Below are 72089 nucleotides of genomic sequence, written 5' to 3'. Positions count from 1 at the left end.
TCCGCCCCACGGCAGCAGCGCGGGAGTGCTGGGCTGGGTGTGGGGGCTGGGGATTTCTGCTTCATCTCCTCCAGCCTCACTGGCGGCCGAGTCCTATCCAATTACCCACCACCAGGCTGGCGAGCCCAGGAGCCTCCAGAGAGCGGCGAGGTGGTTCTGTTTCGACTGCAGGCCAGCTTGCTGCAGGGCTCCTGGCTTTGCTTTGCAAGCCAAGCAGGAGGGGCCCAGAGGGGTGGCTGAAGGGGGGTGTGTGGGCTGGCACAGGCTGGCTCAGGAGATTCACGCCTACTCTGTCTTCTGGATCCACGAACAGTGATGCCCCAGTACCCCCAGCCCCTGCAGCTGCCAGGCCTCCATGAGCATGTTGCACACAGCAGAAGGGAATGGCATTCTTGGGGTGCCTCGGGGCTTGGAGGTTCTGAGCCTGGGCCGGGCCGGCTGTGGGTGGAGACTCAAGTCCGGCCGAGGTTATCAGCAAGGTCTCTGAAAGCTGGCCGAGCCGAGCAAGGATGCGCCTGATGCTGTGCAAGGTTTGGAGAGTCGCTCAGCCTCTCTGGGCCCACTTCCCCTTTGCACCTGGGGCATTCTTACCTCACCTACTGTGAGGGTTCCATGAGCCGAGCAGGGAGGGGTTGCCCAGCCTGCAGTGGTTGGTGTGATGCCCCCGTTTCATGGCGGAATCTCAGCCAGGCCAGTGGAGGATGGAGAGCAAGGGCACTCCAGGTGGAAGGATCTGGGTTAGGAAGCATCGTGGTGGAGCGCTTGGGAGCACGTTTTGCTGTGACATGGGGGAGGGCGGTCTAGCAGCAGGACACTGCTGGAGCAGCATCAGTGGTGCAGGAGCTCCTGTGAGCTGAAACCTTCTCATCTGCCCGCCAGGTGCTGGGCGTCCGCCTGAATTATTACATTTGATGTGCTGGTGTGGAGGAGGTGGGGCTGGACTTCAAATTCCCAGCTAATATTTATGGTTTCTTTTCTAAAAGCGGTGGGAGCCAGCCAGGAAGATTTTCCACGATAAGCATCCATGAGGAACGTGGGGTTTGGGAACTCAAATGACTGTGCTGGTGAGGACATGCTGGGCGTCCAGCCCTTTGCTGGGGACAGGCAGGTGGGGGATGGGTGCGAGGTGCAGCTGCTGTCCTTGGGGAGATGTGACTGGCTGGGGAGATCCAGCTATAACTTGAAACTATACCCTTTTACATCCAAGGACCACAAAGTAAAAGAAAATCAATTTCCAATTACTTCTAAGCCCCAAGGTTACACAGAAAGAGAAACTCAGGGGGCAGCGCCATGGGAGCACTGTGTGGGCCAGGAGCTTGTGCTTCCAGGCTGTGTGACCTGCATCCGCTGTGACCTTGGTCAAGGTGTCCGCTCTGTACCATGACCTCTCAACTGCCAAGGATGGGGCCAGACACGCCAGGGTCCCTTTGCACCCGAATTGCTTCTAATTCCTGATCCTGATGTGTCATTGACCTGTGATGCGTTCCCCAGCCTGGGAGAAGGTGGGGGGCGGGGAGCAGGGCCACTGAGGGGCTCTTTGCCTCTGCTACCCCCACATCCAGAGGCAGGAGTGCGCCTGGCTTAGCGGGACCCTGTTGCTGGTAGCAGCAGCAGTGCCACTCCCAGATGCAGTCCAACCTCCAAGCCTCCACTCCTGACTGGCTTTTGGGAAAACATTTTGTTTGGACTCTGTTGAGGGGCAAATGCCCTCCTGCTCACCCACAGCTGGGCTGTCCAGGGTTTCCTGTGACTTTGCCACCAGAGCCAGAGGAGCCCAGACTTGCTTCCTGCTGCAGACCCCGGCCCTGGGACCAGCAGCCTGTGCATTCCTCAGCTCTCACCTCGGCCTCCAGCCACCAGGCTCAGCTCTCGCCCGCCTGAGCCATCACATGGCAGCTGGCTCTGGAATCACAGGCACAGCCACCCTTGGTAGGGAGCTGGCACTGCCCCATGACACTCCCTCGCCCCGTGGATGTGGGCGGACACAGCCTCGGGTCCTGACCGGCCTCTCTGTACACAACACGGCTTCCCAGGGCTGGGCAGGTGGTCGGAAACCCCCAGAAGCGTGGGGGTGAGAACCCAAGGGGATTGCAGAGCAGGAGGAGGCAGAGTTAAAGCTGCCTGCATTGTGTGACTCCTTCCGTATTCCAGGAAGAGCACCCAGACACTCAGCCTCTGTGGGCGCTCCTTCCTGGACTCCCTGGGTTCCTAATCTCCCTCCTGCCTGGTGTGAGGCCCTCTGGAGCTGTCTTCCATCATCCAGGCACCAATGCACCCACCTCTCAGAAACCTCCGCTTCTCTGCAGAGACTGGCCTCTCCAGCAACTCCTGTCCTCCGCAGGGACCTCTCCAGCACCTCCTGTCCTCTGCAGGGGCCTCTCCAGCACCTCCTGTCTTCCGCAGGGGCCTCTCCAGCACCTCCTGTCCTCCGCAGGGCAGGCACTTCCTCGAGGGCGAGTTACTCTGTGCAACAAGGCCCCGGGGAAGGTGAGCAGCAGGTCCCAGACCACATGGATGGATGTCAGGACACAGGTGTGACCCTCCGGGGGTGTCCACACATGTGTGACCATTGCAGAGATGACCTGGCGCTCCTCCAGGTGTGGGGCCACCCCATTAATAGGATGCCCAAGGTCTCTGTTCTCTTAGGGCCCACTTCCTTATGGAGAAGTCAATGCAACAAACAAGGAAGTGAATGTGTAAGTGTGTAAGTGAATAGCAATATTTCAGAAAGGGGAGCTTTGCCTGATTAATTTTCCTGATTGGCCCAAGGATGTCACACAGCATACACACAGATGAACACACACACAGTCACACACAGATGAACACACACACAGTCACACACAGATGAACACACACATAGTCACACACACAGATGAACACACACACACAGTCACACAGACACCCACACAGGTGAACACCCACACACATCCATCTCTTTGGTGCTAATTCCCACAGGGAGCACTTTCTAAGCCTGTGGGCCTCCCTGCCTTATCCTTGCAGCAGCGAGGCCCACATCTCCATGCATATGGTGGTATTGACTTCCTCCCTCCATCTTCGCCACCCTCTGCCTCCCGGCACCTACGCCACTGGGACTGCACACATCTCTGGGCCCTGCAGACATTCTTGGCTGCTGGTGTAGCTGTGTACACCCTGCATGTGCAGGGATATCTGGGTTGTCCAACAAAGGCCATTGTCTTCCAGTCTCTGCTGCCTCTGGGGTCAGTGATGTTTCCCTGAGCGTGTGGAGTTCTGTACAACCAGGTCACTGTGGGAGTGGGTTGATGCCTGGAATGGGGTTTCCTCAACTGTGGGAAAAGTTTGTCTCTTCTTCCTTCTGGTATCCTCCTTTTGGTGATAGGGCTGGAATCCTAATCATAGATCAGCAGATCCCACCAGCCCCTGGAATGCCCCTCTCAGAAGCAGGCAGAGGCTCAGGCAGGAGGAAGAAGTCCTGAGTGTGGCTGCTTGCTGAACAACTACCCCGTGGGGCCTGGAGGCCAAGAGGCTCCCCTGCCCATTTGCTTCCTGCTCCTACCCTTCTCCATTCTCTGGGGGTTTGTTGAGCTTCCTGAATCCCTGCTGAGGTCTTCATCAGATCTAAGAAATTCTCAGCCATCACCTCTTTCAATGTTGCCTCTGCCTCATTCTCTCTCTTCTCTTTCCGAGGTTCCAGTTACACGTATATTAGGTCCGATTCCCAGACTGAACAGACATGAAAGTATTCTGTCAAACTGATGTAAAGGTTCCTGTGTGTTTACACAACTGCCCTGTGTTTGTCTCACCACAGTCTGGTAGCAGAACAGCCTGGTCCACCATGGAGGGTGCCTTCGGATGCCCTGTTACCGGGTCCCATGCATCTCTTCCGCTGCATTCTGCTTTCCTTTTTCTTTTCCTTTTCTTTAAAAATGATTTCTTTTCTCTGTGTTTCATTTGGATATTTTCAATTGATTTGATTCAAGTGAAATAATTCTGTGATCTGCTGTGTTCAAACATCTATTAAATACATCCAACAGGTTCTTAATTCCAAAAATAATGTTTTTTCAGTACTATTTGATGACTTTTCACAGATTCCAATGTTCTGCTGTAATTTTCTATTTTCAGCTTTGCCTATCTTTTCCTCTCATTTCTCTGACATATGAATCACACTTATTTTGAAGTGCTTGTCTCTGCCAGTGCCAACTTTGGAATCAATCATCTGTGGGTCTACTTCTATTGACCTTTTTCTTCTAGCTCATTGTTTGCATTTTCCTGTTTCTTTACCTCCTTTATGCCAAACTCTCTGTATAAAGGAATTATAGAGACTCTAGATGGCATCATCTTTTGTGTTATCCTGTGAGGGGAATAAGGTGAGAGGATTATCATATAAACCCAACTGGGAATGGAGCTGAGTCCCAGTCAAGTGGTGTCTTTGACGAGACTCAGTCTGCCTCTGTCATTCCCTGTTTCTTAAGCATGTCTCTCTGGGGTTTGACTAAGAGCCTGCTGGGTCCTCTCCTCATCCCTGAGATACTGTAAACAGATTGAGATCTTTCCTTTGAGGGTTTGAGCCTAGGTCTTTAGTCTCCAGTTCTGGTGGCTTAGAAAAATCTGTCCAAAGTGGGGTGGTGGAGGATGCCAGCTCCTCCTGATGCTGCCTCATGCTATCTAGAGAGGATTCATCTCTAAGTAGCATGAAGTGGTTCACTGCCCCTTTTAGATACCCTTGGCCTAGGTCGCCGGACCTCACATACAGTTTCAGAAATCAATACGTGTTTAAGGGGGAACCAGCATTCCATCAGCCGCTCTGTGGGCTACTATGTGCTTTCTAATCAGAATGTAAAAGAATAAGTGTCCCCATCCCTCTGCTCCTTGTGTGGTTGGGAAGCCTGTGAACACTCAGGGCCCTGGGCAGATGCTGAAGACCCCTGCCCAAGCCTTCTGGAGGGGCACTCCCAGCCTCTGACTGGGCTCCCGCTTGTCCTGTGTGACAGATCCAGGGCTCTCCATGGGACACTTCATGCCAGGTCTCAAGGGCACCCAGCCTCCTGGGACAGCCTGGAGTGTGTCAAAGGTGGGGGCAACACTGCCCTGGCACCCACTTCACTGTAGGACCCCCAAGAAGGGATTGTGGCCCTGGCCACTCCAGGACTCCTTCTTGTCACATCAGGGGCCCACATCCCTGTTCCCCTGTGCCAGGCCCAGAGGGGAGGGCAGGTGGACACCTCCTTGTCCCACCAGGGACCCACGTCCCTGTCCCCTGTGCCAGGCCCAGAGGGGAGGGCAGGTGGCTGGTGGGTGTGAAGTTCTCTGTTTCTGATCCTCAGTCCCCTGAGACCCACTGTCCTGAGCCTAGGGCTCTCCCTGCCCCACCCCACCCTTGGATTTGGTAATGAGAGAAAGATGGGTGGGGATTGGTTTGAGGGGAGAGCAGGCACTGAGGCCCATTAACCAATCCAAGGGGGTCAGCCCTGCCCAAGTGGGGGTCAGTCCTGTCCAAGGGAGTCAGCCCTACCTGAGGGAACTCAGCCCTGCCCTGGAGGAGGGTCAGTCCTGCCTTAAGGGGTCAGCCCCATCCAAGGGAGTCAGCCCTACCCTAGGGGTTCACTGCTGCTCAAGGAGGCTTAGCCCTGCCCTAGGGGGTCAGCTCCACCCTAAGAGGTCAGCCCCATCCAAGGGGGTCAGCCCTGCCTGAGGAAGCATCCCTCCATTGGGGGAACCAGAGAACTCTTGGGTGCCAGGATCTGGGCGCCACCCCTGTTCATGGCCAGGGAGCTGAGATCCCGTCCCTTGAGGGTGAGGAGCAGGAGTGTCCCTGGGCTTGTCTGGGCCTGGTGGCATGAGGGCGGCATGCAGTGGGTGGGGTGTACTTCAGGTGATCCCCTTGTCGCTCATGAATCCGTCAGCCAAACCCCCACCCTCTCACCCTCCTACTGGGTGCACCACCAAGAGAACCAGGAAGAGGCGGCCAAGTGGCTGCTGGATTCTGCAGGGCTGTGGGTCGCTCCTGGTGCTGGGGCCGTTCACGACCCCATCCTACTCAGGGTGTGGTGTGGGGAGGGTCCTGGAGGGGCTGAGGAGGGGTCTGCTTGCCCAGCAGGCAGCTGAGGCTTCTGAGGGTGAGCTGAGTGGGGAGTGAAGAGGCTGAGCTGCATCAGTGGAGTCTCAGGAGAGCAGCAGCTGCCTGGAACCTTCCCGAGGGGTCGGGGGTCATTGCCCAGATCACACGCATTTCTCTTTCCCTGATGCCTGCCCTGTCCCTCCTGTGAGGTCCCCACAGCTCAAATCAATCCAACCAGCCACCACCCCAGAGGGCCCCAGGGCCACCTGCGGCCCTCTCCTCCAGCTCGTCCTCACCCTGCCCAAACCCGGTCCAGTCCTGTCTCCGTTCTCCTGGGCCAGCCCCAGCTGACCCTGGCCCTCCTTGGGAGGCTTAGGAGGGCTTCCTAGAGACGTTGGCTGCCGAGTTATCCGGAGCTGAAGAAGTGGGCAAGGGTGTTCGGGACTAGGGAGGGACAGGGAGGCTCCATCTAGGCAGGGCTGGAGCCTGGTGAGGAGGGGCTGGCGAGGGATCCTAGTGGGAGCTCTGTGGGGGTGGAGCCAGCCCTGCTGAGGGGCCCAGCCCACCTCCCCACCAGCTCCTCCCCTAGATGCTTCTCAGTGCCAGCCCCTTTGTGAGCCTGTGGGAGCTGGCTGGCAATTCAGGACCTTGAAGCCCCTGCAGGGTCCAGCCCCATACTGGTTCCCCATGTCCTCCACGCTTCATGGAGCAACAGATGTGTCCCCTGCCTGGGCCTGGCCCCTGGGGCAGTGGAGAAGCTGCACACAGCTGGCAGAGAGGGGCCACTCGGAGAGGGGAGGGGGAGCAGCACCACAATACCCAGGAGACAGGGGTCAGAGGGCAGAGGCTACGGCCACCAGGCTGGCATGGTGTTCGAGTATGGCTTTAATCTCAGGTTATCCCAGGTAAGCCCCCGGGCTTGACCACTGCATTTTCCCCACAAGATATTTCTGGTTGGTTCTTGCCCTCCAGCATCTCCAGGGCCTTCCCCATCGCTTTGATGATTCAGCGCCTGTCCTAGCTCTTGTTAACGCCATTGCCAAAGTGACTAGGAACACCCTCAGAGCCATTTTAAACATTTTATTTTCCTTTCTTTCTTTCTTTTCTTTTTCTTTCTGTCTCTCTCTCCTTCCTTCCTTTCTCTTTCTTTCTTTCTGTCTGTCTTTCTTTCTTTCCTTTCTTTCTTTCTTTTTCTTTCTCTTTCCCTCCCTCCCTTCGTTCCTTCCTTCCTTCTCTCTCTCTCTCTCTCTTTCTTTCTTTCATAGGAAGGGCATTTTTTCATTTATAAAAGTGATACTTGCTGACTTTAAACACAGAAAATACAGAAATATCCAAGGGAGGCAGTGGCCATTGCCTGAGCCTGGTCCCTCTGCCTCCATGTGCGGGGTCAGCCCTTCTCTGCTCGGTGTCCCTAGATGCCACACAGAGGCAGCACAGGCGTCCAGGTGGCCTCAGGCCAGGCCTCCCCTCAAGCAATGCATTGGGGTGTCCTCCCCATCACTGCGGCCCTTGACAGGTCCTCCCAGCTCCCTGTGCAAACGGAGGGCCGAGGGGCACTCTGGGACCCCTGCCCTTCCCCACTTGGATGATTTGCTTGCAATGGATTCCTAACCATGGGATTTCACGGCAACGGTCTGTGCCCTGTGGACACCTTCCATGTCTGTCGTTCCCTTGCCCTCCCAGGGAGGCACACTGAGGAACCCTGTGCCCTCGGGTGAGGCTCCCTGCGGGCCCTCCCCGCCCATGCCGCTTGCCAAGGCTTCGATCGCGCTGTTCCCGGGGTTAGGGGACAGAAGACTTCTTGTGTTGCTTCAATTTAATTTTAAAAATGACCAGAGAGGCTCGGCGTCCTCTTAAAGTGTGGGGCTTGCCCTGGGTGCCTGATGAAGGGAGGAGGCAGCACCCCTCTTTCCTTAGCAGCCCTGTGCTGGTCACCCCTGTGGCTTTAATCTCAGGTTATCCCACACACGCTCTGCTGTCCCAAGCACTTTCCTGATGCGTTCTCCTCCTGCCACAGCAGCAGCGCCCGTCCCCTCCTGCCGACCACGTTCATCTCCAGTGCCTCTCGGACACAGGTTGGGGGGTCTACCTGAGGCGTCCGAGTCTGAGAAGCCATCCACTCCCACAGTTGGAGCCCAGCTAGGCGGATATGAAACGCCAGGTCTAAAGTTCACGTCCCTCAATGCTCTGAACCATTGCTTTGCTTTTTTGCTGGCTCTCGCAATTCAATGGGGCAAGGTGATAAATCTCACGCTGGTACTCGGAGGCCAGTGATGTGTCCTGACCCTCCAGACTCCTGTCTTACTCTGGGAGGTCCCCAGGTTTCTCCAGGAGGTGTGTGTGCCACCTGGCTGCCTCTCCCTGTGCCCTTTGCTGTCAGAGGGCTCATCCCTGCTTTTAACAGGAAGATTTTCTCATTAACTTGCTTTGGAAATATTTGTTCCTTTTGACTTTTCTCTGTCCCTGTGACTCCGGCCCTGCATTGGGGCACCTCTGCTTCTAGTACCCTCTTCACACCCTTCCCACACCTGCTCCGACTCGCACCTCTGCCTCACCACACGCCTTCACGGGACTCCTCCACCTGCCCCACCGCACCAGGCATGTTGCTGCCTTCGTAAACCCACCTGCCAAGCCCACGGGCTCAACGACTGCGTTCTCCCTACCAGGCATTTCTGGCTGGTTCTTGCCCTCATTCCATATCCCCAGGGCTTTCTCCTTCACTTTGATGATTCGATGCCTGTTCTGCCTCCTGGGTCAGCTCTGCACTGTGGGGCTGGAGCGGCCAGACCATGTACTTTCCCCTGCAGTAGGAGGGTGTCGGCTGCCATGGTTGGAAATGGGTACCTGGATGGGGTGCAGCCAGGGGTCCTGCTGGGAACCTGTTAAGAGAAATGTGCTGGGTGGGGGGAGTCGCCCCCTGGGCCTGGGCAGTCCTGTCCCAGGGCCTCCTGCTGTCCCTGTTCCTGTGGGGCAGCAGCTTTGTCTCAGGCCTTCCCCACCCCCTGCCCTGCCCAGCCAGGCATCGCTGGTCTCGCTGTCCCTGGGTGTTCACACTTACACTGGCTCTCACGTCAGCCTCCTGGCTTCTGCGGTGTCCCTGGGGCTAAGCTGTGGAGCAGCATTGCCTGCCCTGACAGCCATGAGGTGTAAATTCCTGGGCTCGTCTCTGCAGAGCTCATGGGGATCTGACAGGTGCATAGTAGGTGTGTAGGAAGGAAGCACCGGCACCTTTGACATTTTTCCGATGCCACTGCTGTTCCGCTTGAGGGTGAGCTGAGGCCCGGGGAGGCAGAGCTGGCGGGGAGCACGAGGCCTCAAGGTTGCAGCTGCTCTGGGGACCTGCGGAGTGTGCACGGCCCTCTGGGCTGGGAGGGCCTCCCTGGATGTGATGCCTGCCCTCTCCGGGGAGAAGAGTGAGCGGGATCTTGGCCGGGCAGGTGGCCCCAGCCCTGGGGACATGGGCAGGCATGGCCTCCCTGCAGCTGGCCTCTGAGGTTGAGGAGGGGACAGGGCCATTGGGTCTGCCCAGTCACGTATTGCCCTCTCTCAAAGTGAGCCTGCCACCCTTGCAAGGGAAGCCTCGGAATGTTCTGCCATGTTTTACTGAATTCAAAAGTAGGTCCACGGACATTTTTTGGCATCACTTCTCAATACCTAGTGCCAAACCAGCTGCTGGCTCCCTCTCAGCTCTTCCAGATTGTTTCACCTTTGACCTCTGAATCAGCATGGAAATTTCTGGTCTCCCAGTTCTGAATGCCTTTTGAATCCAGCGTGGTGGCTTGGATGATGGACTCATCCTTAGCAAGTGCAGCCAGGGGCGTGAGGGGCCGAGTCATAGCCCCTCTCCCACCTGGACTCTGCCGAGTCATAGCCCCTCTCCCACCTGGACTCCGCCGAGTCATAGCCCCTCTCCCACCTGGACTCAGCCGAGTCATAGCCCCTCTCCCACCTGGACTCAGCCGAGTCATAGGCCCTCTCCCACCTGGACTCAGCCGAGTCATAGCCCCTCTCCCACCTGGACTCTGCCGAGTCATAGCCCCTCTCCCACCTGGACTCTGCCGAGTCATAGCCCCTCTCCCACCTGGACTCCGCCGAGTCATAGCCCCTCTCCCACCTGGACTCAGCTGAGTCATAGGCCCTCTTCCATCTGGACTCAGCCGAGTCATAGGCCCTCTTCCATCTGGACTCAGCCAAGTTATAGCCCGTCTCCCACCTGGACTCAGCTTTCCTGGGGTTTGTAGTAGGTCTCTCCACTCTCAAAAGCCTCAGGGTGGGGATTCCCAACTGCAGAGCTCAGTGACCCAAGAGAGTCCCCAGGAGTCCTCCGCCCTGTGCCAAGGCCTCTCAGGACCCTGGGAAGAAGGAAGACAGCGCTTGGGGCTGCTGGGAAGTACAGGGTACTCACAGCACCATGCAGTATGTGGCGGGGCTGACCTGGCAGACGGAGGCCCAAGTGGCCAGGGTGTGCAATGGGGCCAGGGCAGACTCAGGCCGGGCGGGAGCCCTAGGGAAGCTGCCCTTCCGGGGCTGCCACTGATCATGGTGCAGCAGAGGAGGAGATCTCGCTTCACACAGCCCCGGTATGAATGCTGGGCTTTTGATCTGGGACTGAAACAACCATAGTAGTTCCTAGAGGAGTTGTGGGCAATGAGGAGGACAGGGCCGTGCAGGGGATGAATCTCTGCTCTCTGTGTTCCTCTGTGCCATCCAGATCTGCTCCCAGCACTATTCAGAGACTTCACCTGGGCCGGTCTATCCCTGGGACAGGCACCTGTCTCAGTCAGCACATCTGCAGGACGCGGCTGGAAGGACCAGCGCTGGAGGCCAGCTCTGCTCCAGAGTGGCCTCTTCTGCCTTACATGTAGTTTCTTGCCCAGGAGCCCCTCAGCCTCTGGGCTGCGGTCCAGCCCACACTCAAAGGAGGGTGCAGGTGGAAACCCTGTTTGAGCAGCACGCAAGAGGGAGGGAGGAGTGCTGGGCATCACCGCTGACAGCTCACATCCGCCAGAGATGAATGTCCCATTCAGACCCAGTGCAGATGTGCGTCCCATTCAGACCTGGCACCGTGTCCTCCGAACATCACCTCTGAACATCCCTGAGAGTGGGGAATCCACAGCCCCTGTCTACACTTGGAGAACCTGGGGCCAGTGACCACCAAGCGGCTCCCTAAGGCCACTCTGCTCGTGGTCTGCCAGCTGGGGCCTTGGCGTGGCTGTGCCTGAGGCTGAGGCCCATGCTCCGAGGCATCTGCTGTTCTGGGGCCACCTGAGTGGGGAGGACACTGGTGTTTATCAGGCCTGCTGGATGCCAGACGGACCCTGGGCAGAGTGCTGGCTGCCACCCAGAAGTGGATGCTGGGATTCTCAGTCCCTGTCCTGTCTGTGGCTGCTTGGGAAAGCACTGCTGTCTTTGCTGGGGCCTCCAGGGCACCTCTCATGAGACCAGTGCACCCCAGAGCCAAAGCTGGAGGCCAGTTCTGGTACAGCCTCACACTGGCAAATCAAAGCAGGGGCCCCTCCTGGCCCTCAGTCTCTTCTTCATCTTCCAGGTGTGTGCAGGAGCTCTTGCATGTGTGTGTATGAGCCCAGGGCTCCAGACCCTATAGGCACCATGGGGGCATGTGGTACCCATATTATGGGTCCCTTCAGCTCTCATGGAGACCCACGGGGTTACAGTGGTGACTGGTGGAAAACCTCTGTCCTGGTCCTTTGACTAATTGATATGGTTTGGCTGTGTCCCCACCCAAATCTCATCTTCAATTGTACTCCCATAATTCCCACGTGTTGTGGGAGGGACCCAGGGGGAGGTAATTGCATCATGGGGGCTGGTCTTTCCTGTGCTATTCTCGTGGTAGTGAATAAGTCTCATGAAATCTGATGGGTTTATCAGGGGTTTCCACTTTTGCTTCTTCCTCATTTTCTCTTGCTGCCACCATGTAAGAAGTGCCTTTCACCTCCCACCGTGATTCTGAGGCCTCCCCAGCCATGTGGAACTCTAAGTCCAATTAAACCTCTTTTTCTTCCCAGTCTCAGGTATGTCCTTATCAACAGTGTGAAAATGAACTAATAAGCTAATGAAAACAACAACAAAAAATAAAACCCTGAATTGGAGATAACAGAAGAAAATGGTCACAAATTACTTAGGCTTTCATAAAGCAAGGACATGTGTTTGGTTTAAACAACAGACATTTACAGTTCTCAGTGTTATTTCTGAAAGCAGGGAGGCTTTCTGAGTTGGAAGCTCACTGAATGAGGATGTAGGGATTGCAGTGACCTGGTTAAATATCTGTGCCATCCATTTGCAACATTAAGCAGGATGATGGCACAGACCCAAAGGGAAGATACGCACGGATGGCTCTCAGCCATGGACCACTTGTTTTCAATGCAATGATGCCTTTCGGTCCTGAGAGTTGGGAAGGCAGCCAAGGATAGGGCAGCACACATCAGCCAAGGCAGATGGGCTGAGGACCTCCAGCCACCGCCCACCCCATCAGCAGACCCCTCTTTGCAGGAGCCATGTGGGTACCCAGCCTTGCTCGCATGCCTCCCTTGCCAGCAGACCCACTACTTCACAATGCAGTGGGGCCCAGCATTCATCATAAGGGCGGTGCTTCTGCTGCTAGCCCTCAGGAGGCCCCACCCACAGTCATCTCTCAGGGTGCCGCCTGGCGCACCCCGGTCACCTGGGAACCAGCCTTCCAGCTGTTTGCATACCTTTCTTAAAGGCTTATACAAGCAAAGGGGAAGAGACTCCCATTGAAGAAAGAGGCTTTTCGAAAGGGCCGAGTGTGCCTGATTACTAATCCCCCAAAGCAGGCCTTCTATCTGTGATAAGGGTCTTCTGAATTTAACCATCACAAAGCCACGTGTTGACTGGACACACGAGGAGTGACATCTCCTTAGATCACGTTTTGACACAAATCCTCCGGGCGCCGTCTCATCTTGACACTTCAAAGGAACAGAGGCTTCTCCACAGCAGGGGCTTCCAAGAGCCAATTCACCACCTAAGACCACAGGGAAGACGTGTGCCCCTTTGATCGCTGCCTTCTGCTTGGGGGTGGCCCCCGGTTCCTGTCCGGGCGGGCTCCCACCGCTGGCTCCCCAGTGCAGTCAGGGATCCTCAGGTGCCCAACCCACAAACGAGCGGCCAACGTCTGGGGGGAAATGTTGCTCGGTGCAGAAGGAGCGGATTTCAGGAGAGAGACAGCAGCCGACACAAAACAGACGTAGCTTGTCTTCATCAAGGGCGTTGCAGAAAGAAATCCAAACCAGGATTGGATTTTAACAAGATGCAAACCATTTGCACATGATCGTCAATGAGAGGCGCTTGACATAACGTCTTCCAAATGGTGGCTTGCGATGACAAGGCCTGTCTGCAGACAGGCAAATGGGGTTTACGCCTGTCAGACGATTACTGCAAGCCTGCCCTGTGCTACTGCAGCTCATTTTTTCCAGTGTGGTTGTATTAGCTAAAATGGGCTCAATTGGGAGCTGCTATTAATATGCCACAGCCCCCACCTTCTTACCAGAGTAATTCAAAACAAATGTGTCAGCCCTGGGGATGCGTGAGGACGCTGGCACTCGGATGTGAAAGCATGCGCCTGGACCTGGTGCTGGCCAGCCCCGTTTGCGTGTGTTCATGTGCGATGCAGTCACCCGGGCACTGTGTGGCTTCCTCTGCAGCAGGGTTGTGGGTTGCACAGACAGTTGCCTGCGTGGCTTCTGCTGGGTGCCGCTGCACCTTTGGGTGACCCGCACGAATCCGCACCACTGCCTGGGTTCTCCATTGCCGTTGCCACAGATTGCCACAGCCTGAGGGGCTTGAAACAGCACAAGTGTCCTCTCTTACAGCTCTGGGGGCAGGACTCCTGGCATCAAGGTGTCTGCAGGGCTGGCTCCTCTCAGGGGAGAATCTGTGTCCTGGCCTTTTCCAGCTTCTAGAGCCACCTGCATTCCTTCTTGGCTCAGGGCCCCTCCTCCATCTTCAACGCCAGCCGCGCCGCCTCTCCCAGCACCCTCTCTCTCTGAGTCCATTGTCTTCACAGCCTGTCTCTCTCTCTTCCCCTCGGGAGGACTCCTTGATGACATTGGGTCCACTCAGATAATCCAGGATAAACTTCCGTCCCAAGATCCTCAACTTAACCTGTCCGAAAAGTGCCTTTTGCCACATGAGGTCATGCATTCACAGGCTGGGGACAAAGATGTGCACATCCTTGTGGGGTATGGTGGCTGTGATTCTGCCAACCGTGGTTCTGACTGTAGCTGTGGGGTTGGTGAAGGTACCTTAGTCCTATGTGAACTCCTGATCCTCAAACTGCCCATAAACCAGTGCTGAGTCAGGGCCACTGCATGCAGGCACTGTCCCAGGCCCCAGGGTGCCCTGAAACCGCTGCCCTCTGGGACTCCAGGCTCCTGCCCCATCCTCGCCACCCTTGATGTTTGAAGTTATGCCAAAGCCCAGAGCTGGTGGCGCGGTGGACACTGAGCCCCTCAGAGAAAAGGGGCCCCGTACCTGCAGGACATGCTGGGGGCAGAGGCGGCTTCCCTCCTTTCACCATCGCCTGCCTCCAGCCTGCAGGCTAGAGGAGAGGCAGGAAGAAGTGTGTGTTGGAAGAATTGTTGCCCACTGGGACAGGTGGGCTCACCGGGAGTCCTTCGAGAGAGCTTCACGCCATGTCCGTGCCTTTGTAGCTCCCCAGTCTGTGTGTGGCATCTCTGCCTGCCTGAGCTGGCAGGTGGGGCATGAATCTGTTCCTAGGAGCCAAAGGCACTTCCGAGGGGCAGGACACAGATGTTTGTGTTTTCCCTCGGGTAAGAACACATCCCAGAGGTGACCAGACTGGGGCCATCTTAAAAACCCACCCAAGAGGTCTGCCTGCCACTGTTGGAGGACACCAGGGGCCACCCCATGGCAGGGGAGCCGGGGTCCCAGTGAGGACATGGGGCTCTAGCCGGGGGAAGAGAAGCACTCCTGGGCGCTAGGTAGGTCTGATTCCCACTGGACAGACTTTGAGACATCTGGAAAGGAGACTTTGTGGAAACTGCTGCTGCCTGAATGGCCCTGGCTTTGCCTGGTCTGTTGTCCAGGAGAAGAGACCCTGGAGGGCAGGTGTGGGCAGGAGGCCCGGGGACACAAGGTTACTTCCTGACTGCCCTCTCCGTGGGTCCTGGCCTTTCAATGAAGCAGCTGCATCTGCACAACATTTGCATGTGCACAGCAAAGTTCACACACACACACACGTGCACACACACGTGCACACGCACACACACACATACACACAAGCACACATGCACACACGCGCAAACACACACGGAAAATGTATATATTTTAATGATGGCAAAACATCCATAGTATCAAATGTATCGTCTCAATCCTTTTTATGAGTCCAGTTCCATGGTGTTCAGTACATTCACAGCGTTCTTCAGCCTTCACCAGTGTCCAGCTCCAGGACCCTTTTCATCCTGCAAAACTGAGACTCTGTCCCCATTAAGCATCCACTCCCTCCCCGCGGCCCTGGCACCCACCATTCTTTCTGCCTTCTAATTCTAGGGAACTCAGATAAGTGGAATCACGCAGTATCTGTCGTTTGAGGACTGGTTTGCGTCGCCGAGCATGACGTCCTCAAGGTTCATCCATGTTGTAGCGTGCATCAGCGTTTCCTTCCTTTTTTAGGGCTGGGTGATACGCCGCTGTATGCACATGGCACAGTTACCTGATCCGTTGTCTACTTGGGACACTTGGGTCGTGTCCACCTTTGGCTGTTGAGTGGTGCTGTGAGTGAACATGGTGTCACACTCTGCTTTGTAGCCCTAGCTGCAAACCTGTGATGCCGGCACTGTGGTTTCTGTTTCACAAAGGAGCAAAGCCAGGCTGTGGCCGTCAGGTGATCCTCTGAAGGCTGTGCAGCTGGCCAGCTGAGACAGCGTGGCCGGAAGCCGGGGACTTACCCTCCTGGCTGGGAGCTGTCTGCTCCCTGTGCAGCCTCCCGGGTGTTGGGGGAAGGGCCCCCTTATGAGAGAAAATGTTTTTCTCTTGCTGTTTGCATATTCTCCACACATGAGGATATCCTCGGTGACCTCTCTGGGTCCCATGGTGGCTGGACCAGTGACTGTGTGTGGTGAGGCTCTGGGGTCATCCGTCCAGCCCTCTCCTCCACTGCCCTAGGGGTCCTCGATCCTTCTTGGAGTGTCCTGAGCTGCGGGCTCCAGAAGGAGGCTATCAGGGCCCCTGGTGCCTCTTCCATCCAGGGCAGGTGGCAGGCGTAAGCTGTGCCCGCAGGGGAAGATTCTAGAATCCCTGCAGGAGGAGGCCCCTCTGCATGGAAGGGTCAGGCTGGAGATCCTGCATTCAGCCCTCGGCATACACTGGCCACTGAGCTGGCTCAGAGGGGGCGGGGAATCTTGGTCCATGGCTGCTGAGTGATGTGGCCCCTGGCCAGGTGGGTGCTGAGCATCGGCTGCTCTGAAGTAGGAGGGGCCTCCCCGAGGTCCCCCTGGGCACCTCAGTCATCTTGTCAACCATCTGGTCACTGGGAAGGAAGGCACAGACAGAAGAACACAAAAGTCCTTGCTCCAGGAGCCCCAGTCAAGTGTCCAGAGCAGGAGGCCCTGTGGGCCTTGACCCTGCCTGCTGGGGCCTCCTGAGGACTCTGTGGGTTTTAGGGGTTCAGGCAAGTTCACCTCTTTTCTTCATGTCCTTGAAGAGCTGTGAGCTTGGCTAGAGTCTGGAGGGAGAGGCTGGGGCGCAGAACTGAGGGGTCTGGGAAGCCGTGGCTCAGCATGTTCCCCTCCTGGGGCCGTTCCCATCAGGTGACTTGGGGATGGTGAGGTCGCTAAGCACTTGTCCCCTTCTCCACTGCCCCTCTACCCTTGCTGCTCTGCAGACCAGAAGGAAGCTTCCTTGGGACCTGTACTCAATGGGGGTCCCAGAGCAGGACCCCATTTCCTGAGTGTCCCTGCTCCTGGCCTCCAGAGCTTCCGCCCTCTGGGGGTCCTCGTCCGCAGAGCATGATCTGAGAGTGACTGCTTGGGCTGGGCTGGTCCTTTCGGCTCCTGGTTGTGCAAAGTCTTTCTCCGAGGGGCGGGGGTCTCCCCCTTTCTAGCCCTTTGGGCGTCTGCCCTGTTTTCCCAAGTGATGGGGGCACTGAGGGTGGGAGACAGCCCAGGTTAGTTTAGCGCTGAAATTATCCCCCAATTGTTCAGTGAGCTCATCCGCTGTGCACACCCAGGAGGGTTTCTTTCCCTGCAGAACAACCACACTCGCTTCCCACTGAAATACGTGCTTTCTTTGGCTGTGCTCTGCGGATTGCCCCAAGTGTCACTTCATGGCGGGCCTGACTGCCTGTGCCACAGCTGGATACCCCGTGGAGCCCAGCCAGGCTCTTGGCCACTCACCTGAATCCCTGGTAGGGCTGGCGGCGGAGGCTCTGGTTCTGGATGCGGGGAAATGAACTCAGATTTGGGCAGCCCCTGGTAATGTGGGAGAGAGGGCAGGTCCATTACCTACAGCCCCTATGGACACCCTCTGCTGGGAGCCTCCCCATCAAGGCCGGGGTGGGAAACGGGGTGGATGCGGGGGTGCTGTGGGGGCTGCAGAGAGGGTGTGCAAGCAGGGCGTGTATGGGGCCTGTGTGTGCAGGGTCTGTGTGTGCAGGGTGAGTGTGTGCAGGGTGTGTGTGGGGTCTGTGTGTGCAGGGTGAGTGTGGGGTCTCTGTGTGAGGTCTGTGTGTGCAGGGTGTGTGTGGGGTCTGTGTGTGAGAGTCTGTGTGTGCAGGGTGTATGCAGGGCCTGTGTGTGCAGGGTGTGTTTGTGCAGGGTGTGTGTGGGGTCTGTGTGTGCAGGGTGAGTGTGGGGTCTCTGTGTGGGGTCTGTGTGTGCAGGGTGTGTGTGGGGTCTGTGTGTAGGAGTCTGTGTGTGCAGGGTGTATGCACGGCCTGTGTGTGCAGGATGTGTTTGTGCAGGGTGTGTGTGGGGTCTGTGTGTGTGGGGAGCCTGTGTGTGCAGGGTGTGTGTGGGGTCTGTGTGTGTGGGGAGCCTGTGTGTGCAGGATGTGTGTGGGGTCTGTGTGTGTGGGGAGCCTGTGTGTGCAGGGTGTGTGTGGGGTCTGTGTGTGTGGGGAGCCTGTGTGTACAGGGTCTGTGTGTGCAGGGTGAGTGTGGGGTCTCTGTGTGGGGTCTGTGTGTGCAGGGTGTGTGTGGGATCTGTGTGTGGGAGTCTGTGTGTGCAGGGTGTATGCAGGGCCTGTGTGTGCAGGGTGTGTTTGTGCAGGGTGTGTGTGGGGTCTGTGTGTGCAGGGTGAGTGTGGGGTCTCTGTGTGCAGGGTGTGTGTGGAGTCTGTGTGTGGGAGTCTGTGTGTGCAGGGTGTATGCAGGGCCTGTGTGTGCTTGTGCAGGGTGTGTGTGGGGTCTGTGTGTGTGGGGAGCCTGTGTGTGCAGGGTGTGTGTGGGGTCTGTGTGTGGGAGTCTGTGTGTGCAGGGTGTATGCAGGGCCTGTGTGTGCAGGGTGTGTTTGTGCAGGGTGTGTGTGGGGTCTGTGTGTGTGGGGAGCCTGTGTGTGCAGGGTGAGTGTGTGCAGGGTGTGTGTGGGGTCTGTGTGTGTGGGGAGCCTGTGTGTGCAGGGTGTGTTTGTGCAGGGTGTGTGTGGGGTCTGTGTGTGTGGGGAGCCTGTGTGTGCAGGGTGTGTGTGGGGTCTGTGTGTGTGGGGAGCCTGTGTGTGCAGGGTGTGTGTGGGGTCTGTGTGTGTGGGGAGCCTGTGTGTGCAGGGTGTGTTTGTGCAGGGTGTGTGTGGGGTCTGTGTGTGTGGGGAGCCTGTGTGTGCAGGGTGTGTGTGGGGTCTGTGTGTGTGGGGAGCCTGTGTGTGCAGGATGTGTGTGGGGTCTGTGTGTGTGGGGAGCCTGTGTGTGCAGGGTGTGTGTGGGGTCTGTGTGTTTGGGGAGCCTGTGTGTGCAGGCTGTGTGTGGGGAGCCTGTGTGTGCAGGGTGTGTTTGTGCAGGGTGTGTGTGGGGTCTGTGTGTGTGGGGTCTGTGTGTGCAGGGTGTGTTTGTGCAGGGTGTGTGTGGGGTCTGTGTGTGTGGGGAGCCTGTGTGTGCAGGGTGTGTGTGGGGTCTGTGTGTGTGGGGAGCCTGTGTGTGCAGGGTGAGTGTGTGCAGGGTGTGTGTGCAGGGTGTGTTTGTGCAGGGTGTGTGGGGTCTGTGTGTGTGGGGAGCCTGTGTGTGCAGGGTGAGTGTGTGCAGGGTGTGTGTGCAGGGTGTGTTTGTGCAGGGTGTGTGTGGGGAGCCTGTGTGTGCAGGGTGTGTGTGGGGTCTGTGTGTGTGGGGAGCCTGTGTGTGCAGGGTGTGTTTGTGCAGGGTGTGTGTGGGGTCTGTGTGTGCAGGGTGTATGCAGGGCCTGTGTGTGCAGGGTGTGTGTGGGGTCTGTGTGTGTGGGGAGCCTGTGTGTGCAGGGCCTGTGTGTGCAGGGTGAGTGTGTGCAGGGTGTGTGTGGGGTCTGTGTGTGCAGGGTGTGTGTGGGGTCTGTGTGTGCAGGGCTGTCGGGGGTTACTGGGACCTGTGTGTGGGGCATGTTCAGGACGGTGGGTTGCATGGCATGGTGTGTATGCAGCATGTGTGTGGGGCCTGTGGGGTCTGTGCAGTGTGATGTGTGTGTGCATGTCTCATGTGTACACCACACATACTCCTTGAGCTCGTGAGCACCCAGAGAGGAGGAAGACAGGAGGGAGGAGGTGGTGGTGAAGAAGAGGGTCGGAGATGACCTGGGGCCGTCTGAATCTGAGTCCGTTTTCCTGTGTCCAGAAGCAGGGGCCACCCAGCCCTGCTCTAGACTCGAGTGAGTGGCCAAGGACCTGGACTCCGAGGGGCGTCCAGCTGTGGCACAGGCTGTTGGGCCCAGCATGAAATGGCACTCAGGGTCACCAGCAGAGCCCAGCCAATGGCCGTGAGGCCAGGAAGTGCTGGAACGGCATGCCCTGGCTGCCGGGGCTCTGCCTGGCTCAGTCACTTGCTTGTAAAGTGACCCGGCCAGGTCCCCCCACCTCCCTGCCCCAACTTCTCCATCTGTAAAGTGGGGCAGATGGTGCCAATCTTCCCACATGGGAGGGTCGATAGAAGAAGGAAGGGTGGGGCGTGGTGGGTGCTCATAGCAAGGTGAGGTATCCCGAAAATTCACCTCCATGTGGCACCTCAGAATGGGACCTTACCTGGAAACAGGGTCTTTGCGGATATAATTAGGCAAGGATCTTAAGATGAGATCACTCTGGATGTAGGGTGGGCCCTGGATCCAATGACTGGTGACTGTGTAAGTGGAAGAGGGGACACGGAGACACACGGGAAGCGGCTGTGTGATGAGGAGTCAGAGCCCAGAGGAGGCGTCACAAGGCGAGGAGCGCTAACGGGTGCCACAAAGCTGTCAGAGGCAGAGACAGATCATCCCCACAGCCCCCAGGAGGAACCAGCCCTGCCCACACCCCGATTCTGACACAGCCAGTCCCCAAAGGACAGACACTGCGTGATTCCACTTATCTGAGGTCCCTAGAATCAGAAGGCAGAAAGTAGAACCGTGGATGGTCAAATAATCCCTGAAGGCCAGTCTAGATTCAAGGGAACAGGTCTAAGCCCCTGCCTCTTGATAGGAGGAGTCTCAAAGTGTTCCTGGTCATCCTTAAACTGCCACAGTCCACCCCAGCACAAATTATTTACATTCCCACCACATGCAGTGTCATTCGCCCTTCCTGCCAAGATGCCCGAAGTCTCATCTCATTATGGCATCAGGCTTAGGCTTGAGGTCCAGAGTGCGTGTGTGTGTGTTTTTTTTTTTTTTAATCAGGCAGCCTCCCAAGCCAGAGTAGGCTCATAAAGATTCTCAGGTCCAGGATCTTGTCACAGAAATCAAGTCCAGGTGCAGACGAGGCTCTTCAGGTATGCCACCACCTTCAGGGGTAGTTTTTTGAGTATGATCCCCTCAATCTGAAGACTCATGCCCCTGACATGCACCGGTGACACAGGCAAGGGAAAACTGTCATCGATGACCCTGGTCAACAAGAGAGAAGTGGGAGGCCCATAGCAGTCACTGGCCCATAGCAATTCTGAAATCCGGAGTCTTTGATTATGGCCATGTCCTGCTGCTCCCCAGGAATGATTCTGTGGTGCTCAGTTCCACCTGCTGGGTTCCTGATCCCACCCTCTAAGTCATCCCACCTTCACAGTGGAGCAGCCTGCTTTCTCTTACCCATGGTCCATCACGGTCTGAAAATAGTAAATGGAAAACTCTAGAAATAAACACTTCCTGTTTTAGCACAGGTCTTTCTAGGTAGTGTGGTGGAATCCCTAGCCATCCCACCCCCTCCTGCCTGGGATGTGAATCATTCCCTTGTCTACAGGATCCACGCTGCAAATGCTCCCTGCCCATTGGTCACTCAGCAGCCTTCTAGGTTTTCAGACGGATTCTCATGGCATCCCAGTACTTGGGTTCCAGTAACCCTTATTTAGCTTAATAATGGCCCCAAACCACCATGGTGGTGATGCTGGCAATTCTGACATGCCAAAGAGAAGCCATAAAGTGCTTCCTTTAGGGGAGAAGACGGAAGTTCTCAACGTAATAAGAAAAGAAAAAAATATTGTAGGCTAAGTTTGCTGAGATCTACAGTAAAAGCAAATCTCTTATCTGGGATGTTGTGAAGCAGAAAAAAGAAATTTGTACAGTTTTGTTTTCACACCTCACACTGCATGATACAGGTACAGTCACAGTGTGTGGTACGTGCTTAGTTAAGATGGAAAAGGCATTGAATTTGTGGGTGAAAGACATGAGCAGAGTCATGTTCTGATCAGCAGGAACTGGGTTCTACACTAGCCATGGTTTCAGGCATCCACTGGCGGTCTTGGTACATATTCTTCTGTGGACCAGGAGGCCTACTGTATCCTCAAATGGACATAGCTTCTGGAGAGTAAATCTCTTTGTACTTCCTAGGAGGACTTCCTATGAATCTTTTTGGGATTCACATCATCAGGCAAAAACCATGCTCACAGTTCTCTCCAACACAGGCCTCTCTCTCCTGGGATGAGCATCAGGTAGCTGTTTCACATGGCCTGAGATTCTTAGAACTACTGAGAGGGTCTATGAGTCGCATCCTTACATCTTTTGAAGTCTCAATACAGGGTCTTATAGCCATGCCCATTAGATATTCTTTACTCTGAAGATTATATTTTTTATTTTGAGAGCATTTGCCATCTGAAGGGCCTGGGAATAAAGAAGAAACTTAATTCTAAATCCAGCAAATTCTGTTATTTAGAATTTTTTTTTCTGAATTTACTGAAAATGAAATATTTTGATTTTACCTCTTCTCTATCTTATACTATGTAGCTAATAGAAGCTAGTTGGAATATTCAACACTGTTCCTGGAAATGTCCTCAATCAAATCAAGTAATTCATTAGTTTATTTTCTATTTTCTACGTTACTACAGGGGTCAGTGTTGCCAAACTTTTCTGCATAACAAGATCCTTGGTTTTTCTAGCCTGTAATTACAATTTCCTCCTTGTTCTCCCAGCTTCCTCTGGAAGTCTTCCCCAGGTTCTCTCAACTTCCATCTGCCACCTGGTTCAAAGCCCATTCCCCATGGCTATTATTATGGCTGCATCCCACTTCTGGTCCCAAATTCTATAATATTTTGTTGCTTAAAGCAACGATTTATTATCTCTGGGGGTTCTGTGTGTGAATCAGACTCAGTTCAGAAGTTCTGTCTTGGGGATCTTCTCATTCGGTTGTGATTAGGCAGCAGCTAGGCCAGGAGCCATCTGAAAGCCCAGGTGGGCTGTGTGGGCAAGACGGCTCCAGTCCCATGTGTGGTGCCTCAGGGGGATTACCTGGATGGCCGGACTCCCCTGGGTTTCTTGGCCAAGTTGGTGGGCTCCAAGCATGGGTGTTCTTGGTGTCCTGGGTAGAAGCTGCAAGACTTCTCATGGCCTAGGCTGGGGAGTCCCAGGTCATCTCTTCTGCTTCGTTCTATTGATCAGATGGGTCACGAAGGCCTGCTCAGACTCAATGACAGGGTATTGAGACCCAACTCTCAAGAGGAAGAGTGTCAGAGAATTTGCAGGTACCTTGAATCTACCACATCTCCCAGTCCATTTCAGGGTTCTACACTTTGCCTTATCTTATATATCATGGAAGGTGGACAGGGACAACCCACCTCCCATTCCAGATGTGTGCTCTGATTGGTGAAGGTCACTGCACATACTCCTCTAGTCCTCGACACAGTGATTGGATCAGGGATGGTCAGCAAAGGTCTAAACCGATCACATCACATAATTCCCTCAGCCACAGTCTAAGTGGTTGAGGTTGGACTTTTCAGTGCATGGCCCGTGTTTATGATTGGAGGAGCGGAACCCTCCTTCTCTTGACTTAGACCAGTGCTGCCCAATAGAAACATAATGGAAGCCATATGTATAATTTTCAAGTAGTCATATTAAAACAAGTAAAAATAATATTAATTTTAATATTTTATTTAATTGAATATACCCAAAATATTATGATTTCAACCGTGTCATCAATTAAAAAATTACTACTAAAAAGCTTTACACTTTTTTTTTTTGAGATGGAATTTTGCTCTTGTTGCCCAGGCTGGAGTGCAATGGTGCAATCTTGGCTCACTGCAACCTCCGCCTCCTGGGTTCCAGTGATTCTCCTGTCCCCCTTCTCAGCCTCCCAAGTAGCTGGGATTACAGGCATGCGCCACCATGCCTGACTAATGTTTGCATTTTTAGTAGAGATGGGGCTTCACCGTGTAGGCCATGCTGGTCTTGAACTCCTGACCTCAGGTGATCCACCAGCCTTGGCCTCCCAAAGTACTGGGACTACAGGCATGAGCCACCACGCCTGGCCTACGCTATTTTTTTTTACACTGTCTTCTAAATTAGTTGTGCATTTAACTTCCAGCTCTTCTCAATTTAGATGAGGTGCATTTCAAGTGCCCAAGAGTCACAGGAAGCCAAAGGCCACCCTATTGGACAGTGTAGCTTGGATGGGATGGGGTCAAGACCTGAGAGCTGGTCTCAAGTCCCCAGGAAGCCAACCCAAAGATGAAGCTGTTACCAAGTCAGGAACAGAGCAGAAAGAATGTCTGACAAGTCAAGAAAGAGCCCTGTACAACCCACGCCTGAAGCTTAATGTCCTTTTGGAATTTTCAGCTACAGGGTCGATATTTCTCGTGTGCTTCCATAACTTGCAGATGTGTTTGCCGTTTCCTGCAACACTCAGAGTCCTGGGTAATATTCTTCTTTTGTCCTGGGGATCTGGGAGGTCTTAAGGGAGCAACCCCTTGAAGGGTGTGACAGGCAGGGGTGGATCTGGCTTTTAAAACTTGCTTTAATTAATTAAATAATTAATTAATTTTTAGAGATGAAGTCTTGTTATGTTGCCCAGGCTGGTTTTTAACTCCTGGGCTCAAGTGATCTTCCTGGGATCTGGCTTTTGAGAGGTCTCAAGCTAAATTTGAGGACCCTCAGAAGGAAGAAAATAAAATTACAAATATAACTTAGCTAAAGGGTTTTGTAAGGCAGCGCCTACTGCCTGGATGCTTCCTCCCAAGCACCCTTCACCAAAGGGGAGAAAACACGCCCTGTCCTTCTTCCCAAGATGCCAGAGGCTCTGGCTGCACAGTCCACGGACAGGAGCTGCCTTCCTGGTGCAGGACTTCGCTCCGGGTCTCCACATTTTCCGAGTGCTCTGGGAGTCCCTCAGAGAAGTGGATGCTTTAGGATCCTAGAGGAACCAGGGGCCTAGCCGGGGCTTGGCCTCACACAGACGTGAGAGCAGATGGAAGCTCTGAGGGCCTGGGCGGGGCCCAGGGTCAGAACCCAGCCAGGGAGAACAGCCAGGGCTGGCAGGCAAACCCCAAGTGGCTCCTGGAAGGCTACCTGCCAGAGAGGGTGTGGAGCAGAGGCCCCCCCGGCAGACCCGCCTCCGGGGTTGGAAGCCCTGTGTCTGGGTGGTCCACAGCCTGAGGCTGGGATGAGAAGTGCAGGGGGTAGAACCTTCCTAGTGCCTCCCAGGTCCCTCCCAACTGTGGCTTCTGGCCAGTCCTCCCCGAGAACCAGACAGGGACTGGGACACCGGGAATTGAGACTCCTGGAGGCTTGTGCTTTGATAAGGGGATTGGGGAAGCTCTGTGAGAACAGCAGGGAATTTTAAACCATGTTCAGAGTTGTTTTCATAATCAGAAATCACAGCAGGTTAACGAGAAGGGTGGCAGCGTGTCCCAGGCAGGTGGGTAGACCCAAGAGCCACTCCGCAGGGTGGAGCCCTGGCTCCGGCGGCTCCTGCCCTGCCCTAGGCCTCTGTTTCTGTCACCCGGGATAGCAGGAGCCTCTCTGGATTGTTTGAGGGATTCATGCTGGGCACACAGGAGGACTTGGACAATGTCAGGGTTCGGCGAGGCTGGCCTGTCCCCTTCAGAGGAGCAAAGCCAGCTTCAAGGGATTTGAGAAACCCGACATTCAGAACTGGCCTCTCTCGGGCCTGCCTGCCCCTCTCCAGCTGCACTCTGGCACCCACAGCGCTCGGCGTCCCCTTGTCTCCTGCCTAGAGGTAGACGAGGACCCCTGGCCCTGCTTCCTGGGGCATCCTTCCCTGCTGCGTCCTGGGCTCATGGAAGTGGGTAGTGCACGCTGTGGGGACCCAGCCCTGTGGGTAGTGCACGCCGTGGGGACCCAGCCCTGTGGGTAGTGCACGCCGTGGGGACCCAGCCCTGTGGGTAGTGCACGCCGTGGGGACCCAGCCCTGTGGGTAGTGCACGCCGTGGGGACCCAGCCCTGTGGGTAGTGCATATGCCGTGGGGACCCAGCCCTGTGGGTAGTGCATGCCGTGGGGACCCAGCCCTGTGGGTAGTGCATGCCGTGGGGACCAGCCCTGTGGGTAGTGCATGCCGTGGGGACCCAGCCCTGTGGGTAGTGCATGCCGTGGGGACCCAGCCCTGTGGGTAGTGCATGCCGTGGGGACCCAGCCCTGTGGGTAGTGCATGCCGTGGGGACCCAGCCCTGTGGGTTTGGCCCCTGTTGTAGAGGCAGACAGCCTCCTCCCTCCTGGTTCCAGGCTGTATGTCACCAAGACAGGCCTGTCAGGACAGCCATGGCTGGGTCCTGACAGCCGGACAGCCATGTCTGGGTCCTGACAGCCGGACCCAGCCATGGGCATGAGCAGCTCCTCTGGGCCTCCAGAGCCAGCACCCATGTCCCAGCCCCACAGCACCTGTCGCTGGAGGCCTCGGGCAGGAAGCGGCAGATGTAGCGCTCTCTTATCCCGGCACTGGCCATGGGAAAGGCCTCCTCCATCCCAGGCAGACACTGGAAGGCCACACTCGCTTTTGAAGTATGGAGTGGGGAGGGGGCCGGGCCCTGCTGCTGCCGCAGGGTTGTCCCACACAGAGCCCCATTCATCCCAGGCCCCGCTCTGTGCAGCACCCTCCCCCACTCAGCGGGGCTGGCACCTGCCCAGGAAGGGGCATCTCGTGGCAACATCCCTGGCTTCTGAACAAGGAGGGCTGACCAGAAGGCCCCTGTCACCAGACTCAGGACCCTGGTGAGCGGATGCTGCCTGGGCAATGGGTACTCTACAGACTCTTGGCTCTGGGTGATTAGGGACCTGCTGTGCCGTGCTTCTGGAATGGGAAGCTGTGTGGCCAGAGGGAAGAAGCAAGGGGCTGGGCAGCCAGTGTCAAAGTCTCCCAGCTGTGTTGGAAGGTAGCCACTCCCAACCTGAAGACCCCAGACCAGGAGCGTGGGTGCCAGTGACCAGGCCCTTCCCTGTTCACTGCCAGATGCTGGCTCTTGAGACAGCCAGTCATTGCTGAATGGATGGAGCCTCCTCCTGCAACAGCCAGTCGTTGCTGAATGGATGGAGCCTCCTCCTGCAACAGCCAGTCATTGCTGAATGGATGGAGCCTCCTCCTGCAACAGCCAGTCATTGCTGAATGGATGGAGCCTCCTCCTGCAACAGCCAGTCGTTGCTGAATGGATGGAGCCTCCTCCTGCAACAGCCAGTCATTGCTGAATGGATGGAGCCTCCTCCTGCACACAGGGAGGCCAGGAGGGTGTACATGGGTGCATGGACACACAATCTGGCCAAGACAGCTGCCTCTACCTGCGCCAAGGCGACCTGTGAGAAGAGGCAGAGGGGCTGAAGGCACAAACAGGTTTGATGCGTCCCCCTCAGGGGCTGCTCTCTGCCCCACCCCTGTCATCCAGGAGGTAGGGTCTAATTTGGCTTCATCAATACCCGCCCTGCCCTCCAGGAGAAGGATCAGACCAGCATGAGCTGGTGCATGCTGGCTCACACACACCTGCACGGAGGGCAGCGTCTCCACCAGCAGGAAGAGCTGTCCAGCTCTGCCCCACTGAGGACTCTGCATCTGGCCTGGGGGCTCCGTCATCCTTCCCAGCACATCTTATCTTCTCAGGCTTGGTCTTGACGATGCTGGTGGTGCGGGTGGGGAGGTGTGGAACTCGTCCCCTGTTGGAAAGGGGATTCCTTTCTCCTCCTACCCCATGCTTGCCCATCTGTCCGGGGCTGGCGGCTGTGCTGGCTCATCACAGCAGACACACCCATGTTCTGCTCATTCAGCAGCTGCACCTGCGACTTCACTCCCTCGCCTTTTAGTCCTTGCAAACTCCTGGAAGGTTGAGGCTCTTCCTTTTTTGTTTACAGATGGGAAAACGGAAGGCCTGGAGCCACCCTTCATGGCTGAACATCGGTAAGGGCAGTTCCCACCAAGGCGTAGGTGGGGGATTCGGAGCCTCTTCCAGGGACCGTGGGTGTGCACGCACCAGCTTGCACACACACACGAGGCACACACATGCACCTCCCACCCAGTACTTTGAGCTGGGGTCTGAGGTGAGTGGCCAGTGAGCTTGGAGGCTGAGTGGGCCCCTGACCCACGCTGCTTCCCCCTACCCAGCACCCCTGTAGGGCCGAGCTTCACCTGGTGATGCTGTGTTTTTTTCTCTGGCTTCCCTCTGTTCTCACTGTTTAATATTTTTTTCTCAGCTAGCGACCCCATTGCACATCTGATGAGGCCCTAACCCAAGGAAGCCTCGTCAATATTTCAGCCTCAAAGGCGGGGAAATCTTGTATCCTCCAAAGGAGGATCCTTCCTGCCTCCTCCAGTGTCTGGTGGCCCCTGGCTTCCTGGGCTTGTGGATGCATCACTCCAACCTCAGCCTCCTCTTCATGTGGCCTTTTCCCTTGTGTGTGTCAGACCGTCAAATCTTCTCTCCTCTCTCATAAGGACCTCAGTCATTGGATTTGGGTCCCGTCCTAAATCCAGGGTGATCTCATCTTGAGATCCTGATCATAGTTATATCTGCAAAGACCCTTATTCCAAATAAAGTCACACTCACAGGTTTAAGGAGTTAAGACCTCGCCATATATTTTGGGGTGGTCTCTGTTCAACCCACTGCAGCCTGCCATCCACACGTGTTGTGTAGCCAGGCCGCTCACTTGCCCTAACTCAGGATCAGCCTCTTTCAGGTCTCCTGTGTCTCCTCTGTATTAGGCCATTCTTGTGCTGCTGTAAAAAACACCTGAGACTGTGTAATTTATAAAGAAAAGAGATTGATCTGCTTGGTTTCTAGGGAGGCCTCAGGAAGCTTCCAATCATGGCAGAAGGCAAAGAGGGAACAGGGATGTCACATGGCAAATGCAGGAGTGAGTGAGAGAGTTTGGGGGCGAGAGGAGGTGATGCCACACCTTTAAATGACCGGCTCTCAGGAGAACGCGGTGAGAGCTCCCTCATCACCATGGGGATGGTCCAAGCCATTCAGGAGGAATCTACCCCCATGATTCAAACCAGTGTGATCCCCAATGATTGGGATTACATTTCAACATGAGGTTTGGAGGGGACAAACCTCCAAATTATACCATCCCCTGACTGCTCTGCTCTAAGCCCTGGTCCTGACAGCCCCTGCCCCACCCTGGGGACAGCAGCTGCTCCCATTCCTTCCTCCAGAGTGGACCCCACACAGCAGCAGGCCGGGCCTCTTTCCTGCCTCAGCTCCAAACCAAATTATCCCAGAAAACTGTTCTTTTGATGAACCCAGTCAGCTAATGTGGTTCCCAGGAGTAACCTCACCCAGTGAGCTGTGGGTGACCCTGAGCAGGTGAGCAGGTGCCCTGCTCTTCCTGGGGGCCCCATGGCACCTCTGCCTGGACCCTGACCTGACAGCCTCCCCTTACTGAGCGCCCAGCAGACGCCAGCCCTTTTCCCACACTGACTCACTCAGTCCTGCAGTGAGCCTGTGAGTTGGTTTCTGCCAACAATGCCATTTTACAGATGAAAAAATGAGCTTCAGGTAGTGGGCGGAAGCCAGACACCTTGCCATTTAATACACACCCCCACACACATATACACCCTACACACACACACACACACACACGCCCTAATTTATATATAACTTCTATACAAATGATTTAGTACTTATATAGAGATATTAAATTTATTTTACATTTGTATACAATCTATATAGGTCTATAAACCTATACGTATATAGTCTTTTACCAAATATCTCTGTTTACAGTATGACACCTTAACCCTGGTGACATGGTTTGGCTGTGCCCCCACCCAAATCTCCTCTGGAATTGTAGCTCCCATAATTCCCATGTGCTGTGGGAGGGACCCAGTGGGAGATGATTAAATCATACTGTTCTCGTGGTAGTGAATAAGTCTCACCAGGTCTGATGACTTTATACGGGGTTTCCGCTTTTCTTGGCTCTCCTTCTCTTTTGTCTGCCACCATGTAAGATGCACTTTTTGTCTTTCATCATGATTGTGAGGCCTTCCCAGCCACATGGAACTGTGAGTCCGTTAAACCTCTTTTTCTTTATAAATTACCCAGTCTTGGGTATGTCTTTATCAGCAGCGCTAAAACAGACTAATACAATCAGGATGGGTGCAGGGTCTTTACTTAGGAACTTGATGACTTCCTCTGGTCCAGCATCTCCAGATGTTCCCTGGATGTTCTCCAGGGTGTTCCCTGGTCATGTGCTGGGGTGTTGGGGGGACATGGGGTGTGGTGTTGGGGGGACATGGGGTGTGGTGTGGGGAGGACATGGGGTGTGGTGTGGGGGGGACACGGGGTGTGGTGTGGGGGGGACATGGGGTGTGGTGTGGGGGTGGGTCATGGGGTGTGGTGTTCCTTGGTCCTGTGCTGGGGTGGTGGGGGCACATGGGGTGTGGTGTGGGGGGACATAGGGTGTGGTGGAGGAGATCTAGTCTCTTCACTGCTTCTCGGCCATACCTACCCCCACTCGAACCAGCCCTGCTGGGTTTGGCTCCATCCACGCCCCCTGCAGAGGTCCCAGAGACCTTTGATTCCTGGACCTTACTGATGCACTGAGGCACAAAGTGGTTCATTTCTTCTTGACTCTCTGCCTCTCTTTTTCCCAGCCCTGCCTGCAGACCTGCAAACCTTGTTCTCAGGTTTCCCTGATCTCTGGAGGGAATCTATTTCCTCTGCTTTTTGGTTTCCATCCTTTGGTCTCCTGTCTGCTGGAGCCTCTGCTCTCATTCCCTTTATCCTTCTGGCTTTGCTCCTTTTGCTAATGATCCCCTTACTGTCATTTTTGTGTGATTTTTAAGTGCGATCAGAAATAACCACACATGTTCTTTCTTTGTACTTAACTGGAAATCCTTGAGCATCTTTTTCAAAGGTTTTCCTGAATTGTGGTTACATGAGGTCCGAGAATTTTTCTTGGATTCCCATATCTGGAACACACGGGGCTCATGCAACTGTGCATGGGCAGTTTGACCATTAGAAATGATCATCTCAGTTACTCAGCAGAACTACAAAGCTAAATTCCAGGATACTGTCTACACTATGCATGCATGAAAATAATAGTAATAGAAACAGACTGCTGACATAAAACACAGAGAAACTAGATTGCAAAAGCAAACTCTGTGGATATTATATACAGAACCCCGAGTGACAAGGCATCACTTCAGATCCTAAAGTACGAAACAGTGAGGACAAACCAGCAACAACCCCAAGATGTGGCCGATGCTGGAGTTTGTGGGAGAAGAGATGGCAGGAAGCAGGGCCACATCTGAAAAACTCAAGAACAGGAGAATCCCCAGGTAGCCAACAAACAAACATTCATTAAAAAGCGTGGGTTCATTTATAAGCAGCAGTTGAGATTGGGTGAGATTTTGCCTACTCTGATATTGGGTCATGCAAAGGGTCCAAGGTGAGGGAGGAAGAAGCTGGAGAGGTCTTGCCTGCAGAAATTCTCGGAAACAACTGGCCAGGGCAGGTCCCATCCTGAGGAAAGACTGCCAGGAGTGGAATTAACTTGAGTAGCCTGGAAGCGTCAGAGCTGAAGAGGAGAGGGAAGCAGAGCCTGGGAATCTCATCAAGTAAGCATCACACCTTGAACACTACAAGAAAACAGCAGCAGAAAGGAATTGTGGTGCAAAGGAGAATAATATCCCTATAGACAATCAAGATGAAACAGACAAACATTCCCATAGACAGCTGAGAATTGTAGCCTGCTACTTAAAAATGAGTTAAAAGACATGAAGAGAATGATACAAAACATAGGCCGGGTGTGGTGGCTCACGCCTGTAATCCCAGCACTTTGGGAGGCCTACGCGGGCGGATCACGAGGTCAGGAGATCGAGACCATCCTGGCTAACACGGCGAAACCCCATCTCTACTAAAAAAAACTACAAAAAATTAGCCGGGCATGGTGGCAGGTGCCTGTAGTCCCAGCTACTCAGGAGGCTGAGGCAGGAGAATGGCGTGAACCCAGGAGGCAGAGCTTGCAGTGAGCCGAGATCGCGCCACTGCACTCCAGCCTGGGCGACAAAGCGAGACTCCATCTCAAAAAAAAAAAAAAAAAAAAAAAGGGAGAATGATACAAAACATAAAAGAACAACATAAATCCTAATGAAAACACACAGAAATGAAGTGACAGAATTGAAGAGAAAATGAGAATTGAAGAAAAAAAAATTTCTGAAATGAAGACTAAACTAAAAAAACCCAAGAGTAAACAAACACAACAAAGAATGCCTCAGAAAAAAACAAAAAGTTAAAAGAAAAAAGCTTTAAAAATTTAAAAAGTAGAAAAAGAGATGAAAAAGATTTGTGAGAAACTGACAATGTGGGTTGGTAAAGATGACCCAGTAGACTGATAATGGGTATCTCTGAATTAAAAGGACAACAAAGCAACAACCTAAGCAAAGACTCGTAACGATACTGAAAACTACACTTCAGGAAAAGGCTCCTGAAACAGAAGAAAAAAGTTTTGAAACTACTTATTGAAAAGGACAATGTAGACCATGGAAAAAATAAAATTAGTTTATCATCAGACAGCAACTCTTTATGCCAGAAAAAATGGAGTAACACATTTAAGCTTATGTTCTTAAGAAAACATAAGCCAAACATCTTTTATCTAACAATAATGACTTTCTTCTGTTTTTTTTTTTTTTGTTTTTTTTTTTTTGAGATGGAGTCGCTCTGTCGCCCAGGCTGGAGTGCAGTGGCACGATCTCGGCTCACTGCAAGCTCCGCCTCCCGGGTTCACGCCATTCTCCTGCCTCAGCCTCCCGAGTAGCTGGGACTACAGGTGCCCACCACCACGCCCGGCTAATTTTTTCTATTTTTTTTAGTAGAAACGGGGTTTCACCATGTTAGCCAGGATGGTCTCAATCTCCTGACCTCATGATCCGCCCGCCTCGGCCTCCCAAAGTGCTGGGATTACAGGCGTGAGCCACCGTGCCCGGCCACAATAATGACTTTCAATCCTAAAACACAGACTAACTTTTATTAACATGGACATGCAAGAACTCGTGGAACATTTTTCTCCTGAGTCCTTTCTAAGAAATCTTTTAGAAAATAGGCTTTAGAAAAGAAAAATCACAATTTCAGAAAGACATTGCAATGAAAACTGGAAGTGAGTATTAAATATACACTTACTTGTGGAACCCAAACTAATAAGAATGAAGGGGAATGGGCATGAGCTGCAGTGGGATGTACTCTGCCAGTGCAGATTAAAGGATTAAAAATGGAAGGTGAGTGGGGAGAGCATATGCACACGTTTCTAACTGGTTTTGTTCATCATGGTTGGTGGTGGCAGCATTAGTATTGTTATTAGGTGGCTGGCATGTGTGTGCAATGAGGAAGAAAGCAGGTGAATAAATGCAGGCTCTTCTATCATTCCCTACATCCCCAGGAGCCAGGGCTCACCATGTAGAAGAAAGGCAATGGAGATATTAATGAGGTTAAGTAAAAACCCCTGTGGTCCAGAATTTAAACAGGAAATATAACTTATTAACTTGAGTTCCTTTATCTGTAGTACACATGTACACACACACACACACACACACACACACACACACCCCTTAGCTCTGTTCAGTGAAGAAGTCTAGATTCAATGTGTGGCCAACCTAGTAGCTCTGACTATGGTTTTGAAATATTATTTCCCACAAAACAAAACTAGTGACCTTTAGAGAAGTTACTGATTTTGAATCTGAGTCCAGAAATGTATCATTGAGCCTGGAACGCCTAGTCATACAATACGGCAAAGAAGTTGTCAAAGTCAACTGGGATTGCATCCAAAGGATTCAGGCGCTGACCCAAAGTGGCTTCCATTGGCTAAAGATGGAGCCACTGAAGTTTCAGTAGGTACAAGAAATGCAACAGATGGAAGCCTGTAAGTGTTCAGATGCAGTATACAAATTTGTATGTTAATGGATCTAAACATAAAATACGTGTGTGTGTTTCTGTGTGTGTGTATAGCTGTATAACAAATTACCTAAAATCTTCTTGGCTTAAAAATGAGAGTAAATATTTATCTCACCCAATAGCAATGACTGACCAAGAGTGGATCCTGCAGGGGAGTGGGGTCTGAGTTCTTTCCCACCTTGGGCCCCCTCGATGGCCAGCCCTCCTTTTACCCTCACATCAGTCTGATTGTCCCAAAACACCATGGCACTCCCCAAAGGTGTTTCCTGGAGGTGGCCCCAAGTCTAGGGTGCCTGGGCCAACATGCTTTCTGGAAATACTGCATGGATTTGCTCTCTCCTTGGATATTTGTTGGTTCATGTCTCACCCCGTGCTCACCAGCACTAAATATCATTTCTAGGAGTCTTGGCAATTTTGATAGGCAAAGCATGCTATTTACTCTCCTATTTGTATTCCATTAATTTAAATAGATTAACACACATGTTTAATAACCATTTGCATTTCCTTTATTGTGAGTTTTTTGTTTGGTTTGTCCATTTTTTCTATTAACGTCCTAGTGTTGGCAAAATGTATGTACTTTCATCTGAAATCAATATATTCATATAGTTAAGCTCTATTAGTGGATAAGTAGAACGAGCTTTTGGCCCCAAGTCCCTCACCTTTGCCTTGCCCTCTGGGATGATTGCTTTTTGCTATTTGAACTCCTTCTTTTGGTTCTTGTTTGTCTGGTGATGACCTCTGGATTTCTGTGCAATGTGTCTGGAATTGGGATGGTAAATTTACATTACTGTTGCCATGCTCTGAGGTCTTCCTGTGATGGCTGCAGAGAATTTAGCTTCCTCACACCCTCTGATCATGGTGTCACAGAGCTTAGTTCTTTTATTGACTATCTTCTCTCCAGAATCATCACTAACCTCTGTTCACTCCTCCCTTCTTTCCTTTCTTCCTTCCTTTCTCTCTTTCTCTCTTTCTTCTTTCTTTCTTCTCTTTTTTGAGACAGAGTCTTGCTGTGCAGTGGTGCAGTCTTGGCTCACTGTGACCTCCGTCTCCTGGGTTCAAGCGATTCTCCTGCCTCAGCCTCCTGAATAGCTGGGACTACAGGCGCCCGCCACCACGCCTGGCTAATTTTTTTTTTTTTGTATTTTTAGTAGAGATGGGGTTTCACCATGTTGACCAGGCCGGTCTCGAACTCCTGACTTCAAGCAATCTGCCTGCCTTGGCCTCTCAAAGTGTTGGGATTACAGGCATGAGCCATTGCACCCAGCCTCACCCTTATTTCTAGAGTTCCCGCTTTGTAGGATGAAGATCTTTGCTCCCCTGCCCCACTCTTCACCGCTTTCCACCTCTCTTTCTCCCAGCCTCTGCTGATTGACATCTTACTTTCACTCATCAAGGTGAATGACATTTGCATTCTGCTCTGAAATTATAACTAAGTCTTCTCCACCCAAAAGTTTAAAACCTAAAATGTTAAAACCAGGAGTGTTTATCTTATTGTGATTATGTAAATATTTATTGTGAGACCAAAAAAGTCATTTATGTTCTTTAATTGAAACTTTATTACATTACATTATCTATTCCAGACTCATGATATCATTTCCTCTATGGTCTAGCTATTTGTTTTCCCGGGACTTTTAATTGCCTTTTATTTCTCACATTGTCTATCTTTATCACTCAGTGAGTTCTTTAAGAATCTCAAGGGTGCCTGACGTCTAACCCTCCTTCTCTACGATGCTTCCAGAACCTGTGTCTTCTTGCTTCCGTCTGGGGAGCTGCTTGCCAGATGGCTGCACAGCTGTGCCCTTGGTGTCTTCATCTTTTCTCTCCTGGGTTGTGTCCCACATATTTTCTTGTTCTGTTGAACTTTACTTCATTTTTCAAGAACACGTCCTTAGCACAAGCGATCAAAGAAAAATACGTAAATTAGGCTTCATTAAGATTAAAAACTTCTGTATGCTAAAGGACACTATTGAAAAAGTGAAAAGACAACCTATAGTAAGAGAAAATACTTGCAATCACATGTCTCATAAGGACCTAGTCTCCAGAATATTAAAAGAACTCTCATAATTCTACAAGAAAAAGACACAGAAGCCGATTAAAGACTGGACAAAGGATTTGAATAGACATTTCTCCAAGGAAGACATATGAATGGCCAATAAGCACATGAAAAGATGTTCAATGTCATTAGTCATTAGGGAAATGCAAATTAATGGCAGGCTATAATTAAAGAAGGAAAACAAGTGTTGGTGCAAAGATGTGGAGAAGTGGGAACCCTCATCCATTGCTGCTGGGAATGCAACACGGTGCAGCCACTTTGGAAAACAGTCTGGTAGTTCCTAAAAACCTCAGACATGGAATTACCATGTAACCCAGCAATTTCTTTCTTAGGAATATATCAGAGAGAACTGAAGACATATGTCCACATAAAAGCTTGTAAGCAAATGTTTCTAGTAGCATTACTCTTAAGAGCCGCAAAGGGAAAACAACCCAAATGTCCACCAGTGGATGAACAGAGAAAAGGAATGAAGCACTGAATCATGCTACAACGTGGATGAGCCCCCCAAAAATTATGCTAAGTCAAAGAAGCCAGACACAAAGGGCTACAGATTTTATGGTTCCATTTATTTGAAATGTCCAGCATAGGCAAATCTATAGAGACAGAAAATAGGTTAGTGTTTGTCAAGGGATGGGTAGGGAGGAGGCATGGGGAGCACCTGTTGATGCGGAATTTTGTTTTAGGGTGATGAAATGTTCTGGAGTTAGTGGTGACGATTGTACAATCTCATGAATAGCTACTGAACTGCACACTTTAAAATAGAGAATTTTATAGCATTCTATAAATTATATCAATAAAGGAAGAAGAAAAGATGAATAAGAAATCACATAACAATATGTTCTTCCTTTATTGATATAATTTATATAAATGCTGTTTTATATATAGCATAACTTTTACATATTTATATTTTGATATAATATAAAAGTTATATTATATATTAATATATATACATCATCACGTGATTTCTTATTCAAACAGTACCTGGGAATAACACACTCTGAGACTTTGTGTATCTGAACATGTCTTCATTCTTTATTTACTTTCCCTTACTCATTGATTGATTGATTGATTGCTAGCTATGTAGGGCATCTCCCTGGCTAATGCTTTCCTGGTGACTATCTCTTGGATTTTAATTACAAATTGGTAGAACTTATGTCTTGAAATATATCAGTTTTTCAGTGGATGTTTGTGTATACAGGAAAAAGTTACATCACTATTCTCAAAATGCAATTTGCAATTTTAAGTAAAATGATTGAATTACATTCCACATACAACAGGTAGAATGCCAGCACATTAGCAAAGGGTGTGGGACTCGGAGACGGCTGGCTCAGAAGCACCCCGGTCCATACAGCAGCCGCGCGTGCACAGCCAGGCTGATTGTTCGTGACCAGGACGGGCTGTTTACATTTTATACTCAAACATGATTCGTTACTAATATACAGAGGTTCCATCATGTTTTCCCTCATTTTGGAAAAGTTGGGGGGGGGCAATAAGGTTGATATGTAATACAGTATAATTATTCCTTTTAAAATAATAGAAAGTAGGTTCCCAGGTAGCATTTTCATGCAGAATGGCTGGTTTGGGGGGATGGATTATTGATGCTACATGTGAGATGTCTGTTGTTTGGCTGGGTTAGAATTCTAGGTTAAAAATGATTTTCTGCAGGAAAATCACTCACGCCTGGCAGGTGTTATTCCAGTGTCTTCTTGGGTCCAGGGTTGCTGCTGAGCCATTTGATACCACTCTGGTTTTTGTTCTTGTTGAGTGGCCTCTTTATCCTCTCTGAGAGCTTTTAGAAGCTTTCCCTGGATGGCTTGCTGACCGCCTGTGCCATACTCGTGTATGCTCCTCTGGGCAGGCTGCTGACCCTCCTGCATCTCAGCTCCTCAGCTGTGAGCTGCAGGCAAGGATGACATGCTTCTCTCAGATTGCTGTGAAGACAGATATGGGGCCATCTTGGGGGCTGCCTGGCAGGTGCCACCCGGCCTCGGCCACTGTCAGTGGTCTCCTGCCTGGGTTCACGCTCCCACGACTTTGCCGGGCTCTTGATGCTGACCCCACCTGGCCTCCCTGGTGCTGGTCTGGGAGACCCATCACTAAGTCCTCTTCAAGAATCCCTGACTTCTTTAAAGCCCATATTGGTCCCTGCTCCAGGCTCTCAGGGTACCACCCATGCCTAAGGCTGGGCCTGCTGCCCATGCTGCGCTGTAAACCAGGCCCCTGAAACAGCAACAGCAGCAGCTGCGGGAATTTTAGTGTACTCCAGTCTCCGTGATCTATCCTGCTATCCCCACTGGAATCTCCTGGGAGGTCGGTGAACACAGGGTTGGGAAGAGGCCTGCATGTGTCGGCTGCAGAGCCAGGAGCTGCTGCCCCAGCTGCCAGCCCCTCCTCCACCCTCTGAGGCCCCTGCCCTGAGAAGTCCCAGCCTAAGCTGTCCACACCTGTGTGCCCTAGGGGCCGTCCCCTGCAGCAGAAGGGACGCTTTGTCCTCTCCTGGCCTGGCTGCCTCCAGTGCACACTTCTGTAGCTGCCTTTCATCTTTGCATCTGCCCCCTCACCTGCTCCGGACCCTCTGGGGCTGGGACTTGCCACATCTCCCTGTCCCCAGGGGCTAGCCCATGACTGAGGGCTCACTAAGCACATCAAGGTATAATAAATGCTCATCCCCTATACCAGTCTCCTCCTCCCCATGCTCAACAGCACCCCAGAGTGGGATTGTCCTTGCTATCCCGGACATTGTTTTTTAAGCCATAAAAAGTTTATGGTTTAAGATAATATCTAGAGTGAGGGGCTCGGGCACAAAGTTAAAGGGGCATCAAAAAACTAGAGATTCACGATAAATAGTATCTTACTGCAATATTTCAAAAGACCAAATGCAAAATAAAATGTCTGATGGCCAAAATCTCAACCTTTGAAAGGAAGACGGGATTAGGAAGAGCCTGAGCCGTGTTGGAGCCTGTGGCAAAGGACAACCGGGAACACAGATTTTGCCTTCCCTAAAAATTGATGAAGGTTGTTGAGGGTGGGTGTGGTTGACGTGGGTGCACCCTCAGATGCCTGTACAAGGAAGGGAGAGGAGCAGACAAGCCCTTCCATTCAGGGGCTGCCAGGATGACTCCCCCAACAAGAGCAGCTCGACAGGTGAGGGGGGCTACTGCCCACTCTGACGTGGTTAGTGGCACAGGTGCGAGGCCCAGGTGCCTGTCTCCTCTGTGAGTTTTATGCCACACGAGTTGCCAAAGAGGAAGTGTCAGGGTGAGTGAAGCTTGGGGAAGTCAGGAAGATCCATTCTGTGAATAAGGAGGAGTTGGGTGGTTAGGAATTAAAAGGAATTCACAGGCCACAAGCACACGCTTTTGGTGTTGCAAGACGCTTGGGGAAGCTCAATGCGTTTGGTTTAGTGATTCCAAGGGGGATGAGGAGGGAGCTGGACTATTTCCCTTACAGGGCTAGGCGAGGGTCCCCATGCACCAAACTGCCAAAAACAACCGCTTCAGGCAAGAGAAATCACAGAGAAAATGGCTGGAGCCGTCTTCCAACCCCGGTCCCTGTGCCTTTTATGTCACATCCTGAAGGCTTCATTGTGTCTGCTGATCACTGCTGTATAACCAGAAAACCTAATTAGCCAAAACATAAGATGTCATGAGCAGAGGTTCAGATGTTCCAGGATGAGTAATACTGAGGGACTGCAAGAGGGAATGAGGCCTTTAACAGGATTCCTCCTGTGAAAGCAGCTTTGGACAGACGGGGTGCCTCTGCAACCAGGAGGGAAAGGCTCCAGCTGTCTGCAATGTTCTTTGTGCAGGGATGTTTGCTCAGACACCCAGGGTCATGGGTTGAATGGTGTCCCCCAAACAGATACGTTGAAGTCCTAATCCCCAGGACCTGCAAATGTGAACTTATTTAGAAATAGGGTATTTGCAGATGTAACTTAAGGTTTTGCAGATGTAATAGGGTTTTTGCAGATGTAAGTTTGCAACTGGATTTTGGGGTAGGCCCTAAATCCTATTGTTATGGGATCCTTGGGGTGTCGCTTCACCAGCTGGAAACCTCTGTGGCCAGTGGTGCCTTTGCCTGAGTTTTGCTCAGGCCTGCTGGGCCCACTCAGCCTGGAAGGCTGTGCTCAGCTCGTGCTACTGGCCTGGATCCCATGCCTGCCAAGGGCAAGCAGAGTGGCGAGGGGTGTGTGAGCGAGTGAGCGTGGGGTCCAGTGGCACCCAGAAGCTTGAAGATGCCAGGAACTGCAGAGTCCTAAAGAGGGTATCACAGTCCTGGCTCAGGGAGCGGAGTCCTCACATGCTGGAGGAGGTAGAAGCTCTGTGAGGCCTTTTTAATAAGGGCACTAACCCCATTCATGAGGGTGGAACCAATCTCCTCCCAAGGGCCCCACCTCTTAATACCAACACAATGGGGATGAGGTTCCAACCTAGGAATTCTGGAGGGACAGCAATATTCACAGCACAGCACAGCCACAAGTCAAGCCCAGAAATGTCGGATTCACCAGAAGCTGGAAGACGAAAGGAAAGTCTTCCCTCGAGCTTTTGGAGGGAGCATGGCCCTACTGATGCCTTGGTTTTGAACTCCCCGCCTTTACAATGTGGCAGGAGCCAGTGCCCTGTGTGGTTGTGGCTGGACCAGGGGCACTGCAAGCAGCTTCCACGGCTGGCATCAGGGAACACGGTGGCACCCAGAAGCTTGAAGATGCCAGGGACGGCAGAGCCCCAAAGAGGGTGTCACTGTCCTGGCTCAGGGGGCTCCTGGGTCTGGGCCCCCTGAAGGGCTGCAGCTCTTTTCTCCTTCTTGTCACCCACAATGTGATGAGCAAGGCTCTTCTGTTATGGCTCTTTCAGCCCTGCCATTCGGCGGGTCTCAAGTTCTTGTTGCCCAGGAAGAATGAGGTACGTGGACAAGTGGAGGGTGAGGAAGGTGAAGAGGAGTTTTATTGAGTGACAGAACAGCTCAGAGGAGGCCCACAGTGGGCAGCTCCTGTTTGCAGCCAAGGTGTCCCAACTAGTGTTCAGCTCTCAGCAGAGAGGAGACCCTGGGGTGAGTAGCTCCTCTCCGCAGCTGGTCATCCAGTCATCTCTTCAAGTCTGGCTGAGTCTGAGGTTTTTATGGGCTTCAGAGGGGAGGAAGTGCATGCTGACTGGTCCATGGGTGGCCATGAGCGGGACCAGAAAAAACACCACAAGTTTCCACTCTAGTCCATGGGACGGGCAGTCTGGCCCCCAGGCTTCAGGCCTTCTCTGACTTGAAGGTGGGGCTTCACTGGGAACCTGCCCCATTCCACCCAGGAGCCTGTCTGCCTCCTGCCACCATTCATGGCTTGCAGGCCAGTGCTGAGCCACCCTCAGCCCCCCTTCAAACTCCCTCTCATGCTCATCAGCACCCAAAGTCTGGAGAGGACCAAGGCAGAGGGGGCTGGCATATCAGCGCTGTCCCAAGTGTGCACACACCTGGCCAGGTTGCCACAGCGCCCAGGCTTGACCTCAACTTCGCTCTGAGATTGGAGTGGTGCCAGCAGTGGGGAGAGACAAGGCAGTGGGAACAGGCATTTACAAGTCTGTAGGGGCAGGGGGGCCTTCTTGGGCCCCTGAGAGTGCAGAGATGCCTGTGTCTGCAGCTGCAGCTTGAGCGGCTGCAGCTGTGCCTGGGAGGGTGGGGCTCCTGCCTGCTCCTGGCTCCTATCGGCTTCATAGAGCATGCAGCCCCAGTGGTGCCTCCCCCACTGCAGCTGGCATCATGGCAGTGGTCACTCCAGATGGGCCATTGCTGTCATCACAGTTACTGGGATCCTTCTAAGGAGGGGGCAATTTGGAGTCATGAAGACACACACAGGGAGAGAGCAGCGAGGTAGCTCGCCTCCAGTCCCTGTGAGCTGCTGTAACGTAATACCTTAGACTGGGAAATTTACAAACTACAGGAATGTATTGATCACAGTTCCAGAGACTGGAAAGGCCAAGATCCAAATGCCAGGGGATTTGATGTCTGTGGAGAGCCCATTCCTCACCAGGGTCACCATCTTGCGGAGTCCTCACGTGGTGGAGGAGGTAGAAGCTCTGTGAGGCCTTTTTAATAAGGGCACTAACCCCATTCATGAGGGTGGAACCAATCTCCTCCCAAGGGCCCCACCTCTTAATACCAACACAATGGGGATTAGGTTCCAACCTAGGAACACTGTGGGGACAGCAACATTCACACCACAGCCACAGGTCAAGCACAGAAATGCCAGAGCCACCAGAAGCTGGAAGACGAAAGGGAAGGGTCTTCCCTCGAGCCTTTGGAGGGAGCGTGGCCCTACTGATGCCTTGATTTTGAACTTCCCGCCTTTACAATGCGGCAGAAGCCACACAGTTCATGGTAATTTTTTACGGCAGACCTGCGGAACTGATACACCTGGAGTAAAATGTCAACACTTTTCTGAAGACTGGGGAAGATGTTGTAAAATAGTAAGAACGTGTTAAAATGAGAAAAGTGATCATTTAGGTTAGAATTGCGTACTTTAATGTCAGCCTGGCTGAAGAAATTTGCCAATGCTGCGGGAACTGCACAGTTCTTGCTGCGGGAGCTCCACCACAGACCGGTCTGGCAGCACCTGAAATGGGGCTGAGCGCTGGGCAGCATTTTAGTGCTGATCTTCCTTCAGACATTGTCATCCATGATCCCAGGTCAGGGTGCTGACAAGGACAGTTAATGGACAAGTAGGTTTGCTGGAGGGCAAATATTGTCCTTTTGGCTTATTTAAATTTTCTGTTTTTCTTTGTGAAAGAATATGAGATCTTTCCAAATGATAAAAAGGCAATAGCCATTACTTTCATGTATGTACATATTTGTTTATTTATTTATTTAGAGAAAGGGTCTTGCTCTGCCACCCACGCTGGAGTGCAGCTCGAGCACAGTGGCATGATCATAGCTCACTGCAGCCTCATCCTCCCAGGCTCAAGCAATCCTCCTGCCTCAGCCTCCTGAGCATCTGGCACTCCAGGGGCACACCACCATGCTTGGCTAATTTTTTGAAAATTAAAACCCAAAATACATAGGGATGAGGTGTCACCATGTTGCCCAGGCTGCCATTACTTTGAAATAACAAAGCAAAATTGAAAAATGGCCCAGCTTGGTTTTCTCTGCCTTTACTCGGTCATGCGGATGGAAACTTCCATGGCACAGGGGCTGAGAAGGACGAGGCTCCCAGGAAGCCAATTAGTGTTCCCTTCCCCTTCAGCCACATTCCTAGCTAATGATGCTGTTAAGTACCAGCCTTCACCCTGCTCCCTTCCCGTTCTCAATCACATTGCTGGCTTTAAAAGTGTTTAACGTATACCCAAACCTTTGCTTTCATCTTATGCACTAAAAGCAGAAATGTTATATTTTTAAGAGAGACATCAAAAAGGGAAGATGTGAGGATGCAACAGGCTCCCCTTGCTCCAGAATCCCCCGAGAGGCTGATTATCTTCTGCACATTGTCCTCACTTTGGCTGCAATGGCCTCTTACAGCTCCCATCAGTGGACCTGAAGGGGCTTCATCTCTTGACCTGGGGCCAGGAGCTCTGCATGCAGAATGACAGAGGACCCTGGAGAGGCCACACGGCCACTCACTGTGGGCCTTGTTGGTGTCTTTCTTCACCCTGGGTTTTACTGAAACTCTCTAAAAATAAGCAAAGATTTCCATGGGAAATCAGCTGCCTCTGGAGGTGTGGACACCTGAACTACTTTAGAAAGTACCGGGACTGCTGTCTCTGAAACCAGAGAGGCAGGACAGTGGCGGGGCACCCCCTGTCTTCACAGGGGCCACGTGATCAGGGCCGGCGAATTGGCCAGGTGCCAAGGTGGCCTTGTGCCAAGGACTGTTGTGGATGGACACCACCCTCAGTGCATGCTGGCCATGCTGTGCAGTGTTTTTGGAAATGAACAGAGGTTCATTTCCTCCTACCTGAGGAATTTCAGCCACTCAGGTGCAGAGAGGTCCTTGCTGAATCCACTGAGCTCTGTCAGTTGGAGCCTGTCTGGGTGTGGAAAGAGATGGGCAGACAGCCATGGAACCCGTGATCTCTGTGCATCCTCCTCCATACAAGCCCTGCCTCTCAAATTCCAGGGTTTGGACCCTTGGTGAGCTTCTTCACAGAGCACGTGGGCACAGAGCTCTGCTGGGTCACCTGCCTACGGGCACAGTGAAGCTGGGCCAGGGTTGCAATTTATTCTCACCAGAGGGGACCCAGGGCATGGCTGCCTTTGAGGGGTCATGACAAAGGCAGTGTCACTGTCAGAGTTACGATGCTGCTGAAGAGTGCTGGGGAGGGAGTGGGGGAGCAGGTGATTCAGCCACCCTCCAGAGTCAGGGAGCCTGCCCTTGTGATGATGGGATTGGGGGTCAGGCTCCGCGGGAGGGAAGCGTGCCTGATGACAGGCTAATGCAGAGCAGGGAGGGACCGATATGTCAACCGAGAGCCGCCTGAAGAGCAGCTTAGTCTAGAGCTGAAGATAGCATCTACAGACCTTTCAAACTTGATTAAGACACACCTGCCACGCGAAGCAGGTGGACAGCAGACACGAGCGCCTTAAGACACAATGTGCTGACATCTGCAAAGGGGCCAGCAGAGCCCCGAGGGGACCTCTGTCCCCGGGCCAGAAGAAGCCTTTCCCTAGAGAAGGTCATTCCTCGGCTCCATCCCCCATAGAACAGTGCAGGAGGGTCACGCGTCCCCGCTAACACCGTCAGCTGGTGAACGCTTCTCCCAGATACGTCTCTTCCAGGCTGCAGCAGCATGGGTGCTGCTGTCCCATGTGCCGGTGGAGGGCCTGAGTGTCGCAGACCAGCTCACTGAAGGTTTCTGGCAGCCCTCCTGGATGCAGAGCGCCCTCTGAACCAGCGGCCTCGAGCAATGCTGTGCCCCGTGGGTGACTCATGGAGACAAGTGGTGGAGGTAGGAGAGGCTCCTCTTATCCCCATCCACAGCATTGGTTTGGTGACGGGTACATCTTCTCCCCATGACTCTGGGCTTTTTAGATTGTAAAGTCCTGGCTCTGGAGGGCTCGTGCTTCCACGGGAGACACAGCACAGGTCTCATTCAACTTCATGGGTAGCTGCCACCAGGTCACATCTGGCTTCTGAGCTAAGAGGCCAGCAGGCCAGGGAGAAAGCCCCACACTGGCAGGGCCTGGAGGAGGCAGGAGGCAGAAAGGAGAGAGCATGGGGCATGTCCTGGCACGGTGGGAGCGTTGGTGCATGAACGGCATGACGAGGGCAGCCTCTGATTCCCCCCGGGAGCCACCTCTCTCACAGACGTGCTGTCCAAGGGTGGAGGGATCTGGAGTGGGAATCTGCAGCTAGTCCCACTGAACTCTCTGCTGTGAGTTTCCAGGGAAAAGAGACCCGCCAGGGCGTGGAGGAGCTGCTGGCACCCGGGCTCCACTGCTGTTTGAGGGATGTGGGGGCTGTGATGGATGGTGTGGTGCCCGGCCTGGAGCCCTGAAGGGCCGAGGTGCTGGGAGTCGCTGCTGATGGCTCACAGCCAGGCCGTCTTGGGACGCCTTTTTCCCTTCCCCGAGTGTATGCCTCCGCCTGGGAACGCTCCAGCCAATGGCTAATCTATTCGGTGGTCTGAAGGCCTGGCCCCTTGCCCCAGTTAGAGACACCTCTGAGAGCAATTCCAGCTTCGGAGCTCCCAGGGTCGGCCAAGGCTGGGGCTGCAACAGCATTGCAGGTGAGCGTCTCCTCTGCCCTCTGCTTTCCGAATTCCCTCGCAAAGGCCATTCTCCAGAGCATCCCCACAGGCCTCCCGCACAGAAACACCCAAGCCGGGATTACCGCCCAGGCACAGCGGCAGGGGAGGATTCAGCCAACCTTGTCCCGTCCCGGCCGCTTCCCCTCCTTGCAGAGTGATCATATCAACCTTTCCTCTTTCAGCCTTTGCAGCCTGGTTTCTTCATCCCAGGTTTTACCGAAACGCTAAAAATGAGCAAAGATTTCCATGAATGTCTGTCCTCTAAGAGGCACGTCTGCGTTATTTCTGCTGCGTCCGCTTTGGGCAGTGACTGGCTCTCGCTGACAGTGGTTCTCCCGGACTCCTCTTCCTCCACCTCCTCATTCCTTTCCGGATTTACTCTCACTTCTTCAAGGCAGAAAACGGTTACGTGCTGTTCTGTGACCAAAACTAAGTCCTTTTAATTAGTATGTTATGTATTTCTAAATTTGGAAATAAATTAAACGGTTATTTCTGGGGATTCAGTCCTTATTAGTCATAGAGGTACTGGGAAATGCACAGCTTTCTGTTTTGCCTGGAACGTCCACTCTGTGTTTCCCCTTGTGCTGGGCACGGTTTGCTCCTTCCCGGCAGCAGCGCTCCTCCAGACGCCCCTTCCAGACCAAGCCCCTCCTTGGCGTGTCGGGTCTGATGGCTGCGGCGGAGGCTGGACTCCCGGCGGGGCCTCCACTGCCCTCCGGCGGGGAGGGGCCGGGCCGTCTCGAGGCTTATTGGATGCCCCGTCATTTCCTCTCCCGGAGTCCCCTTGTTTCACCGCAGCAAGTGCATATGCAACGTTTTGGAAGGCACGTGGGCAGTCCTGACACGCCTTTATTTTCCCCACCCTTGACGGGCAACGTGGCTCAGTCTAGAATGTTAGACTGTAGCTTCTCTTTCTTCCTCTTTCTTCACTCTGAGCACCTGGATCTTTGCGGGGGCTTCGGGGGCTGCTGCGTAGGGAGCTGGGCTGTCCGTCCGTCCTCGCGCTCCGGGCCCTCGGCTCCCTCCTGCCTCCAGCCTGCTTGGCCACCTTGCCATGTCTGAGCTTCCCCGGTGTCCTGCTGAGGGGTCAGACTCTGCCGCCACGTTTCCCCTGAGCCATCGCGGGCCCAGGCTCCTCCTTCCACAGCTGACTGAGATCTCGAGTCTGTGAAGGTCTCGTCCCAGTCTGTGTCGATGAAAAACCCTTCCACTGTCCTCCCAGCTGGGGTCCGAGATGGAGAGTAACCAAGTGCAAATGCCCATTGCGCCATCATTAGCTGGAAGTCAGGGCTGCTCAGGAGAGCCTGCAAAGCACACGCTTGCTCTGACTCTCCATCAAGAACTTGTACTGCGTGGCCATTTGATGAACGAACTGACCAAACACCAGGACTTCCCAAGGTCTTGGCTGAGGACAGCGCCCCGGGAACTCTGAAGACAGGACCCAACCACCTAAGAGGTTTTCAAGGCCGCTTCAAAACCCATGGTGTCCTGGGTGCTCCCTCTCACCTGTCACAGGCAGGAGTCCGGGCTGGGGTCCCTTTGCCCTTCTTTTGACACTGGTGATTCCCAGGCCATAAAACTGAGCTTTGCAAACTGCTGGGTGTCTGGAACACATAGATGCAGGCCTCACATGCAGTGAGTTATTGCAGCCTCCGGGGAAGGCTCTTCACCGAGGGGGATCTCTCTGCTTCTGTCTGATGCTCCAAGCATTGCAGACCTGCACACATACAGCCCTGGATGGTCCTGGACCAATGTTTGCTGCCTCTGGTGCTTTCCTGACACTGATTTATTTTTATTTATTTTATTTTATTTTATTTTTTTTGAGACAAAGTCTCACTCTTGTCCCCCAGGCTGGAGTGCAGTGGTGCAATCTCAGCTCACTGCGACCTCTGCCTCCTGTGTTCAAGCGATTCTCCTGCCTCAGCCTCCTGAGTAGCTGGGATTACAGGTGCCTGCCACCACACCCGGCTACTTTTTGTATTTTTAGTAGAGACGGGGTTTCACCATGTTGGCCAGGCTGGTCTCGAACTCCAGATGTCAGGGGATCCTCCCGCCTCAGCCTCCCAAAGTGCTGGGATTACAGGCATGAGCCACTGCATCCAGCCTGATTTTTTTAAAGCTGATTTCTAAGAAGCAAGGAGGAGGCATCCCTGCTTCATGGTGGCAATGGGAATGGAGCAGCTGGGTCTCTGGTTGGTGACTGCAGGCTTGGGTCAGAGGTGACCTCTCTCTGCATCTGTGTATATCCCTCTTTCTCTCTGCATATGTATATATATAAATGTGTGTACAAGTAAGGCACATGTACATCCTCCTGGCGAAAATTTAAGTAGAGAAAAACCTGCCATTGAAGTGACAGCCTTCCTCCACCTCTTCCGGGTCCATCCCACCCACCTCTCAGAGGCGACCGCATCACCACCGGGGGTGTCCTTCTGGCCATGACCTGGGCAGGCGTGTGTGTCGCTAGACAAGTAGACATATATATTTTTGGCATTTTTAATACACAGAATCACCTGGTGAGAACTGGCTTACAACTTGCTTTTTTCACTTAGCAATATGTTTGGAGGTTTCCCATTTAACCATTCCTTCTTGATGGGCATTTGGGCTGTTTCTATTTTTTCACAATGACTGACAATGCTGTAATAAACATTTTTGGACACGCTTTCTTTAACATATGGGAGCCTGTCTGCTGGAAATATTGTTAGATGTGGAATTTCTGGGATAAACTGGCAGCCTCCATCCCACCCCTCATTCCCAGCACGAACACTGATTCAAAACACTAAATTTGCCAAGTGAAAGATCTCATTGGGAAATGGCCCAGTGGAGGGACTAGCGAAGTGCTTCCTGGCAGCGCCCACATGTTGGGCAGCTTCTGATAGTGCAGAGTGGTCACCCTTCTGTGTTCCATGGACCGACATGGGACAAGCAGACTGTGTCCCTACGGAAAGGATCCCACCGTGTGGAACGCTGTGGCGTCTTATGTGTCACAGGACTGCAGGCCCCTAGGGATGGCAGTGCTGGGGTAGGGGGCAGGCACCAGCATGCTCTCCTTGGACTTCTGTGCCTAGTCTTGGACAGGGGTCTTGGATGGAGGACTACAATGATGTGCCAGACCACAGAGTGCTTAGCAAAGCTGAGGCTGACCAGCCTGGCTGGGTGCCACTGGCTCCAACTCCCTTGGAGGCTGGACTGCTGGCTCAGATGGGGCACCTGACTGTGTGACAGCAGTGAGGGAGGGGAAGTGCATGTCCCCAAGAGTCCAGACCATCCAGAGACAATGAAAATGCTTTATAGAGAAGTAACCAAGTCTTTGCATGTCAGCAGGGGCTTTGTGGAACTAGAGAAAGGGCCCGTTAACACCCTCGCTCTGAGTCAGAAAGGCTTCCCGGAAGGTGTGTTCAGCACCAGGATGACCCGGCAGACCCCTGCGGCCAGGGCTTCACTGCTTTGCCTCCATCCCTGCTGCTCCCACCCATGTCCTTCCCAGCATGCTCCAGCTTGCTCGCTTCATGGAGAACTTTCCCACGGCTCCCACCCACGGGAACGTTTCCTGCCCTCCCGCTGGGGCCCTCAGACGCTGACTCAGCCTAGATGAGGGCAAGGGCAGCCCGGGTGGCACATTGGCCCCCAAGTCCCAGGTCTGCCTCTTCAGCCCACGGGCTCCTGCCACAAGGGAGCCACCAAGCCAGTCCTCCCCTCCCACAGCTGAGATGCCAGGTGTTCCGGACGCTGGGAGGAGGCAGAGGCAAGGCTCCCCCAAGACGGAGTCTGGGCCCATCTCAGGCCTGTAAGGATACAGCACTCCAGGCCACATAAGAGAGTCCTCTGATCTAGTTCAGGATGTTCTGCAGTGAGGAGCTAGAGGACAGCACACTCCATGTGGTGGGAGCACGCATGCCAGAGCTGCCTGGAACACGCAGGTTTAGCAGCATCCTGCAATTTGTTCCAGAGCCCTCTGAGCTGGCTGAATGCTCCAGAAACCTGGTACACAGCTTCTGGCTGCCCCTCCCTGGGCCACCACTAACTCTTCGATTTGTCATTAAAAAGTCAGCACAAACCCATCAACAGCTGGGCCTCCATTAACCAGGAGGACACAGTCCAGGGTTGGGCTGTGCTGCTGGAAACATAAGGAGGTTCAGATGAGATGAGAGGCTGGGAAAGGCATCCAGAACAGAGCTCCCTGTTCCCAGATAACCTCAGGGGACAGGACCCACGTGAATTCCTTTAACAAGCAGTCCTTGGACGCTAACTTGCAAGGATCTGGGATGATGGACATGGGTTTGTTTGATTCAGCAAATGTTCATTGAGTGCCTATTATGTCTGTGGCTTTGTGCTGGGGACATGGAGATGACCCAGATCTAGCCCTTGTTCTCGAGCTCACGATCTGGCTGGGGAGAACCAGGGCAGGGCCTAGGGTAAGGCAGCTGGGGTGCCTGGGGTGCAGAACTCAGGGAGGCACTTGCTTCCCGGGCCGAGCCTCCACTTGCACAAACCTGGGAGTGAATGCTTCTTTAACTTCTGGGGCATCTCACTTGCCTTATCCTAGTCCTGTTGTCAAGCAGAGCCATGGTGAACAAATGGATGGATGGATGAAGATCTGGATGGATGAATGAAAGCTTGAAAACCACCTACGACCTGGCTGGATTGGGCCACTGTGTTTCCATAACCTCCCCTTCCTCCAGACTCACCCTCCTCCAGCCTCACCCCCTCCTCCAGCCTCACCCCCTCCTCCAGCCTCACTCCTCCTCCAGCCTCAACCCCTCCTCCGGCTTCACCCCCTCCTCCTGCCTCACCCCCTTCATGGTACCTGCCACACAACATCATGAACTGGGGACTCTGCCCATTGTCCCATGAAGTCTCTTGATTCTGACTGGTAGGCATGGAAACTATTCCCAACCCTCTGTGAGCTCTGGTGATTGTTCAGCCTGCTGCTTTCTGATGGTTCTTTTTCAGGAATCAAGCCCTGCACATGCAGAATCAGTGCTCAGTACTTCCCTGAGTTTCTCTCCACAAAGTGCCCCACTCCCCAGTACTCGGTCAGTGCTCAGTACTTCCCTGAGTTTCTCTCTCCACGAAGTGCCCTACTCCCCAGTACTCGGTCAGTGCTCAGTACTTCCCTGAGTTTCTCTCTCCACGAAGTGCCCCACTCCCCAGTACTCGGTCAGTGCTCAGTACTTCCCTGAGTTTCTCTCTCCTCGAAGTGCCCCACTCCCCAGTACTCAGTCAAGAGCATTCTAGGTGTCTTTGCCTCTCCAAACTCCATTCTTGGTTTTTTTGTTTTTTCCCAGCTTATTGAAACAACTAGGAACTGTTTGGATCCCTCTTCCCTGCACTGCAGCCTGTCCAATGTCTGAAATACATTTTATATGTTCCTATGTTACAGTTTTTCATAAAGGCAATTCTATAGCAGTTTTTTAAGTTTTCAAACATATTTAATACATGATCACATTTGTTCCTTACAATAATCAATGATATTCATAATTCAAGTAATATACTTGACATGGTTTGGATCTGTGTCCCCACCAAACCTCATGTTGAATTTTAATCCCCAGTGTTGGAGGTAGGGCCTGGCGAGAGGTGACTGGATCATGGGGGAAGAGTTCTCATGAATGCTTTCGCACCATCCCCCATTGGTACCATAGGGTGAGTGAATGAGTTCTCATGAGATCTGGTTGTTTTAAAAGTGTGTATCACCCACCTCTCAGCCCCTTGCTCCTGCTGTGCAAGACGCCTGCTCCCTCTTTACCTTCCACCATGACTAAAAGTTCCCTGAGGCCCCCCGAGAAGAAGCCACCATGCTTCCTGTACAGCCTGCAGAACTGTGAGCCAACTAAACCGCTTTTCTTTATAAATTACCCAGTCTCAGGTATTTCTTTATAGCAATGCTAGAATGGACTAATATAATACCATTTGACGAATAAGGAAAATGCTAGAATATTTAAGTGAGTTAAAAAAACTTTTTTTTTTTTGAGATGGAGTCTCGCTCTGTCGCCCAGGCTGGAGTGCAGTGGCACGATCTCGGCTCACTGCAAGCTCTGCCTGCCGGGTTCACGCCATTCTCCTGCCTCAGCCTCTAGAGCAGCCGGGACTACAGGCGCCCACCACCAGGCCCGGCTAATTTTTTTTGTATTTTTAGGAGAGACGGGGTTTCACCGTGTTAGCCAGGGAGGTCTTGATCTCCTGACCCCATGATCCGCCCGCCTCGGCCTCCCAAAGTGCTGGGATTACAGGCATGAGCCACCGCGCCCGGCCTAAGTGAATTAAAAAAACTTTAACAACATTCTTCTACTTAATAGCTACATTGAAATACAATTTGTATTCAATAAAATTCACTGTGTTGAAGTATACAACTCACTGGTGTTCAGCATAGGCACAGAGGTGTGCAACCATCACTAATTTTAGAAAACTATCTAATTTTAGAAAACTTCATTACCCCCAAAAGAAACCTTACACCCATCAGCAATCACTCCTCATTTCCTCCTCCCTCCAACTCCGGCAGCCGCTAAGCTACTCTGTCTCCCTGGATTGCCTGTCCTGGATACTTCACATAAATGCAGTCATGCAATATGTGTAGTCTTTTATGTCTGGTTTCTTACACTTGGCATACAGTTTTCTAGGTCTGTCCATGTTAGAACCTGTACTAGAGCTTCCATCCCTTTATGGCTGAATAATATCCCACTATGCGGCTAGACTACATTTCGTTTATCCATTGGTCAGCTGATGGATATTTTGGTTGTTTCTATATTTTGGATATTATGAATAATGCTGCCATGAGAATTTGTGTACAAATTTTGTGTGAACATGTATGTTCATTTCTCACAGGTAGATATTTAGGAATGAAATCACTGGGTAGTATGCTAACTCCATGTTTAATCTTTTGAGGAATTGCCAAACTTTTCCAAAGAGGCTGACCAATTCTCCAGTCCTACCAGCAATGCATGTGGGACCCAATTTCCCCAGGTCATTATCAACGCTCAATGTTGTCGGTGTTTTTGTTTGCTTCTTTCTGTTTTTGTTTTAAAAGTTATAGCTATCCTGGCAGGTGTGAGGTGATGTCTCATTGGGGTTTGCCTGATGACTAATGATTTTGAGTATATTTTCATATATGGTTATTGGCCATGTGTAAATCTTCTTTAGATTGATGTCTATTCAAATTAGTTACTCATTTTTGTAATTGGATATTTTGTCTCTGGATTATTTAATCGTAAGGGTTCTTTATATATTCTGGATACAAGTCCTTCATCAGATATATATAATTTGGAAGTATTTTCTCCCACTCTGTTGGTCTCTTCAGTTTTTTGATGATATCCTGTGCCTCACACAGGGTTTCCATTTTGATGAAGTCCAGTGTACCTATTTTTTTTCCTTTGTGGTCTGTACTTTTCATGTTATAGCTAAGAATCCATTTCCTAACCGAATGTCATAAAAATTTATCCCTATGCTTTCTTTTAGGATTTTTGTAGTTTTGGCTCTTACATTTAGGTCTATGTTCCATTTTGAGTTAACTTTTGTATATAATGTGAGGTAGGGGTCCAACTTCATTCTTTTGCATATGGATGTCCAGTTGTCCTGCACAAATTTGTTGAGAAGACAATTATTTCCCAATTACATTGTCTTGGTATCTTTGTTGAAAATCAACTGACCATAAATTTAAGGGTTTATTTATGAACTTTCAGTTATATCCCATTGATCTATATGTCTATCATTATGCCTTCATTAGTATAGCTTTGAAATATTGCAGCTATATAACTTCAGCTATATATTGAGATTGAGAAGTGTGAGTCCTCCAACTTTGTTCTTTTTCAAAATTGTTTTAGCTATTATTGGTCTCTTGCATGTCCATATGAATTGTAGAATCAGCTTGTTAATTTTTGCAAAAAAAAAATCTAGCTAGGATTTTGATAGAGATTGAGTTGAATCGGTACATCAGTTTGAGGAGTACTGCCATTTTAACAATATAAATGTTCCAATCCATGAACACGGGAAGTCTTTCCATTATTTAGATATTCCTTAATTTCTTACAATAATGTTTTGTAGTTTTCGTGTATAAATGTTGTACTTCTTTGGTTAACTTTATTCCAAAATATTTTATTATTTTTGATACTATTACAAGTGGAATTGTTTTCTTAATTCATTTTGGGTTGTTTGTTGGTTGTGTCCAGTTGAGTTTTTATATTAATATTGTATTCTGCAACCTTGATAAACTTATTGTCATTTCTATACTGCTGAAATAGATAGATGCTGAATTTTGACAAATGCTTTTTTTCATTTATTGAGATATCATATGATTTTTCTTCTATTTTGTTAATTTATAAATATACACAGAAATGTATGTATAATATGTTAATGCAATATGCAATGCGTGTACACATATGTATACCTATTTATTTTTATATATGTATATGTGTATAAGTTTATATAGAAATACATATGTATTTAAGATAATTTTATCAGATGCATACAAATTTGAATTCCTTTTTCTTTCTTGTATGTCTTGGATTAACTCCTTGTCCTCATTTTTCCCTTTTTAATTTATTAGTTATACTTCTTCCTTTTGCCATTTTTTCCCCCAGTGGTTATCTTTGAAATGAAAAAATTAATTCTTGATATAAAATGTGATATAAGTTGGTGTTTTTTCTTCTTTGCAAATGCGGGGTCCTTTAAAGTTTGATTCAACTCATTCACATGTTAGCTTATTTGCTATTGTTTTGATGTTTACCTTCTTTACATATCTTTATATATATCACATGACATTACTATTTTTGTTTCATACAGGTGATATTCATTTAGGCTTATCTGTTACTTTCCCTTCCCATTGCAACTTATTCCTTTATGCATTCTCGGCCTTCTCTGGGATCATTTCCTTTCTGCCTGAAAAGTACTCTTTAGAATTTCCTTTAGTCTGTCTGTGAGTGTTGAAATCCATCAGTTTTTATTTGTCTGAAATGTCTTTTTTCAATTTCATTCTTGAAGGATGCTTTTGCTCTGTGGATTCTAGGTGGGCAGTTTTTGTTTTGTCTTTTTAACGCACTGAAAAAAGTGTATCATTGTCTTCTGGCTTCCACTGGTTATCTTGAGAAGCCACCTATCAGCCCTATTGTTCCTTCGTGAGTACTCTCCGTATATTTTCTGGCAGATTTTAAGACTTCATCTTTGCCTTTTGTTTACAGCAGTTTTGCTGTGGTGTGTACCTAGGTGTGCTTTCCTTTGTCTTATTCATGCTCTGGCTTTGGAGGGTGTCGTGTTTCTGTCATTTAAATTATTTCCTCATTTTGGAAAATTCTTGGCCATTCCTCTCAAACGCTGAGTTCATGGCTCTCCCCCAACTCCTGCAGGTGCTATGCATTTACGTGGATGAGACCCTTCCCATGGCCCCCATGCCCTATATTTCTCTCATAATTTTATTTTTTATTTCATTTATTTATTTATTTTTTGAGACAGAGCCTCGCTCTATCACCAGGCTGGAGTGCAGTGGTGTGATCTCGGCTCACTGCAACCTCCAACTCCAGGGTTCAAGCAATTCTCCTGCCTCAGCCTCCTGAGTGGCTGGGACTACTGGTGCCTACCACCATGCCTGGCTAATTTTTTGTATTTTTTTAGTAGAGACGGGGTTTCACCGTGTTAGCCAGAATGGTCTCTATCTCCTGACCTTGTGATCCACTCGCCTCTGCCTCCTAAAGTGCTGGGATTACAGGCGTGAGCCACCGCGCCTGGCCCTCTCTCATACTTTTAAAATGTACTTTCCATCTTTAAAAAATTTTCTCACTTTAGACAGAGTTTTTGAATTGCCTTCTCTTCCAATTCAGGAATCTTCTCTTCTGCTATGTCTAATCTGCTGTTAAATCCAGCCATTGATTTCTTACTTTCAATTACTGGGTATTTCAGTTCTAGAATTCCTATTTGATTTAAAAAAACATGTTCCAGTTTTCTGATGAAGTTCTCCATCTTGTCATCTCTTTTCTTGATTATATTAATCACAGTTATTTTAAATTTGTATTTGATATATCTCGTATCTAGACTGTCTTTGGTTCTGTTGGAATATTTATGTTTTCCTATTGTTTACTGTTGAGTGATCTTATCTTTTGATATGACTGGCAATTTTTAATTGCCCATATCTATGTTTTAAAAATTACTGAGTTAAGTTCAAATTAGCAAGAAAAAAATAAACAATCCCATCAAAAAGTAGGCTAAAGTCATAAACAGGCATTTCTCAAAAGAAGATATACAAATGGCCAACAAACACATGAAAAAATGCTCAACATCACTAATGATCAGGACAGTGCAAATCAAAACCACAGTTTGATACCACCTTACTCCTGCAAGAATAACCATATTCGAGAAATCAAAAAATAATAGATGTTGGTGTGGATGCAGTGAAAAGGGACCACTTCTACACTGCTGGTAGGGACGTAAACTAGTATAACCACTATAGAAAACAGTACAGAGATTCCTTAAAGAACTAAAAGCAGAAGTACTATTTGATCCAGCAGTGCCACTACTGGGTATCTACTCAGAGGAAAGGAAGTCGGTATACGGTAAAGATACCTGTACATACATGTTTATAGAAGCACAATTTGCAATTGCAAAAATATAGAACCAGCCCAAATGCCCATCCATCAATGAGTGGATAAAGAAATTGTGCTACATCTATATAGGATGGAATACTACTCAGCCATAAAAAGGAATGAATTAATGGCAATTGCGGCAACTTGGATGGAACTGGAGACTATCATTCTAAGTGAAGTAACTCAAGATTGGAGAACCAAACATTGTATTTCTCAGTCATAAGTTGGAGCTAAGCTATGAGAATGCAAAGGCATAAGAATGATACAATGGGCCGTGTGTGGTGGCTCATGCCTGTAATCCCAGCACTTTGGGAGGCCGAGGCAGGTGGATCACCTGAGGTCAGGAGTTCGAGACCACCCTGGCCAACATGGTGAAACCCCGTCTCTACTAAATATACAAAAACTTAGCTGGGTGTGTGGTGGGCACCTGTAATCCCAGCTACTCAGGCGGCTGAGGCAGGAGAATCACTTGAACCTGGGAGGTGAAGGTTGCAGTGAGCCAAGACTGCGCTGCTGCACTCCAGCCTGGGAGACAGAGTGAGACTCCATCTTAAATAAATAAATAAATAAGAATGATACAATGGACTTTGGGGACTCTGGGGAAAGGGTGGGAGAGGGGTGAGGGATGAAAGACTACAAATTGGGTTCAGTTTCTACTTCTCGGGTAATGGGTGTACCAAAATCTCACAAATTACCACTAAAGAACTTACTCTAGTAGCCAAATACCACCTGTTCCCCAAAACCCTATAGAAATAAAAAATTTAAAACATAAAAGTAAAAATAATGATGACTGAGTTAAATTGAAGTTCTGGGTGGCTTTAGTTTCTTACAGCTAGGATTTACTTTTGCTTAGATAAGCACCAGCGTTTGCTTCGGAAAGATCATCCTAATCCAATCTGGGGTTGAGCGGATTGGAAGGTGAGCTTTAATCTCCAAACGGGCTGATCTAGTTCTTTGTGTTGTACTCACACTTCCAGAGGGCAGCACCTGAAACACTGGATTGCTGACTGAATCCCCTACCCCTACTCCTCTTTGCGAAGATGAACACCCATTTTTGTCCTGCTAGTCCTGTAAGATGGCTGGAAACTCTGCTTAGGCTCTCAGACTCGGCTTCTCTGTGTTGACGAGAATGGAGAACTGCCTTTCCAAATGTCCCTTTCTCTGGGATCTCAATCTGGCAAATCCTCATTGACTGGCAGTTCTCTCCAACACCTTCACACAATTAATTTTCTATATAGGGTCCAGATTTCCTAGTTGTTTTTAGCAGAATTATTAGTCAAAAAAGAAAGAAAGAAAGAAAGAAAACAAAAAAGAAAGATGACCATTGCTAGAAATGGAGAACCAGTCCTTATTTTTTTTTTTTTTTTTTTTTGAGACGGGGTCTCACTCTGTCACCAGGCTGGAGTGGAGTGGCAGGATCTCGGCTCACTGCAATCTCTGCCTCCCGGGTTCAAGTGATTCTCCTGCCTCAGCCTCCCGAGTAGCTGGGAGTACAGGCACCTGCCACCACGCCTGGCTAATTTTTTGTATATTTAGTAGAGACAGGGTTTCACCATGTTAGCCAAGATGGTCTCGATCTCCTGACCTCATGATCCACCCGCCTCGGCCTCCCAAAATGCTGGAATTACAGGCATGAGCCACTGCGCCCGGCCAAGTCATTGTTATTTCTAAAGCATGAACATATTCCCCTATATTGTTTTCTAAAGTACTTATAGCCTTTCCTTCTGTATTTGTCTTTAATTCATGTAAAATTGATTTCTTGCACAGTGTTGGGGAGGGGCCCGCGATGGCCCCAGCATGTGAGGAGCTGAGAGGAGACAGGGCTGCGCTCCCCTTGTCTTTCACTCCTGTCAGCGTCTGTGAAATTCTTTTGTTTTAAAAATGTTAATTATCATACACATACCTCTTTGGATTAAAGGGTTTTTTTTCTTGCTCTTGTGACAAGAGAATTTATAGACCCCCTGTCACTCTTGCCAGTCATATGTCTCCTCGGAAGGTATCGCGCAGCGCCTGCACCTGCCTAAAATCTGAGACAAGATGGGCCACTCCTCAAAGAAAGCAGAGGGTGAAGGGGCATTGGCTCTGAAATGGGGCTTCCGGGGGAGGCGGCTTTGACAAGCCAGGGGTGGATATCAAGAAGACAAAACGACTTTGACCATAATGGTCAGAATTAGAAAGCCATTTACAAGTGTTTCGGGAATTACAGAGACCCCATGGCCTGAGCAGGCGTCAGGGAACCTCAGAAGTCTGGAGTCTCCACCATATTGAGAAGGAGACTGGGGGCTTGGAAAGGGCCTCTTTGTGCTGTCCATGGCCATGTGGACCCCACAGCTGCAGGTGCAGCCTGAGCAGGGCCGAGGAGAGCAGCTTTGGTGTGGACTGTGTGAGAAGCCAGCAGAACAATTCCAGTTCCCAGGAGAGAGCCAGATGGGCCACCCCAGGTATATTTAGGGGCCCTACACTGCCCAAAAGTGCTGAGTTCTCCACTTTCAGGCAAAGAGTAACAACAAATCTAGAACTTTCCCATCATCTAAAGGAGGGTGGATGAGATCCCGACAGTTGGGGCTTCCAAAGCGCAGATCTCATCCCCTCCTCACATGGGTGGTGGCCAAGACAGAAATGGACGTCCCAGGTCAACAGAGACCACAGTATCCAACCTATTACTGCATGATGGGAGAAGGTGGCACCATCAGGCCTCCAATTCCTTCCCTCTCCCTCTCCCGCCTCTACTGGCCAAAATGGAAGCCTACCTCTGGGCAGATGTGGGTCTAGAGGGCTGACTTTCACCCAGCCAGAGATGCGGAGGGGCCAGGCCTGCTTCATGGCCACCCTCCACGAGAGGTCTCTGAGACCCGGGGCCAAGAGCCCTGACCCCAGACGCCCTTCCTAAGGCCCAAGGCTCTGGACCCTGACCCTGGAGAGCAAGTGTGGTGAGAAGAAGTCCCCCATGCTGGCCTGGACTCCAGGGCCACCCAGCAGAGAAGTCTCCGCTCTGCGCCTGGGGACAGGAGGGGCCCTGGGGGGTAGGAGAGTTGGGGAGAGAGAGGCTCACTCCTGATGCTGCCAGCAAATCTGAGGTTTGGAAACAAAGCAGGCAGCTTGGGAGGATGAGAAAACCGTTTCTTCTTGTAGTCGTGGAATAGGTTTCCCCCCAAATTTGTGGCTACCCAGAACCTCAAAATGGAACTTTATTTGGAAATAGGGTCTCGGCAGATGTAATTAGTTAAGATGAGGTCGTGTTGGATTAGGAGGGTCTGAATCCAATGAGTGTGTCCTTATAAGAAAGATAAAAGAGACACAGACACACAGAGACACACACAGACACCCATCATAGACACACACACAGAGACACACACAGACACCCATCACAGACACACACACAGAGACACACACACAGAGATACACACACCCATCACAGACACACACAGATACACACACACAGAGACACACACAGACTCCCATCACAGACACACACAGAGACACACACAGACACCCATCACAGACACACACACAGAGACACACACACAGAGATACACACACCCATCACAGACACACATAGACACACACAGACACCCATCATAGACACACACACAGAGACACACACACAGAGATACACACACCCATCACAGACACACATAGACACACACAGACACCCATCATAGACACACACACAGAGACACACACAGACACCCATCACAGACACACACACAGAGACACACACACAGAGATACACACACCCATCACAGACACACATAGACACACACAGACACCCATCATAGACACACACACAGAGACACACACACAGAGATACACACACCCATCACAGACACACATAGACACACACAGACACCCATCATAGACACACACACAGAGACACACACACAGAGATACACACACCCATCACAGACACACATAGACACACACAGACACCCATCATAGACACACACACAGAGACACACACAGACACCCATCACAGACACACACACAGAGACACACACACAGAGATACACACACCCATCACAGACACACACAGATACACACACACAGAGATACACACAGACCCCCATCACAGACACACACAGAGACACACACACAGAGATACACACACCCATCACAGACACACACAGAGACACACACACAGAGATACACACAGACCCCCATCACAGACACACACAGAGACACACACAGAAACACACACACAGAGACACACACAGACACCCATCATAGACACACACAGACACCCATCATAGACACACACACAGAGACACACACAGACACCCATCACAGACACACACACAGAGACACACACACAGAGATACACACACCCATCACAGACACACACAGATACACACACACAGAGATACACACAGACCCCCATCACAGACACACACAGAGACACACACAGAAACACACACACAGAGACACACACAGACACCCATCATAGACACACACACAGAGACACACACAGACACCCATCACAGACACACACACAGAGACACACACACAGAGATACACACACCCATCACAGACACACATAGACACACACAGACACCCATCACAGACACACACACAGAGACACACACACACAGATACACACACCCATCACAGACACACACAGATACACACACACAGAGATACACACAGACCCCCATCACAGACACACACAGAGACACACACACAGAGATACACACAGACCCCCATCACAGACACACACAGAGACACACACAGAAACACACACACAGAGACACACACAGACACCCATCATAGACACACACAGACACCCATCATAGACACACACACAGAGACACACACAGACACCCATCACAGACACACACACAGAGACACACACACAGAGATACACACACCCATCACAGACACACACAGATACACACACACAGAGATACACACAGACCCCCATCACAGACACACACAGAGACACACACAGAAACACACACACAGAGACACACACAGACACCCATCACAGACACACACACAGAGACACACACACAGAGATACACACACCCATCACAGACACACACAGATACACACACACAGAGATACACACAGACCCCCATCACAGACACACACAGAGACACACACAGAAACACACACACAGAGACACACACAGACACCCATCACAGACACACACACAGAGACACACACACAGAGATACACACACCCATCACAGACACACACAGATACACACACACAGAGATACACACACAGAGACACACACAGACACCCATCATAGACACACACAGACACCCATCATAGACACACACACAGAGATACACACAGACACCCATCATAGACACACACACAGAGACACACACACAGAGATACACACACCCATCACAGACACACACAGATACACACACACAGAGATACACACAGACCCCCATCACAGACACACACAGATACACACACAGAAACACACACACAGAGACACACACAGAAACACACACACAGAGACACACACAGACACCCATCATAGACACACACAGACACCCATCATAGACACACACACAGAGATACACACAGACACCCATCACAGACACACACACAGAGACACACACACAGAGATACACACACCCATCACAGACACACACAGATACACACACACAGAGATACACACAGACCCCCATCACAGACACACACAGATACACACACAGAAACACACACACAGAGACACACACAGAAACACACACACAGAGACACACACAGACACCCATCATAGACACACACAGACACCCATCATAGACACACACACAGAGATACACACAGACACCCATCACAGACACACACACAGAGACACACACACAGAGATACACACACCCATCACAGACACACACAGATACACACACACAGAGATACACACAGACACCCATCACAGACACACACACAGAGACACACACACAGAGATACACACACCCATCACAGACACACACAGATACACACACACAGAGATACACACAGACCCCCATCACAGACACACACAGAGACACACACAGAAACACACACACAGAGACACACACAGACACCCATCATAGACACACACAGACACCCATCATAGACACACACACAGAGATACACACAGACACCCATCATAGACACACACAGACACCCATCATAGACACACACAGAGACACACACACAGAGATACACACAGAGACACACACACAGAGATACACACAGAGACACACACACAGAGATACACACAGACACACATTATAGACACACACAGGCACACACGCAGAGACACACACAGACATACACACAGAGACACACACACAAAGACACACACAGACACACATAGGCACATACACAAAGACACACATAGACACAGATTATAGACACAGACACACACAGAGACACACACAGAAACACACGCAGACATACACGCAGACACACACAAACACACACACATAAATAGATATACATCAGAGACACACGCAGACACACAGACACATATAGACACACAGACACACACAGAGACACACACACATCATAAACACACACAGACATACACAGACTGACATCATAGATACACATACAGATGCGCAGACACACACACATAGACACGTATCATATACATGCACATAGACACACATCATAGACACACACACACAGGCACACACAAAGACACACATAGAAACACACACAGACACACACAGAGACACAGAGACGCACACACAGACACACACAGAGACACAGAGACACACACACAGACACACATACATAGACACATACACAGAGACACACACACACAGAGACACACACAGACACACATATATAGACACACAGAGACACACACACACAGAGACACACACAAACACACATACATAGACACATACACACAGAGACCCACACACAGAGACATACACGGAGACACACAGAGACACAGACACACACACACAGAGACACACACAGAGACACACACGGAGACACATGGAGGAGAAGGCCCTGTGCGGGGAAGGCTGAGACTGGAGTGATGTGTACCGGCCACGGATCGCCACGGGCTGCCACGGCCAACAGAAACGGGAGAGAGGCACGGAGCAGGCTCCCTCAGAGCCCCAGGAGGACCAGGCAATGCCTGATCTCAGACCCCGGCCTCCAGGCCGTGCAAGAAAAGTCTCTGTTCCCATTTGCCTCTGGGTTTGTGGCAGGTTGGTACAGCAGCCCTCGGAAACAGCTGCACCCCTGTACTGTCCCTCACACCCTGTGTGCCCGCATAGGTCGCCGAGAGCCCCTGAGGTGAGTGCAGGGAGGGTGGGCTCGAGCTCACGGGACTCAGTGTGGCTGGGAGGCCATGGCTCCTCCCCTGGAGCAAGGGAGAGGCAGAGAAGACGTGCAGGCCTTGGAGGTGCCGGGGCCAGGGCCAGATTCAGGAGCACCCTGGCCGTGCTCTCCAGAGGCCTTCTGCAAATTAGCCCAGCTCAGGAACCCCCAGAGAGAAGGGTAAACGGTGGAAGAGGAGACAGAGCATGGGGTGCGCCATCCTGAGGCACCAGGCACCCCGAGGTCATCTGGTGATGACTGAGGCATTGCATTCACCGACCCAGGGGCTTGCATCAGAGAGAACAGCCCAATAGCAAACCAAAACCACCTGAATACAAAGTGGAAGGAAAATGTCAAAATGGTTGTCTCTGGGTGGTAGATTTTTTCTATTAGTTCTCTATATTTTCTAAATTTTCTATAGTGATGATGTGTTTCTTTGCAAATGAAAAAGAAAATATCCTTTTGCTTTTGAAGGGTCTTAATAAATAGGATGAACACTGAAACTTACAAGCCACAGGCTCCACAATGATGGGGGTAAGACAATGGTGGGGTGTGTTCTGGTGTGGGGGTGACTTTCTGATCAGCAGATGGGCTGAGCAAGCCAGAATATTTGACACAGTTCTATCTGCTGGCTTGGAAAGCTGTGACTCATGGTTTTAGATCAGCGGTTCTCAAAAACTTCGCAGCTGATCTCCAGATTCGCATAGGACCGTGTTTGTGTATATGGGTTATAGCTATCAAATTGACATTAAAAATTAGAGAACAATTTTAAATATTCATTTGTTAATTCACCAAAAATTAACCATTACAAACCCATTACGTGTCAGCACAGATATCTTAACTTTTGATGAAAAATATAATTCTATTTTCTGAAACCCCCCCAAAATGGAGAGAAGTGGCACTTTTTTTTTTTTTTTTTTTTTAACATTTTGCCAAATCTCTTCAGTGTTTGGCTTGATAGAAGACAGCTGGATTTTCCTATCTGTTTCTGCATTCAATCTGCTGGTATATCCTGTCTCAGCTGAAGTATATGAAGAAAATCTGGCCTCATACAGACAGATAGCTGGAAAAGAGAGGAGTATTTAAATCACTTTTTTTTTTTTTTTTGAGACGGAGTCTTGCTTTGTCACCCAGGCTGGAGTGCAGTGATGCAATCTCGGCTCACTGCAACCTCCGCCTCCCGGTGGAGCTCTCCTGCCTCAGCCTCCCGAGTAGCTGGGACTACAGGCACCTGCCACCACGCCTGGCTAATTTTTTTGTTTGGTTTTTTTTTTTTTTTTGGTAGAGACGGGGTTTCACCATGTTAGCCAGGGTGGTCTCGATCTCCTGACCTCGTGATCCACCCACCTCAGCCTCCCAAAGTGCTGGGATTACAGGCGTGAGCCACCGCGCCCCGCCTAAATCACATTTTTAGAAAGCTGTGATTACAGGCGTGAACCACCGCGCCCCGCCTAAATCACATTTTTAGAAAGCTGTGGATATTGTTCTTTGGCACCACACTAAAACTTGACAAACAGTAGTTTCTTGAAGATTGGTTGTAATGTAGGATCTGAAACCATATCAGAGAAAGAACTTTTCTTTGTTCCGTTAACACCCCCGGTCTATCTTGTACATGGCATTTGTTTTCACCCACGAGTGATTTTATAAAAAACACTCTTTAGTCATGTCGAACACCGTCGTTCACGGATGTATGTGTCTCTCCTGAATTATTGACACATCTCAGTTTATCAAAAATCACCTTTATTAGTAACACCGTCAGTCTCACCAGAAAAGTCTTTAAGTGTGGGGATGTTATCAAGCTCCTTATGCAAATTTTCCAAAATTGTAGTTTTCGCTTGCAGCTTGAATTTTATCATAGCAACAGATATTATCAGTTGCTTTTTTTGAAGCCAAAGATTTATTTCATTCATTCTTGAGAAAAATGTCTGCAAAATACCCAAGTCCAATTAGCCATAGTTTGTCCATTAGTCTTTTTTTTTTTTTTTTTCAAATTAAAATGGTGTTCCACAAAAAAGGTGGGCAGTGCAGCGGGCAACTGATATGATCCTAACACGTGCTTTTTCCAGTTGGCGTCGGTAGACAGCGAAAGTGCTTTACCTGCACTTCCCATTTTGTCATGCGGAGTATTAAAGAGATGTATACTTAAGAATTTGGATTTTTAGGCGGGGCGCGGTGGCACATGCCTGTAATCCCAGCACTTTTTGGGAGGCTGAGGTGGGCGGACCACCTGAGGTCAGGAGTTCGAGACCAGCCTGGCCAACATGGTGAAACCCCATCTCTACTAAAAATACAAAAATTAGCCAGGCCTGATGGTGGGCACCTGTAATCTCAGCTACTCAGGAGGCTGAGGCAGGAGAATTGCTTGAACCCGGGAGATGGAGGTTGCAGTGAGCCAAGATTGCACCACTGCACTCCAGGCTGGGTGACAGAGCCAGACTCCCTCTCAAAAACAAACAAACAAACAAAAGAACTGCGATTTTTAAAAAGTTAATAATTTGGATGGTATTATCAAGGACCTTTTAAGTAAAATTTGCATTTTCTTTCCTGCAAATACGGGGCGGTGACCACCATCATGACTACTGCATTTCTGGGTGCCGCTGTCCTGATTCCTGCTGAGGCGCCAGCAGTTTGACTGACAGCTGCTTTTGTATCTCAGTGCAAACGTGGTGACATTTGCCTTTGTATTACCCTGAAAACAGTTCTGACCTTGGGAAACCCATGACAGAGTCTCGGGAAACCCCAGGGGTCTGTGGACCACACTTTGAGAACCATTCTTTTTTTTTGAGACGGAGTCTCGCTCTGACGCCCAGGCTGGAGTGCAGTGGCGCGACCTCAGCTTGCTCCGCCTCCCGAGGACAATCACTCTTTTAGATGACTCGTAGAGTCCTGTAGGTAATGTGTGTAGAGCCACGTGGAGCTAGGTGTGTAAGTGTGTAAGTGTGTGTGTGTGTGTGTGTGTGTGTGTGTATTTATAGGTTTTTTTTTTTCTTTACGTAGCGGGGGCTTTGCTGGTTTGAAAGGTTTCAGAGCTATTCCTTCCTCTGCACAACTCTAACAGAGCAGATGACCTGGTGTGTGGATCACCTGGGACTTGCGAATCCGGGGCCTCATGCAGAGGGGAGCAGCTCTGCTCTTTCCCCACAGCCCCTCTCCTCCCTGCTCTCTGGACTCAGCTCTCCAGCTCTGGATGGGGTCTCAGTAAAGTCCCACATCTCCCTCCGCAGGTCCTTATCAGGCATAGGAATGGTTTCTTTCCATGTTTAAAATAGCCCCCCGGGGGTTCATCCTGAACCCCCATTCATCTGCCACATGCTCTCCTCCCCATCAAGGGGTTGTCCCAGGCTGGGAGCTGGCGAGGAGGGCGCTCCAAGGGACGGAGCAGGCCCACGTGGCTGGAGGAGGTGAGGTGGCTGGAGTGTTTGCTGGGACAGTGCCATGGCCTCGGGGGCTCCCCCTTCACTTCAGATCTCCCAGTTTTAACACCACTGAATTATTTCTCTTACAACTGGCTGTGCCCACGTCTCCTTTGGCCCCTGGATCTTGGAGTCCAGGCCTTCCCCTGCACAGGTCACTCAATTAATTCAGGCATTTCTCTTGCTGTTTGGGGGTCAACATCTGTCCTACACCCTTGAACCAGGGTGAGTGACTCCCAGCATGACTCTAGGCAGCATCTAAGCCACTCCGGCAGCCGTGGTCTCCGTGACGCCTCCTCACTCGGCTTGTGAGGACAGGACAGCCCCTCTCACCCCGTGGTGTCTCTGAGGGCTGGTCGGGTTGGACATTGACGCCCTCAGCCTCTGGAGAGCCCTGGGCCTTCTTTGTGTGGCCTGGAGGACGGTGGCTGGAGCTGGCAGAGTTGGTCACAGCCTCTGAGCATGCTCAGTGGTGGCTTCCGTGGAGGCTTTGACAAGGGGATGGGACCTAGCCTACATTCCGTTCCCCCAGTGTCCTTTCGTGACAAATGTGTTTGGCAGTTGACAGAAGAAACAAGTGACTGCTCAAAGACCTTGGTGGCCTCACAGAACCTTATAAAGGATTCTCTAGACAGGAGCTCGTGGTGGCTCTGGGTCGGCGAAGATCCAGGAAGGGCATTGACACCAGCCCTGAGCTGCTTGCAGGGTGCACTCCGCCTGCGCCCCACCACGTGGGCCCTGTGAACGCTTAGCTTTTATCAGGCATCTAATGGAAAGCTGAGGAGAAAGGACTCCCTCATTTTGAAACTCCTCAATGGCTTGGCCCCAGGATGACACCAAGTCAGAGCTGAGCTGAGGCCTCAGAGAGAAGAGAGCAAGTGGCAGAGTCTGTAGTGGGCACTGGGGCTGGAGGGAGCTGGAGAAAGCTGCAGGCAGGGGGACACGCGTTAGGTCAGCCCTCCAGGCTATCTGATAGGAAGGTCACAAGGGCAAGATGAGGTCAGGCTGAAGAGTTTCAGATACAAAACCCCAGTGCCATATCATTTCCTGAGCAATTCAGGGGTCATTCAGGAGCTGTGTAATCTCCTACTTGGGCTTCACCCCCTGGGAAGAGCTAACCTCAGTGCCCATGTACTTGGCAATATGGATTCTGATTCCTTTCTAAAAATCACTGATCAGCACTGCCACAGTAGTGCTGGACACTAACTGCCCCCCCACTGTGGGGTGTGCAAAAATAGGCGTTTGTTCTCACACTTGTGAGTCTGCAGGCTGATCAGCATTCTGATGATCCAGGCTGCGCTGGAGGCTCTGACTATCTGCAAGTTGGGTGCATGTGGCTTCTCATGAAGGATAAGGATCAAATCTGTTCCACGCGTGTTTGTTCTGGGGACCAGGCTGAAGAGCTAACAACTCATGAGGAATGCTTTCCTTATAACATCACAGATGGACAGGAGTCCTGGTAAAATGTGAAAGTGCACAGAAGTCCTTGGCTCAGGTACAGTCTAAGAATATTCCACTGGCCAAAAGATGTCATATGACCAAACCCAAAACCAATGGGACAGGAAAGAGTCTATCCCACCCACAGTAGGAGAGGAAGGGGAGTGAATGTTGGCTGACTCAATCCAAACTCACACACTTAAGCCCTATCCACCACCTTTTGAAGGAGAGTTGGGGTGACTAGGGGCTAAGGTCTGGGCTGCTCATCTCTGCATCTTCAGCTGGACTGTGGCTCACTCTTGTTGCTTAGGAGTAGAGAGGGTGAATGGAAGACCCAATAGTCAGACCTGGGCTAGAGAAGGCAATAAGGGGATAGCACTCGGCCTTAGGCAAGTGGGCTGGCACCTCTTATAGGAGGACAAAGGCTGGCCTCATTTGGACCTGGTCCATGGCATGCTGCCCTCTTCTGCAACAAGGACAGTGAGCCTCGTCCACAGGATGCTGCCCTCTGTTGGGACAAGAGCAGCGGACCTGGTCCATGGGATGCTGCTCAGGTGTTTCTCTCACTTTCTGGGGGTCAACATCTGTCCTACAGCCTTGAACCAGTATGAGTGACTCCCAGCACGGCTCTGGGTAACATCTAAGTCTCCTGCAACAACCACAGTGAGCCTGGTCCACGGGATGCTGCCCTCTCTTGGAACAAGGCTGGTGGAACTTGTCCATGCGATGCTGTACTCTCCTGCAACAAGAATAGTGGACCTGGTTCATGGGATGCTGCTCTCTTCTGCAACATGGACAGTGGACCTGGTCCACAGGATGCTGCAGTCTCCTGGAACAAGGACAGTGGACCTGGTCCACGGGATGCTGCAGTCTCCTGGAACAAGGACGGTGGACCTGGTCCACGGGATGCTGCATTCTCCTGGAACAAGGACGGTGGACCTGATCCACGGGATGCTGCAGTCTCCTGGAACAAGGACGGTGGACCTGGTCCACGGGATGCTGCATTCTCCTGGAACAAGGACGGTGGACCTGATCCACGGGATGCTGCAGTCTCCTGGAACAAGGACGGTGGACCTGGTCCACGGGTTGCTGCATTCTCCTGGGAACAAGGATGGTGGACCTGGTCCATGGGATGCTGCATTCTCCTGGAACAAGGATGGTGGATCTGATCCACGGGATGCTGCACTCTCCTGGAACAACGGTGGTGGAAGCAATTGGTCATTGCCAAGAGCATCAGGCTGGGCACCTAAATACCTAATGCGATGGCAGGACAGCTTACAAAATCAAGGGCATCAGAAACCCTGGACTGATGGAAAGGCACACAGATGCCTTTCCACAGATGGAAAGGCAACCTGTGAACGTCTTGCTCTCTGCTTGTGGTGCACACTTGATGCCTGGCCTTGGAGTATGGAGAGTGAGAGCCACTCTGTGTTGGCAGATCTCTTCTGCAGGTTTAGGGCTCAGATTGGCCTCCCCTACTCTGCTGTGCACCATCTGACTTACCGAGGGTCTCCATCTCCTTCTTGTAGTCTCTGGCCTTGACAACCTTAGAAAACAGCTAACCAAGGAAGAGTCAATGGTGACCAGGGGCTCCATTTTGAATCAACTAATTGTGATAAAATATTTGACCTGGTTTCACGAAAATATGAGAAGACCGTTTTTATTCCCAAATGGTGGGCCCCAGCAGGTTCCTCCCCCTGGCCTGACCCTAGCCCCCCATTGCCCCCAGGACACAGTGAACACTCACAGCAGGCAGCGGGCTGGCCACCATCCTGTCCCTGCTGGTGTCTCTGATTTCCTCATTCCTGCCCCCAGCTTATCCTCCTCCCTGGCATGCAGAGCCATACGTGGTCCCTTGAAGCTCTGTGGCCTCTGAAACTTCTTGTCCTTGGTAGAGGCTGTGCTCTGTACCTGGAGCCGCTTCTCTCCCTCCCCTAGCGGGTGCCCTGCACTCCCTCCTGTCAGAACTGTTAACGCTCAGCTGTCATCAGGTCCTCCCAGCCCCTGGGTTCCTGGAGGGCAGAGCCTGTGTCCAACTCACCTTTGCCTTTCCAGCGCCCACCCCAGTGCCTGGCATAGAGCAGGTGGCATGAAGCGAGTATTGGGTGGACATATGAATTACCAACAAAAAGAGAGGGGCAGTGAGAAAGGGCAGGTTTTGTCCCAGGCTGGGGAACATACTCATCAACCCTTGTGTGTGCTGATGGATATTGAACAATGAACTCTCAAAGAAAAAACAAAGTCCCCGATTTCTAATGTTTGCTGATTCCCATGGTGTAAACACTCCTGGCATGGCTGACCTCAAGCTGATGATGCAGAGATGGGAAGAGGACAGTGGGCTCTCACGAACTGGCATGAGCTGGCTCAGGCACACGCTGGCACTGGGTCAGTCCCCTGTGCCAGGCCCTAGGGGCTCTTTCTCCATCTGTCTACTGTCCTTCGAATGAAGCCCCAGGGAGCTGTGAGTTCCAGGCCCAGGCATACTCCTTGTTCATGAAGTGGATAGGACCCTGAGCTGGAAAAGTCAGGGCAAGCAACTGAGATCTGCTCCCAGAGAGTCGGGAAATGGCCACAAGACAAAAAGCCGTGGCTGCGAGGCTGTGTACTTCAGAAAATGGCCCTGAAGTGTCCATTCCGGTCTGAGACTGGATTCAGTGTTTCCAGCCAGACTGGTCTCCTGTTCTCCTGCTGTGGCCTGGGACAGGCACAAGTGAGAACATCTTGTGCTGGAGCACAAACTCAGCCTGAGCTCCGGATGGCTGGGAGGGGCCCTCAGCCCTTCCTCAGAAGGCTCTGGTTCACATCACAGGCTGGCTCTGGCTCACGTCACAGGCAGGCTCTGGCTCACGTCACAGGCAGGCTCTGCCTCTCCTGGTGCCCTCGGCACCCCAACCAGTGTCTGGGGCATCGTTTTTGTCTATCTCCCTTCCCCTGATCCTGAGGCCCAGACTCCCGCCTGGCCTGTCACTCAAAGGCTCCCTGGCCAGGCAGGGGGCTGTTCTGATGCCTGAGGACCCACCGTGCAGCAGGAAAGGGCCGCTCACTCCCGTCCAGACAATTGCCCAGGAATGCAGCCGGTGTTGGGCTCTGTGCTGGCTCTGGAGACTCAGCCAATACCCGCCTCCTGGGGGACATGGTTGTGGGGTCTGGGAGCCTGCATCAACCCTGCTTTCACAGTTTATGAAGCAGCTCACACACAGCCACCAGGCGTACGATTGCAGGAGTCAGAGGGAGACTGGGGAGCATGAGAATGACAAGGGTGCTGTCACAGGCTGGGGCCCAGAGTTAACTCGTCCCTGTTGAGCAGCAATCAGCATTTAATTTGCTTTGCCACCTGCCCCACTTCTCTCTCTCTCTCTCTCCTCTCTTTCTCTCTCTCTCTCTCACACACACACACACTCACTTACTCTACCATTTTATTACTGCTGCCTGAGATGGTAGCTATGGATAAAGATAGAGCCCTCCACTCAGAAACACTTTTTGAGGCTGAAGTGAAAGAACTCCCACTTCGGAAATTACAGGGAATGTCTGTCTTCTAGATGGAGACTGACCAGGCATTTGAGGCATAGCCCCCATGTCTGCAAGGGCTGCCCTGTGGGACCCTTGTCTCCCAGCTGGAAGCCACCCACATCCTGCCTTGGGAAGAGCCGTCTGCAGGCTGGTGACGCGCATGAGCTGGCTTTAGGCTGGGATGGAGGCACACCCTTTGAACACACTGGGCGGGGGCTCAGCAAAGGGACCACACTGTCTTGGTGTTTTTTCTAAACCTGCATTCAGAACTCACTGCCCTCCTTCTTATTTTTGGAGGGGTGTGCATCCTAGCGCTGGTCCAGGAGATGAGTGGCCCAGAGCCGAGCCTGTCT

Source organism: Pongo abelii, chromosome 11 (assembly GCF_028885655.2).
Source record: "Pongo abelii isolate AG06213 chromosome 11, NHGRI_mPonAbe1-v2.0_pri, whole genome shotgun sequence".
Taxonomy (NCBI): Eukaryota; Metazoa; Chordata; class Mammalia; order Primates; family Hominidae; genus Pongo; species Pongo abelii.
Note: the sequence above shows the minus strand (reverse complement) of the source record.